The 72,089-nt window shown below is 36.3% G+C and overlaps 3 protein-coding genes and 1 pseudogene across 3 annotated transcripts; 3 read left to right on the top strand and 1 right to left on the bottom strand.

The window, feature by feature from the left end:
* Positions 1–12,905: 12,905 nt before the first annotated feature.
* On the top strand, positions 12,906–13,844 carry LOC100022735 (olfactory receptor 2T27-like). The gene has a single exon (XM_001374451.2). It carries the CDS (start codon positions 12,906–12,908, stop codon positions 13,842–13,844), a length of 939 nt encoding a protein of 312 aa, XP_001374488.2.
* A 21,676-nt stretch (positions 13,845–35,520) lies between these two features.
* Positions 35,521–36,459, top strand: LOC100022712 (olfactory receptor 2T27-like). Its single transcript, XM_001374435.2, has one exon. It carries the CDS (start codon positions 35,521–35,523, stop codon positions 36,457–36,459), a length of 939 nt encoding a protein of 312 aa, XP_001374472.2.
* Positions 36,460–47,510: 11,051 nt separating this feature from the next.
* On the top strand, positions 47,511–49,267 carry UTS2R (urotensin 2 receptor). Its single transcript, XM_016429588.1, is given in 7 exon segments — positions 47,511–47,652; positions 47,655–47,929; positions 48,561–48,717; positions 48,720–48,910; positions 48,912–49,052; positions 49,054–49,125; positions 49,127–49,267. Coding segments are annotated over 7 exon segments (1,119 nt in total).
* Positions 49,268–54,906: 5,639 nt separating this feature from the next.
* Positions 54,907–57,799, bottom strand: LOC130456926 (potassium channel subfamily K member 13-like; annotated as a pseudogene).
* Between the last annotated feature and the right edge of the window lie 14,290 nt (positions 57,800–72,089).

Raw genomic sequence — 72,089 nt, 5'->3', positions numbered from 1 at the left:
GCGGGGAGGAGGAAAAGAAAATGATCTTTGTTTCTAGTGAATAATGTTTGGAAATGACCAAATAAAATAATGTAAAAAAAAAACTAGCAGCCATAGAAGGGCCTGAATTAATTTTAACATTAACAACCACTAATGACTTAAATTGATCACTTTCCTATAATGAAAAGGAAGTGGAAAAATGGAAGCAAAAATTCAAAGCACAACAGATTAATGGAGTATGGGTGTCATCTGAAGGAAAACCCTTGCTTCCTAGAAGTTTCTAACACCAAATTTGCCATTCTATTCATAAAAATGGTCACTTTGGCACCCAGAGCATCGTGGATTCTGTTAAGAGAGTATGGATAACCACTGGAATAACTACTATAGCCTCTAAAGTGTGTACAGCCTTCTCTGCCTGCCAAGCATATCACCAACATGCCTTTCATGGCAAAGCCTTTGTTGGGCTTCCTCTGGCACACCTTTTGAGCACCTACAGATAGATTTCATAACAATGCCAAAGGCTGGACATTATAAATTTTGTCTAGTCATAGGAGATCAACTGACCAGATGGTCAGAAGCATTTCCTGTGACCCGAGCCACAGCAGCTTTTGTTGCTAAGGTGCTTTTAAAAGAAATTATTGCTCGCTTTGGCCTGCCAGCATATATTGATTCAGATAGAGGAAGTCATTTTACTGATTCTGTCCTAAATCAGACATATTCTTGCTTGGGGATGACTCCCAAATTTCATGTACCATATCATCCTCAGAGCTCAGACTGTAAAAAAAAATAGACTTGAATACAGGACTACAATCCCCACAAGCCTTTGCTCCACTTCCCCAAAATGCTTTGTAATCTCACGGGGATTCTAAGGTGGGCTGAGATCGAGGAAGGATTTAAGCTGGTGGCAAAGTGTTTTGGGCTTTTTTTGGACTTCCGTTTTGGAGCAGAGGCGTCTCTTCCATGATGTGAGGTTATTTTGTCTAGGCCTCTGGCCTAGGCACATGTTTCTTACTTGTATATTCTTTAATCCTTAATCCTTAATAAACCTCTAAAAAATATAATACTCCTTGCAGAGAGAAACTAATTTCTACCTGCCTCAGTCTCACCAATATTCCCTAATTTTAATCTTTACAAGACCAAGTTGAAAGAATGAACAAAGAACTTAAAACTATGACTGGAAAATTATGCACTGAGATGAGAGACACATTTAAAATGTCCTGAAATTCTCCCTCTGGCCCTATTTTATCTTAGAAGTAGGCCTAGAAGAGAACTACACATCTCAACATTTCAGATCCTTTTTCACTATTAGGGGGAGATACTACTATTGCTTCCCATATACAGGAATTACAGCACAGTAATGCTTGAACTCCATGAATCCGGAGCTGCAGTACAAGCTGGACCACTAGAATTTTCACTTCATGACCTGAACCCAGGAGACAAGGTGTATATTAAGAATTTTCCAGTGTACTGGAACAATTCAGCCTTCCTGGGAAGGACCATTCCAAATATTGTTAAATACTCCAACATCTATAAAGATTGGAGATAAGGACTCTTGGATTCATTGCTCACATGTAAAGAGAGCATCTTCTGTTAAGACTGATTGACTGTATCCTATCACATGCATTGGAGATAATAATCCATTGACAAATGGATGCTGTTTTTCGAGAACACATTGAATTCCTGATTTTCCCCTTATTTTTTTTATTATTGCTTTTCCTTTATTTTGATTAGAATATTTGATTTTTTCCTTTTTTATCATTTCTTGTACTAAAGGTAAATACAATTAATATTATTTTTTCTGCAGTAATATAAGTTTAATATGTATGCATGTATATAGATATAGATATACTTGTTATAATATCAATGCATACCCAAAAGCTTTAAACTGTGGGAATCTGCCACTTATTGACAAAATATTATGGGAGTGTGTTTAATGTTTGTGTCTGAATCTAGGAAATGGGATAAAATCAAGGAGCACAGCTTAACCTAAATAGTACCAAAAAGAGGACACAGGGGAAATTAGTGTGAGATGCGTAGGACTTCCTTGTATTTACACTCTTTGTGAAGAACTCAGACAAGCACCAAAGTTTGACTATCATCCTGGCTCCCCATATCCCTGACAATGACAAAAAAATCAGACCAGGGAATGGCATTTCCCAACAAAAACAAAATTCTAGTTCTTTTCTTCTTATAGTATGGGAACTTCCTGTAGTCTTGGCTGCAAATGGGTAAGAGAAATATTACTGCATTCTGTCCTACAGACTTGTGAGATAGAAATTACTTTTTAAATTGGACCTGTATAAGGTCCTGTTATAAATTTATTAAACCCAAATAAGGGCCTATTTTTAATTTTTTTTTCCTTTCTCCCAAAGGTTTCACTTTCTTTCATTTTTTTCTCTTTATGTTTTTTGTTTTTGTTTTGTTTTGTTTTACTCTTCTTTTTATAATTGGCTCATACACCCCCATAACTCAACCATGCATCCTGAGATGAACTGGATGTTTTTTAACACCCACTTCAGGGAGGGAATTGTATTTTAGTAAAATTCCAAGATTTTGAAATTTTGTTTGAGGCAGAAGCTTGCTAACTCCTAAATCCAGAGAATGAACTGTTGCAGAAAGATGCCAGAAAACCTGCACTACATCAGGAAGATAAAGAATGAACTTTAGGTGTGGTTGATTGAACTGAAGTTTGATTGAAAATTTATTGCACATGTACACTTTTATGTTAAAAGGGACTACCCCTAATTTGCCTTTTTGCCAATGTGCCTAGCAAAACATTGGTTTTGCTTTCCTCTCTTTTCTATTCCTCCCTAACTATTGTAATTTCCTCTTAGAGATTGAATATTGTATACATCTGTAGTTAGAAGTGTTTAGGACTACAAGATGATTATGTTAAATGATCAATGGGAAGACTAGTCTCCCAATGATCATCAGGGGGGGATTATGAAATTTAGATACTCCACCCTATTTAGATCTTACTTTATGGAGAAGATGAAATTGTAATCTCCTGATTGAACAATGAAGGTACTTAGTTATTACTTTATAGTGAAGCTAGAACTTGAAGCTAAGTCTATTTTAAGATCTTAATACAAAAAGATGTTAAGTAACTATAAAGGTTAAATTAATCACAAAAAGGTTAAGTAACTAACAAAAGGTGAACTTAATGAAGAACTTTTTTAAGTAACTCAAAAGATATAATCTAATCAAAGAAGATGAGAACTAAAGAATGGGCAGTCCTGGAGAAAAGCCTCTGATGTGATTGGTAGGCATGAAAATTTAGAGGAAGGGACACAAGAGTAAAAGGTCTATATATTTTGTGTCATTTCCTCTCTCTGGTACCTTGGGCAGCAAAGAGTTGGCTGGTGGCAGGGTGCTGGGCCTTTCAGCATCTTGGCATGGCTACAACTATTATCTGGTTCGGTGGTGAGTTTCTGGCTGAGTTTTTCCTCCTTTACTTTCCAAACATTATCCTAGAAACCTCTAATCTCCTTCAAAGACCTAGCAGAAAAGGTCTTTAACTCCCCTGGCACAGGTCAGGTGGGAGAAATCCTATACTTTCTTCCCTCTTTCTCCTTAAATCTTTCCCTCTATATTTATTAAAATTATCATAAATTTCCAGACAGACTTGGGTATTTTATTTGGGATTTTTTTTCCTCTGGCAACCAATTAATTTAGATTTCGAGTCACAACCCTAAAATTATCTTGACAGTCTCTTCTGTATCTTTTGCTGGTATGACAGCCACCTAACTCTAATATTCTCCTAACTATAATTCCATGTTACTTCTACCATATAATAGATGCTTCTTACTATGTCATTCTTACTATATAATTTTTCACTTTTAAAAACCACTTTTATTTTATTTTTTAAAAATATATTTTATTTGATCATTTCCAAGCATTATTCGTTAAAGACATAGATCATTTTCTTTTCCTCCCCCCCCCCCCATAGCCGACGCGTAAATCCACTGGGCATTACATGTTTTCTAGATTTGAACCCATTGCTTTGTTGATAATATTTGCAATAGAGTGTTCATTTAGAGTCTCTCCTCTGTCATGTCCCCTCAACCGCTATATTCTGGCAGTTGCTTTTCCTCGGTGTTTCCACTCCCATAGTTTATCCTTTGCTTATGAATAGTGTTTTTTTCTCCTGGATCCCTGCAAATTGTTCAGGGACATTACACCGCCATTAATGGAGACGTCCATTACGTTCGATTATGCCACAGTGTATTAGTCTCTGTGTACAATGTTCTCCTGGTTCTGCTCCTCTCGCTCTGCATCACTTCCTGGAGGTTGTTCCAGTCTCCATGGAACTCCTCCACTTTATTATTCCTTTTAGCACAATAGTATTCCATCACCAACATATACCACAATTTGCTCAGCCATTCCCCAATTGATGGGCATCCCCTCGTTTTCCAGTTTTTGGCCACCACAAAGAGCGCAGCTATGAATATTTTTGTACAAGTCTTTTTCTCCATTATCTCTTTGGGGTACAGACCCAGCAGTGCTATGGCTGGATCAAAGGGTAGATATTCTTTTGTCGCCCTTTGAGCATAGTTCCAAATTGCCCTCCAGAATGGTTGGATCAGTTCACAACTCCACCAGCAATGAATTAAGGTCCCTACTTTGCCATATCCCCTCCAGCATTCATTACTTTCCTTTGCTATCATGTTAGCCAATCTGCTAGGTGAGAGGTGATACCTCAGAGTTGTTTTGATTTGCATCTCTCTGATTATAAGAGATTTAGAACACCTTTTCATGTACTTATTAATAGTTTTGATTTCTTTATCTGAAAACTGCCTATCCATGTCCCTTGCCCATTTATCAATTGGAGAATGGCTTGATTTTTTGTACAACTGATTTAGCTCTTTATAAATATGAGTAATTAAACCTTTGTCAGAGGTTTCTATGAAGATTTTTTCCCAGTTTGTTGATTCCCTTCTGATTTTAGTTACATTGGTTTTGTTTGTACAAAAGCTTTTTAGTTTGATGTAGTCAAAATTATTTATTTTACATTTTGTGATCCTTTCTATGTCTTGCTTGGTTTTAAAGCCTTTCCCCTCCCAAAGGTCTGACATGTATACTATTCTGTGTTTACTCAATTTACTTATGGTTTCCTTCTTTATGTTTAAGTCACTCACCCATTTCGAATACTGGATTTTTGTCCCAAAAGCTGGGATCTTTGGGTTTATCGTATACTGTCTTGCTGAGGTCGCTTTCCCCAGTCTATTCCACTGATCTTCCTTTCTGTTTCTTAGCCAGTACCAAATTGTTTTGATGACTGCTGCTTTGTAATATAGTTTAAGGTCAGGGACTGCAAGGCCCCCATCATATGTGGTTTTTTTTTCATTATTTCCCTGGATATCCTTGATCTTGTGTTCTTCCAAATGAACTTTGTTATGGTTTTTTCTAAATTAGTGAAGAAGTATTTTGGGAGTTCAATGGGTATGGCACTAAATAGATAAATAAGTTTGGGTAGGATGGTCATTTTTATTATATTGGATCATCCTATCCATGAGCAGTTAATGTTTTTCCATTTGCTCAAGTCTAGTTTTAGTTGTGTGGTGAGTGTTTTGTAGTTGTGTTCATATAGTTCCTGTGTTTGTCTTGGGAGGTAGATTCCTAGGTATTTTATTTTGTCTAAGGTGATTTTGAATGGGATTTCTCTTTCTAGTTCTTCCTGCTGAGCTGTGTTGGAGATATATAGAAAAGCTGATGATTTATGTGGGTTTATTTTGTATCCTGCAACTTTGCTAAAGTTGTAGATTATTTCAATTAGCTTTTTGGTTGAATCTCTAGGATTCTTTAAGTAGACCATCATGTCATCCGCAAAGAGTAATAACTTGGTCTCCTCCTTGCCTATTTTGATGCCTTCAATTCCTTTATCTTCTCTAATTGCTACTGCTAGTGTTTCTAGAACAATGTCAAATAGTAGAGGTGATAATGGGCATCCTTGTTTCACTCCTGATCTTATTGGGAATGCATCTAGTTTATCCCCATTGCAGATGATATTAGCTGATGGTTTTAGATATATACTGTTTATTATTTTTAGGAACGACCCTTCTATTCCTATGCTTTCCAGTGTTTTTAATAGGAATGGGTGTTGTATTTTATCAAATGCTTTTTCTGCATCTATTGAGATAATCATGTGGTTCTTGCTAGTTTGCTTGTTGATGTGGTCAATTATGTGGATGGTTTTCCTAATGTTGAACCAGCCCTGCATCCCTGGTATGAATCCTACTTGATCATGGTGAATGATCCTTCTGATCACTTGCTGGAGTCTTTTTGCTAGTATCCTATTTAAGATTTTTGCATCTATATTCATTAGGGATATTGGCCTATAGTTTTCTTTCTCTGTTTTTGACCTGCCTGGTTTTTGAATCAGTACCATGTTTGTGTCATAAAAGGAGTTTGGTAGAACTCCCTCTTTGCTTATTATGTCAAATAGTTTGTATAGTATTGGGATTAACTGTTCTCTGAATGTTTGATAGAATTCACTGGTGAATCCATCAGGCCCTGGGGTTTTTTTCTTAGGAAGTTCTTTGATGGCTTGTTGGATTTCAATTTCTGATATGGGATTATTTAAGAATTCTATTTCCTCTTCTGTTAGTCTAGGCAGTTTGTATTTTTGTATATATTCATCCATTTCTCCTAAATTGGTGTATTTATTGCCATATAATTGGGCAAAGTAATTTCTAATGATTGCCTTAATTTCCTCTTCATCAGAGGTGCTGTCCCCCTTTTCATCTTTAATGCTGTTAATTTGCTTTTCTTCCTTCCTTTTTTTAGATTGACCAGTACTTTGTCTATTTTGTTTGTTTTTTCAAAGTACCAGCTTCTTGTCTTATTTATTAAATCAATAGTTCTATCACTTTCGATTTTATTAATTTCTCCCTTAATTTTTAGGATTTCTAGTTTGGTTTTCTGCTGGGGGTTTTTAATTTGATCGCTTTCAAGTTTTTTCATTTGCATTTCCAATTGATTGATCTCTGCTCTCCCTTGTTTGTTAATATAAGCATTCAGGCATATGAATTTACCTCTGATTACCGCTTTGGCTGCATCCCAAAAGGTTTGAAAGGATGTTTCGCCATTGTCATTTTCCTCGATGAAATTATTAATTGTTTCTATGATTTCTTCTCTAACTAAATGATTTTGGAGTATCATATTGTTTAATTTCCAATTGGTTTTAGATTTGGTTTTCCATATACCATTACTAAACATTATTTTTATTGCCTTGTGATCTGAGAAGGCTGCATTCATTATTTCTGCTTTTCTGCATTTGTGTGCCATGTTTCTGTGACCTAATGTATGGTCAATCTTTGTGAATGTGCCATGTGGTACTGAGAAGAAGGTGTATTCCTTTTTATCCCTATTTATTTTTCTCCATATGTCTATTAATTCTATTTTTTCTAAGATTTCATTCACTTCTTTTACCTCTTTCTTATTTATTTTTTGATTTGATTTATCTAAATTTGATAATGGTTGGTTTAAGTCTCCCACTAGTATTGTTTTATTGTCTATTTCTTCCTTCAATTCTCCTAGTTTCTCCATTAGAAATTTGGGTGCTATATTATTTGGTGCATACATGTTGATTAATGATATTTCCTCATTGTCTAAAGTCCCTTTTAACAAAATATAATTACCTTCCCTATCCCTTTTGATCAGGTCTATTTTTGCATTGGCTTTATCAGATATCATGATTACCACTCCTGCCTTCTTTCTATCAGTTGAGGCCCAGAAGGTCTTACTCCATCCTTTAATTCTGACCTTGTGGGTGTCAACCCGCCTCATGTGTGTTTCTTGAAGACAACATATGGTAGGGTTTTGGATTCTAATCCATTCTGCTATTAGTCTATGTTTTATGGGTGAGTTCATCCCATTCACGTTCAAAGTTATGATTGTCATTTGTGGACTCCCTGGCATTTTGATAGCCTTCCCTAATTCTAACCTTTTCTTCTTCAGCTCTACCTTTTAGTCCAGTGATTTACTTTGAATCAGTCCCCCTTGTCCCCTCCCTTGATGTTTCCCTTTTTAGTCCCTCCCTTTTTGTTCCCTCCCCTCCCCCTCTCTTTCCCTCCCTTTTTGTTTTCCCTCTCCCCCTCCCCCCCTTGGTTTTCCCTTCTCCCTACCCTTGTTGGGTAAGATAGAATTCAAGATCCCAATGGATCTGGATGTTTTTCCCTCTCAGAGTTGATTTCCCTGAGATTAAGGTTTAAGTAAAAAAAAAAAACCCTCTCTTCCTCTCCTTCTTATAGGAGTTTTCTTCCCCTCCCCTTCCCATGTGAATCTTTGTGTGAGAAAGATTATTCTATTTGGTCTTTCTTTACCCCCTATTTATACATTACATTTTCCCCACATATTAGTATACATAGATTGATATTAATGTGGTCCTTATAGAAGAGAGTTTGAATAAAAGAAGAAGATAACATTTTTCCCCTTTCCTTAATATTTACCTTTTCAGGTATTCCTTGCTCTTTGATTTTCGGTATCAAACTTTCCACAGAGCTCAGGTCTTTTCTTTGCAAAAAGTTGGAAATCTTCTATTTTGTTGAATGCCCATACTTTCCCTTGGAAGTATATAGTCAGTTTTGCTGGGTAGTTGATTCTTAGTTGGAGACCCAGCTCTCTTGCCTTTCTGAAGATCATGTTCCATGCCTTAAGATCATTCAGAGTAGAACTTGCAAGGTCTTGTGTGACCCTGATTGGCATTCCTTTATATCTTAATTGTCTTTTTCTGGCTTCCTATAGGATTTTTTCTTTTGTTTGATAGCTTTGGAATTTGGCAATTTCATTCCTGGGAGTTGTCTTTTGGGGGTTTAGTGTAGAAGGTGTTCTGTGAGCTCTGTCAGTGGCTGTATTGCCCCCTTGTTCTAGAATCTCTGGGCAGTTTTCTTTGATTATATCTTGTATCACCATGTCCAGTTTGGTGTTTATTTCTGGCTTTTCTGAGAGTCCAATTATTCTTAAATTATCTCTTCTCCCTCTATTTTCCAGATCTGTCACCTTGTCGGTGAGATATTTTATGTTCTCTTCTAATTTCTTGGTATTTTGGCTTTGCTTTATTAATTCTTGCTCTTTTACACGATCGTTGTCTTCCAGCTGCCTGATTCTGGCCTTTAAAGCCTGGTTTTCCTTTTCAGTTTCATCACACCGGTTTTGTAGATGCATGAATTTCTTTTGCATTATTTCCAACTTTTCCTCCCAGAAGGCTTCCATCTTTTTGGTCATTTCTGATTCAAATTCTTCATAGGTTTGTGGAGAGTTTCCATTTTCTTTGGAAGATTTTGGAGCATTTTCTTGTATATCTTCTTCTATCTCCTATGTATTTTGTATTTTGGCTCCATAGAATGTGTCCAAAGTCGCCTCTTTCTTCTTATTTTTCTTGGCATTTTGGGGCTTCTGTGGAGTTTGCTATCTCTGAATGTGGAGGATTAGCTTTTCTTATCTCTGTCTGGTGTTCAGAGGCTTTAGTCCTGGGCAGATTGTTGGTTCTATGAGGTTTCCCTGCGTTAAATTGAGTATACCTCACTGGAACTGGAGTGGAAGGGTCAGACCAGGAGGCCACACTGTCCCCCGGCTCTCTGGGTCAGGTTGCTTTCCAGAAGTTGCCTTCAGAATAGCTGGCCGTGAGGCTGTTTCGTCGGCCTGCGGGGGGATGGGCTGCAGCTTCCTGGAGCTCCGAGGGCAGTGACTTTCACTGAGACTTGGATAGCAGGATCCAGCCCATGAGGCTGTCTTGCCCGCCCTGAGGGTTGCTGTTGTTTCTACCCTGCTCTCTGCATGGGGAGCCCCGAGGGCAGTGACTTTCACTGGGACTCGGTTAGAAGGCCCTGAGGGTTGTTGTTGTTTCAGACAAGCCTGCTCTCTGCGGGGGGAGCTCCGAGGGCAGTGACATTCACTGGGACTCTGATAGAAGGCCCTGAGGGTTGGTGTTGTTTCAGAGACCCTGCTCTCTGAGCCGGGCGGGGCTGCGGCTTCCCAGAGCCTTGGACTCTGAGCTCCTACCCCTTAGGTCCGAGTGATCTCGGGTTCTGGCTTTTGAGGGGGGCCGTACCTTTTGATCCGGGTCCAGGTCCAGGAGGAGGATTCTCAGGGTCTATGCTGTTGATCGTTTTGAATTTCGGCGCCTTAGGAGCTTATAGTTTGAGATCGGTAGGGAAGGGTTTTCCGGAGATCTGAACTTTAGCTTTCTCTAAGCCACCATCTTGACTGGAAGTCTAAAAACCACTTTTAAATCCATTTTCAAGGCATGCAATAAATAACACTAACATTGATCCTCATATTGGCTAAATAACTTTCCCATCCTCACAAAACTACAAAATGTCTGTGCCTAGAGTTGAGCTAATCTCCTGATTATAAATCCATCTTTTTTTTTTCATTTTACCACAACATATATAAAACTCAGTTGTTCATTTTGTTTCCATTTGCATTGAAGAACCAAGCAATGATTAGAAATTAAAATGGAAATAAACCCACAGAGAAAGCTATTAAGAAGCATCTTGAAATGTCCTGAGAGAATAGATATTTTTAAGTTCCTTTGGGGAAAATACAAGACCAGTTTTAGGTGCTCAAATTAATTAAAGTCTAGGGACAAAGTTATTCCAGGATCCTACATGACAACTCCTGGGATTTGAGCTGTATAGTAGAATATCTCATTCAGTTATATTAGCCTCTATTTAAGTCTGATTTCCCTTTGAAATAACATGCACACCCACTGGCCTAAAGGCCAAGCTAGTTCTTTTGTTTAAGCAAAGATGGATAGCTCTTAGAATCATAGAACTGAAAAGGATCTAAATAATCACCTAGGATATTCTATTTTCTTTGACCAGTAAGGGAATTGGGCACCTAGAGATGGGGCGTTTTGCCTAAGATCACACAATAGTGGAAGTACATGTCCCAGTGCTCAATCTATTATCTTCATCAGCTTTCAACATTTGTTACAAAGGGGAAGAGGAAGATTATCTGCTAAAAAGCTGAAATGCATGGAGAGGAATTTAGAGGACTTCACCATTTCCTAGAGGCAAGAATGGGCACAACATCTTAAAATTTCAAGGTTATCGTCCTGCTAGGGAAATAGCCTAAGGTCTGTCTGTCTTTGGAGGATGATATAATTGTGATGTCATAATGATTTAGGATTTTTTTTTATGTTTGATTTTCATTTGCATAGGGTAGAATTAGGCAAAGGGTCTAAACCATAATTGATTTTTATGACTGTTTTCCTCCAAAAGAACAGTTACTTTTTTCCAATGTGTTTTGAGACCCCTTTTCATGCCTGTGAGAACTGGAGCAGAAACATGGCACAGTGGATGGAGTCAGGCCTGGAGAAAGAAGGTCCTGGGTTCAAATTTGGCCTCCAACACTTTCTAACTATATGTATTTGGGCAAGTCATTTAATCTCAATTGCCTAGCCCTTACCACTCTTCTGCCTAGGAACCAATACTAAAGGTCAAGATCACTTTGAAAAGGTTTTTCACTAGATATTGCTATCAGATAATATTCCCATGAAATATTACAACTAACTACATATCCCCTTAACAAGAGTCAATTATAGTTATCTCCAGTATTTAGAGAGTTAGAGATGAGATAAAGTGAAAGAAACAGAAAAAGATAAAAGTTGCAAAAGGATTAAATGTAGACCATTGGGGGAAGCTGGGTAGCTCAGTGGATTGAGAGCCTGGCCTAGAGTTGGGAGGTTCTATGCTCAAATCTGGCCTCAGACGATTCCGACCTGTGTGACCCTGGGCAAGTCACTTAGCCCCCATTGTCTAACCCTTACCACTCTTCTGCTTTATTCCAAGATAGAAGGTAAGGGTTTTTAATTTTAAAAAATGTAGACCGTTGTGAGGAGGCTAGATTGGCTATAGTATTGAGTATATTTAGGTAAGATAAAGGAAAACAGAGAGAAATTTGGAGTGGCAGTTAGGGTTGAATTCCCATAGATCCTTCCATGCCATACTAAGGTATTTATATTTTATTCCACAGGCAAAATGAGGTCATTGAAGATTCTTGAGTAGAAAATGACATAATAGCAGTAGGTATGTTGTCCTGAAGGAGAAGAAAAAATTAACTAGGGTGGTTGTGGTAGGAATGGAAATAGAGAGCAGAAAGGTATTGCAGTGGGATAGAGCCCTGAATGAGAAGTCATGAAGATGTGAGATTAAGTCTAGCCCCAGATACTTATTATGTGATCCTGGGCAAAACACTTAACCTCAGTTTCTTTGTAAAATGGGAATGATAATAACACCAATCTCCCAGGCTTATAGTGAGCAAATGAGATAATATTTATTTAGTACTTAGCACAATGCCTGACACATACTGAACACTTAATACATGTTAACTATTACTAAAAGATTAGGTAGACTAGATAAAAACAGATCATTCATTGAACATGGCATGATAAGGGTGATGGAAAGGTCAAAGATATTGAGGTTTGGGATTGGGACTGGGAGAATATTGGTAATGTGGGAGACAAGTGGAATATCTTCATTAAGAGTGGGAGAGAATATGAATTTGATTTTTTTATGTGTTGCTTTGGAAGTATCAGTAGGGGAGTAGGATGTAAATGTTTAGCAGGTACTTGGAGATGTGGGGCTGGAGTGCAGGAGAGGTCAAAACTCAAAAGCCTGCATAGACTTTCATTTTATGAAGAAAATTAAATTACTTAGAAATACATACTAGAGAAAGAAGACTAATTGAAAGCAGGTCTTGGGAAATCTCTATACTATTCAGAGTCTTCTTTGGGGCATTCAAAGCATTTTGAATGCTTTGTCAAGAGGTATAAAAGTTAGGGGAGGGACTGAAATAAATTTATACTAAAATAAAATATATTGTAATTATTAATAAAATCTCATAGTCTCTTTTGTTTCTCAATCTTTCTCTCTCCCTCCATCTGCCTCTGCTCTTTCATATTAAGCAGAAAAGAATAAAACATGGATAAAAGCAATGAAACATCAACAACAGATTTCATTCTCCTGGGACTCTTCCCTGAGTTCAAATATTCTGGCTTCCTTGTTTCCATTATCATTTCTTTCTACATCATCGCTTTCACTGGAAACTCTATCTTGATTCTCCTGATATGGGTAGATTCCCGGCTCCATACACCTATGTACTTCCTACTCAGCCAACTCTCCATCATTGATGTGGCCTACATATCCAGCTCTGTGCCCAAGATGGCTCTTAATTATTACTTAGGTAAAAGAAATATTTCTCGAGTTGGCTGTGGAACTCAGATGTTTTTTTGTTTGACTTTGGGGGGTTCTGAATGTCTTCTTCTGACCTTTATGTCCTATGATCGCTATGTGGCCATCTGTAAACCCCTCCATTACCCCATTATTATGTGTCCCAGGATTTGTTTGCATATGGCAGTAGTTTCCTGGGTTGGGGGTGCTTTAAATTCTCTAATTCAAACAATCTACACCATGCATTTCCCTGTTTGTGGCTCTAGGGAAATTCACCATTTTTTCTGTGAGATGCCTGCTATTTTAAAGCTCTCCTGTGAAGATACCACAGATTATGAGATGGGAATATTTGTGGTAAGCATTGTATTTATTCTCCTTCCTTTTAGTCTCATTGTGACTTCTTATACCCTCATCTTCCTCACTATTCTTCACATGAACTCTCCTGAAGGGAGGAACAAAGCCCTGGCCACCTGCTCCTCTCACTTGACTGTGGTGAGTCTCTACTTGGGACCAGGCATTGTAGTTTATATGACACCTGGTTCTTCCCATACCCCAGAGTTAACTCAAGGTCTCTCTGTATTTTATACCATACTCACACCTATGCTGAATCCACTCATCTACAGTCTGAGGAACAAGGATGTTTTAGCATCATTAAGAAAGACTATGACAAAGAATCTCATTTCCAAGTAAAACTAGAAGACTTTAAATTGTTTATGGCAATAATATCTGGGGCATCAGAAAATGTATAGATCACATTTCTAGTGACAATTGATTTCTGTATAAGCCTCAAATTATCATTTAGTCTATCTGCCCATCATTTTTTCCTCTGAAGAGAAATATTTAAATTTAATTAGACTCATTTTACATATGTCTTTGAAAGGTAAACTGATACATTTTTATCATCTTCCTACAAAAATAGAATGTATCTCAATTTTTAGATACCACTTCCTTTTTGCAAATGAAGAGCTCTTCTATTTCTGAATTTGCATGACCAATTATGAGTTATTTTGAGGAAATAAATTAATTTCCCTAGGCCTTAGTATCCTCACCTGTAAAAAAAATGGTATAATACCCACAATACTTAAAGAACAAAGACTCAAAGGAAATAATATATGTAAAATTTTATACCTCCAAATACTTTGAAAATGTAAATTCTTATGATAAAGATTCAATCAGCATCTTAATATTTCTTTCTAAACAGATTGTCTCCTGAATGTTGTACTATTGAAGTATTGATCCACAGAGAAGAGAATTCTCTCTCAATTCATACTATCATCATTCTAGCTCAGACTAGCCTTCATTACCGCTGGCCTAGATCATTTCAGTAGCTTGCCATTTGGTCTTCTTGCCTCAAGTCTCTCTCCATTTAATCCATCCTATGTATAGCTGTCAAAGTGCTTTTATTGAAGAAAGGATCTGATCATGTCATTCCCCTAGTCAAGAAACTCCAAAGATTCTCTGTTAAATAAAGAATTGTATATAAACTCATGTGTTTGGCCTTTGGGATCCATACATCCTGGTCTACTTGATATTTCTCACACAGGACACTGTATCTCTCATCTCCATCATTTGTACTGATTAACACTCTCTCATTAAACCTCTACCACTTAGAAGCCTGATTTCTCTCAAAATTGCTGAAATTCTGTCTTCTAAATGAAGCTTTTTTCTGGTTCTCAACATTGCTAAAGTCTTCCTCTTCAAGGTTATCTTGTTTTTTTTGTTCATTTGTCTTGCTCTATATATACCTGTCATATCCCAAACTGTAATGTAATCTTGAAGGCAATGACTTTACATTTTCTCTTTGCACTTCCAGGTCCCTTTGTGCTATAAGTTAAGCATATAATAAGCATATAAAAAGTGCTTTATAAATTCATATTAATTGATTAAATTTGAGGAAGAGACAAAATGAGTCAGAGTGCAAGAAAAGCTTGACTCTCTCACTTTCTCTAGGACGGAACCTGATCTTTTTGAATCCTTATGCTAGTCTTCTCGCATCCCTCTCTTTTTCCCCCTTTACCCACTCAAAGATCTTTGCCCTTTCTCCTTTTGCCTTTTTTTTCCTTTTGTCTACAGTTTGTATTATTGGAAGCAATCAAATTCCAAATGCTACCCTATACCTTCTTCCCTTGTCCCAGCCTAGTCCATTATTTACTTTAGTGTATTACTTCCTCTATGGTCACTTGTTTATTTCTCTGTGATAAACTTTCCTAAACCTAGTTAAAATTAAATTCCTTTCTACACCCATTATTCACACCTCCCGGTTTGATGCCTCTATTAGAAGAAATAGGAATTTCTGGGTCCTGCTCCTTTGCTTTCCTTCCTTAGGATATTTCCTTCCTTAGGATATTTTCTTCTTTTAATTTTTTTGTTTGTCTTTTGAATTCTTAACTTTGTTCCCTTACTGAATCTTAGAATTGCTGGGATCCCAAAGGGACTTCTCTCCTTCTAAGTATGTAAAATCTTCATGGGATACTTCTTAGTTCACCATGTATTGATTTAACCTCTGAATTATTCAGATTTGTTTATCTTGCTAAGTTTTTTCGTCCTATTCATTTCCTTTGAAAAGACTAACCAGCACTGGGTTTTTTTTTTGTTTGTTTTAAATTAAAATGTATGATGAAACATATAACTGCTACAAGGCAGAAGGAGACTATCAGTTTCTCCCTCTCTGTCTCCATTCAGGGGTAGGTTCTAATTTATACCAGTCATTCAAGTTTAGTCTTAATATCAAAACAGGAAGCCTTTTGCAGGATTTCTTGAATTAGCATTTCTCCTTTACCCTGCTTCTTCATTATCCAAAGAGTTCTTTGTAGGCCCATTTTATTTTATAGCACAGTTAGGTGGGTTCATATGCTTGCTGATGGTCATTTTCTCCAAGAAAAAGCCTTGTAAAATTTTCTAGGTGATACTTACAAAATTTAGCTAGTCCTGAATACTTAGGAGCCCCCAACATTCTTTAATTTACAAGTGTTTTCAAAGCCAGAAATAAATTCACTAACCTGCACTCAAACAGAAAAGGTAGATTGGCTCAATGAAGAATGAGCCAATTGGGTATAGAAATATACAATCAACTAGATATAGAAATCTATCTTACCCTACAAGAAAGTAGGAAGGGAAGGGGATAAGAGGAAAAATTAGGAGAGGGGGTGGTCAGAAACAAAAGAGGGGAAAATAGGATGGAAAGTAACACATATAATGATTTTTAAAATTTTACCATAAAGGCCTCATTTCTTAAATGCATAGAGAAATGAATTGAATGTATAAAGAATATAAGTCATTTCCCAAATGATAATGGTCAAAGAATATGAACAGGCAGTTCTCAGAAAAAAAAGTAATTAAAGCTCTTTATAGTCATACAAAAAGTGCTCTAAATCACTATTAATTAAGTAAATGCAAATTAAACCAACTCTGAGGCATCATCCATTCTAATCACATTGATTATTTAATTAATTATTAATTAAAAAAAGGAAAATGGCAAAACACGGAGAGGTTGTGAGAAAATTGGGACATTGATGCACTGTTGGGAGAGTTGTGAACTCACCCAATCATTCTAGAGAGCAATTTGAACCAATACCCAAAGGGCTATATAACAGTATATATTTGACCTAACCTTTGACCTAACATCTATTATAAAGTTTGTATCTAAAAGAGATAAAAAACAAAAAGGACAAGAACCTATATGTACAAAAATACTTAAGGTAGCTCTCTTTGTTTGGGGCAAAGAATTGGAAAGTGAGGGGATATTTATCAACTGAGTGAGTAAATTATAATATATGACTTTAATGGAATGCTAGTATGCTGAAAGAAATGATGAGCAGTAGGAGTTCAGAAAAAAACTGAGAAAGACTTACATAAACTGAAGCAGAGTGAAATAAGTAAAATCAGGAGAATGTTGTACATGATGACAGAAATATTTTGCAATGAACAGCTATGAATGACTAAGCCATTCTCACCAATATATTGATTGAAAACAATCCCAAAGTACTCATGGTAAAAAAAATGACATCTGCTTCTAGAAAAGGAACTGATGGAGTCTGGATTCAGACCAAAACAAACTTTTTCCACTTTCTTTCTTGATTTTTTGATTTGAGTTTCCTTCCACAAAGGAATTGATATGGGAAAAAATGTTTTACATGATTGCTCCTTTAAAATCGATGAGATTGCGTGCCATCTTGGGAGTGTAGGAATAGAGAAGGAAAGAAATTGAGATTCAAAATTCTTTTTTAAATGTTGGAAACAATTTTAAAATGTAATTGATGGGAAATTAAATTGAAAAAAGAAATAAAATTATTAGAATAGTAATTATAAAAATTAATTATTTCACTTTACATCAAGAAACAATAAAACAGAGGCAAAACTACTTAAAAATAGATAATGTGAAATATCTTATAGAAAAATACTGACATGAAAATAGATTGCAGAGAAACAAGTTAAGAATTATTGTACTACCTCAAAGTCAGAAACATAAAAGATACTAGACTATTTCAAGATATTATAAAGTCTAGATATCTTAGAATGCATGAGCAAAGTAGACAATGAAAGAATTCACCAATCACCTCCTGATTGAGACCTTAATATTAAAACTCCCAGGAATATTGTAGCTAAAATACAGAACTCTTAGATCAAAGAGAAAATACTAAACCATACAGAAAGAAAGAAGTTTAATACTATGCAACAAGAGTTGAGATCATGAAAGATTTTGAAGTTACCACTAAAAAAAGGGCTTTGAAGATGATATTCTGGAAAAGGAAGCTAAAACTACAACCAAGAATAATCTTCTCAGAAAAAGTATGTATAAGCACATAAGGGAAGAAAATTGATGTTTTTAAATTGAAGACTTTTGAGCATTTCTAAAGAAAAAGTTAGAGCTGAATAGAAAATATAACATTCAAACCCTAGAACAAAGAAGAATGAAAAGGTTAGTATGAATCAGAAATTTTAAAGAACTAAACAAGATTCCTATTCAGGAATACATGAAACATTTCAAAATTCTGTCATCACTAGAGAATCTACTTAGAGCGAGGGCATAGATATGAATCTATTATTTATGTATTATCTCAAAAGAAGAATGGAAAGGAGAAAAAGAAGAATTCACTAATAAAGACAGGAGGAAAATGGGAGAACGTATCTCATATAAATGAAGCATAGGAGGAAGAGTTTATCCCAGGGAGAAGAGGAGGAGAGAGTGGACCTCTTTCTTATCTCAACTCTTATTGAGGAAGGAAAAATATACATAACACACAACTGTGCAGATAAATTCATCTTATCCAACATGAAAGTAACAGAGAAAAAAATTATGAAAAAATGGTGAGGGGAGAGGAGAGGGAGAGCAGATTAAGGGAAGAAATTGGACTTTTGTCTGAAGTAAAAAGAATAAAATAAAAAGGAGTAAGTATAAAAGAGAAGGATAGAATGAAATAGACCATAAGTGATCTTAATTATGAATTTGAATTCTAGCAAACATTTATTAATTTTATTTGGGTGGAAAATAGGCAAAGAAGGGGTCTTACCAGATTCCTTTTATGCCACAAATATGGTTATTGTTCTCAAATCAGGTAGAGCAAAAAAAGGGTGGGAGGGGGAAGAAATCTATAGACATTTTGTTAATGAATGTCAAAGAAAAACATTTAAATAAAGTACTAGCAATAAGATTACAATATATCGCACAAATCAGATACATGACCAGGTGAGATTTACACCAGAAATGCAGGCTTGGTTCAATACTGGAGAAACTATAACCATAACTAACTTATATCAGTAGCAAAAAAAAAATCATATTATTATACCATAGATACAGAAAAAGCTTTTTAAAAACCTAACACTCATTCTTATTAAAAAATATCAGAAAACATAGAAATCAATGGAGCCACTCTTAAAATAAGTAGTATCTATCTAAAACTAAAAGCAAATATGTAATAGGTAAAAATCTTGAAGCTTTTCCAGTAAAATTAGGGGTGAAGCAAAGATGACCATTATCATCTGTTAGATTTTAAATAGTTTTGAGCGTTAAATAGTTGTAGATAGGAGAGTGGGAGCCATAAACTATGATAATTAAAATGTTTGGGAGCAAGGGAAATATATATATCAATTATGACCGCTGAAATATGTTTCTACTGTGTCTTGGGTTTATATAAATATAAGATGGTCGCCAGGGAATATATTCCCAATTTATGAATATGCCCAAGCCAACTGGGTTTTATAGAGAAATTTAATTTATAATACACTGATTAATCAATAGAAAAAGAGAGAAAGTGAGAAAGGAATAAGAATGAAGGGCCTCAAGCCAATAAGGCCTAGACCTCAGTCCTAAGAGATAAATCAGTCAGTTAGTTTTATCACTCACCCAAGATCTCTCTAGGTAAGGCTTCTCATGCCAACCTCAGGCTCCACCTTCAAGAGAGCCTCCTTTCAAGAAATGTTTCCAGAGAATTCTCCTCCTGACTCCTCCTGAGTTCACCTTCCACAGCCTCCTTCAAGACCTCTCCAGGAGCTCTCCCTCCAGCACCTCTCTCCTCTCAGACCTCCTCCAGAGAAAAAACTCTCCAGGCTCTCTCTCCAGGACCTCCTTCAGAGCAAAAACTCTCCTTCCAGAGCAAAAACCTTCCTCTGTCCTCAGACCCCGCTATCTTTAAGCCAACAATCTAAGTTCCCTCCCCTCAGTTCTCACATCTACCAATCACTGTCGATGTCTCCCCTGTGCCAATGGTGGCTCTAGCTTAACCCAGGACCGCCCAGAGGTCTGTTTCCTTTGCACATGTCTGTTGAAGGTCATATTCTCAAATAATTAAATCTTGATCTTTGCTGCAGCCCTTCCTAAATCCTGTTACTCTGAGTAGGGTGGAGATTGTAAGTTCCAAGACCTGGTTCTGTCGTTCCAAGTATCTCTATTGTATCAATTCTAAAATCAATCATGACTCAAAGAACTTCCTGTTCTATGCTTAAGCATAGGTCAAAGCCCTTTCCATTGTTTAGCAAAAGGTTTCTGTCCTAAAGTAGTCTTAAGTAGGGAAGAGAAGGATCCTCCCATGTCAAGGAGTTTCACGTTCCAATAGAGTTCTTACTATCAGTAGGAAATTTTTTAAAGTATGAAATTTCCCAATGGGGAAATTTCCAACATTCATAAGTCTAAGAAATTTTAAGGTTTACACATCACTATTATTCAATATTGTATTAGAAATACTTTTGTTATTGCTTAGTTTTTTTTTCAAATTTGTGTCTCTTTGTCACCCCATTTGGCTTTTTCTTGGCAAAGGTACTAGAGTAATTTCCCATTTTCTTCTCCAGCTCATTTTACAAGTGAGAAACAAGGTTAAGTGGTTTGTCCAAGGTCACATAGCAAGTAAATGTCTGAAGCCAGATTTTAATTTAGGAAGAGGAGTCGTCCTGACTCCAAGTCTAACACTTTATCCACTTAGCCCACTAAAAATGTAGGTATAGTAGTAAGACAAGAAAAAGAAATAAAAGGAAAAAATAGGCATTGAGACTATTCTTTGAAAATGATATGATGATATTCTTAGAGAACCCTAAAGAATCAATTTTAAAACTAGTTGAAACAGTTGCTAACTTTAGCAGAGTTGCAGCATTTTCCACACAAATAAAGATCTAAACAACTGGAAAAATATTAATTGCTCATGAGTAGGCTGAGACAACATAATGAAAATAACAATTCCACCTAAATTAATTTACTAATCTCTGTTGCCTATCTAGATTAATTCATGAAACAACCAACAAAGAAGTGTTTTAGAGAGCTAGGAAAAAAATAGCAAATAAACTTATTTATTTTGAATATCAAAAAGTCAAATCTATGGTGGAAAAAATTGTGAAGGAAGGTGACCCAGCAACGCCAGATTTCAAACTATACCACAAAGTGAAAATCATCAAAACAATTTGGTACTGGCTAACAAATAGAGTCGTTTATCAGTGGAAAAGATTGGGTACATAATAGAGAATAGTGTCTATAATAATGTAGTGTTTGATAAACTCCAAGATCCAAATTTTTGGTAAAAGAACTCACTATCTGACAAAAACTGCTGGGAAAATTGGAAAGCAGTTTGGAAGAACCTAGGTAAGAACCAAAACTTCACATCATATGCCAAGGTAAAGTCAAAATGGATGTTACTTAGATTTAAAGGGTGAAATATTAAGTAAATCATGGGAAATGTACCAGTGATATATGTAGACAAGATAAGAGTTTATGACAAAACAAGATATAAGTAAAATGGATAATTTTGATTAAATTTTAAAGTTTTTGCACAAACAAAACCATTGTATCTAAAATTGGAGAAGAAACAAGAAAGAAGGAAAAAATCTTTCTGACAATTTTTCTCATAAAGGATTCATTTTTCAAATATATGGAGAACTAAGTCAAATTTATGAGAATAAGAACATTTCCCATTTAATAACTGGCCCAAAGATATGATTAAGCAGCATTCAATAGAACAATATTAAATCAGTCATTTTCAGCAGAAGAAATCCAAACTATCATTTTATATATTTTAAAAAGTTCTAAATAATATTTAGAGTAAATCTAATTAAAACAACTTTGAGGTACCATGTCATGCCCATCAGATTGTCTAAGATGACAAAAAAGGAAAATTATAAATGCTGGGGAAATTTTGGAAAAATTAGAACAATATTGCACTGTTTGTGAATTGATCCCATAATTTTGTGGAGTAATTTGGAATTATGACCAAAATTCTATTAAACTGTTCATATCCTTTGAGGCAGAAATAGTTCTATGAGGTCTCTACCCCCAATGAGATGAAATAAAAAAGGAAAGGATCCATTTGTACTAATGATTCAATTTGTAGTGACAAGAATTAGAAACTGATGAATTTAGAAATGACAGTAAATTATGGTAAATGAATGTGATGAAATACTATTGTAGTATAAGAAATAATTTAGGAAATGTTTTCAGAAAGACCTAAGAAGACTCATACGAACAAATGGGAAGTGAAGTTGTTGCTCATCCTTCTTCTTTGAAGAGAAACAATGACATTCCCAGATGATGTCTTAACTTGCACAGAAATTGGATTTAAGTGAGACAGAGTTGCACAAAGTCATCAGCATCACTCTCTTTTCCAAGCATCGAAGTCCAGTGGTAAAACAAAATGTCATGACCTGGAATGCAATGGATGACTTTGGTATGTTTGACGAAGTTCTAAGTGCTCCTCATGATCCTGCTTCAGCCATGGAACAAATTGTTCTCATATGCCCATTCCACCCATGGAACTGCTTGGGTTAGACATCCCACTAACTTATCTGTTGGTTTGAGGCCTGTCTGTCCCTTTCAACCTGATTTGGCCCATCTGCTTGGATGGTTTTACTGGGATATGGCTACTGAGCATGCTAAGCTTTTTAGATGCATAGATAAGAGTTGGGTGAAAAATGAATACCAAAGATAGATGAGAAGTCATGAGAAGTAAACTTTCCCACCAGATGTACTCATCCTCCCTAAGAACCCCACACACCCTGGGGATTGAAATAAACAGAACAAGTTAATAACTCAGATTAGCACAAAAACCAACCATAATTCTAAATGACTCATGATCAAGCATGCTATCTACCTCAAGATAGAGCACCAAGCCTGGAATCAGGATTCAAATCTGGCCTCAGACTGTATGACCTTGGGTAAGTTACTTAACCCAGATTGCCAAGTCCTTGCCACTCTTCTGTCTTAGAATTGATACTGATAGAAGTTGAGTTTTAAAGAAAGGTAGTCAGTGATTAAAAGCATTTTTCTTTCTCTCTTTCTTTTTTTCTTTCAGAGCATGGATAATGGAAAATTTTATTCTTCACAAATTTATTTTTATATTGAGTATATATTTCTTATCTTCTCAATGGATGAAGGAGGGCATGTGGGAAGAAAGGAATCTGAAAGTGAAAATAAAATTAAATTTAAAAAGGATTCAGAGATATTCTGTTCCAGGAATAGAAGATAGCCAGCCAGCATCACACCTATGTGGAACCATCAGTTGCAGAAAATGGAGAAATTTTTAATGCTGTGTATACATTCACTTACCTTCACAGTATACTTTTCAGAGAAGTCCATATAGATGATGAAGTTGACGCATACATATATTGCCAGATCTAGGGCAATGTCTGGACTCTGAAGAAAAGTAGGAGACAAGAGATTTTAGACTGCCTTACAAACTGAAGGTTTATAGAGCCATTATTCTGGCATTATTGAGTATGAGTGCCTTGCCAAGAAACTGAATGGCTTCCATTTGAATTTTCTTAGGAAGATTCTGAAGATCATCTGGCATAATAAGTTACACAACACTGAGATCCTTTCTCAAGCTGAACTGCCAAGCATTCAAACTCTGCTGCAAAGAGTGCAACTCTGATGAGCTGGTCACCTTGTTTGAATGCCAAAAACATGTTTGTTTGCCTAAAAGAATATTTTACAGAGAACTCACATGAGGCAAACACCCACCTGGAGTTTCAGAAGTGATACAAAGACACTGTCAAGATTTCTCTGAAAAACTTTAATATTGGTTGTGAGACATGGGAAACACTGGCTCAGGACCATCCAGCAGGGTGTGCTGAATCAAAGAAGGCACTGTGCTCTGTGAGCAAATCAGAATTACAGTAGCTCAAAAGAAATTTGAAAGCCATGAATTTAGAAACATTTCCATCCCAAATGTCCAACAGGCTATTTGTGCCCCACCTATGGTAGAGTCTTCTAAGCTCATATTGTCTGATCAGTGGATTGGGCTGCCTCAAAAAAGTAAGTTCGACCTTCCAGTTTGGAGATCTTTGAACAAAGACTAATGACTGTGTTGGATATAATATACCCATGTTATAGTGAGAATTTCTTCACATATATTATATAGATCCTGGGTTGGATCATAAATCTAGACCTGAAAGGGACTTCAGAAACCATCTAGTCTAACTTTCAAAATCCAGAAGGTCCTTTGCCTAATCAAGTGTTGGACCATTTGTCTTTTTGTAATATTTACTTAGATGCCTGAACTCATTTAGTAAATCTGGAGGCCACATATCTTTTACTTTAAATATTTTCCCTTTTGTTTTATATGCCTATATTCAAGATATTTGAGTAATTGTTCATTTTCTGACTCACTCCCCACTGAGAGTTGTTTCCCTGGGTGCTGGATTTCAAAGTCTCTTAACCTCCTTCCAGGCTTTGCACTTTGTGTTTCACCAGCCTAGGTCTCTTCTTGAAGTGACTTTTGGGCGAACAAAACTGCACTCTGATGGACACTGGATACTGGGCTCTTTAGTGGTGTGGTACATAGGTACACACAATGTCCTTACCTATTCCTTCTGTTCCTCAGTTTTCTGAATCAATAGCATGGAGTGCTCCCACACTGATCCTATTGAAATCTGGGAAGATTTTGTCATTTGGAGTTTTGATTTGGGGGTAGATTGGGGTTTGGAGTTGAACATTTTTAAAAACCCAGACTTGTGTACTGCCCTATTTCCTCTGTTTCTCCCCTTCCCTCCCCAGATATATTGTAGAACAAAACTATTTGGCTATCATAGCTTCAACAAATTTCTGCAATTGAGAGTTTAGAAAGAGGGAGGTAGGGGTCAGGGTGTGAACTTGTGTTTTGAATGTTTAATATCCAAGAATGTGCCTCCTTTGGGGTTTGTTTTGGGGGTTGCTAAATGCTGCATTTGAGAGAAAAATGTTGTTCCATTCTGAGAAAAATTTTACTTTATCCTCATTCTTATTTCTTTTCTCTCTAGGGACATTGTGGACTCTCCTCACTCAATAATGGGCATTAATTTTTATTTAATTGTGATTTTATTGTAATATTTGTTCTTTGATATTTTGATCTAACACAATAAATTTTGGTAGCCTAGTGTCATGAGGGAAATTTAACAAAAAGGTGAAACAAGGGAAATTTCTCTGAGCCAGATAACATTTTATTAACAGAAAGCACTACCTACCAATAAGATGGATGTAATGACTTGAAGAATAGAAAGAGACCCTCAGTTAAAAGGATAGCTCCCCTTTTATGGGTTTTGGGGATCACAGAAAAAGACAGGTGAAATCATGATATTGAGGACAATATGATTTCTTACGCAGTTGAAAGATCAGGGAAAACATGTTAGGCTGGAAATTTTTAATGAGGGGCTAGCAACAATCCCTTCTTTTCCTTTTGAGATTAAGAAGTATTCATTGTTAGAGACCACTTGCAAGGCCAAAGATAATGGTCAGACTTCTTTGGGCAGCAAACCAGATATTCTTGAAGGACAGCTAAGTAATATATTAGAACTGATTTATGTCCACTTGCATCCACAAGATTAGCAGAATTCCTTGTGTCTACATTAGTACATAATTACCAAGAAAATAGAATTCTGAAGTTAATTCATTAGAGGTCAGCTGAATTTCTGATCTAAGTTATGATATAATACATCTGTATTTTTTATTTTGGCAGTTTTATACTTCCTCATTTAAAATATTTAGTTCTGAGGTCTGAGATTCAAGTTAATTAGTCTTGGGATAAGCCTTCCCTCAGGGCATTTACAATAAGGGCCTCCAAACCCTTGGTGAAAAATTGCATAAATGTTTTCAGGCATAGTCTAAACTTGATTCATTAATTTGTATTCACCTTCCAGAAATACTGACCTCAGAACCAAAATATACCTAGGCATATGACCTATAGTGGGATCACTGAGTCAAAGGATATAAATAGTATAGTTATTTTATTATATAATTTTAAATTAAAATTCAGAATAGTTAGACCACTTCATGTTATCATTACATATGCTACCTTCACCAAAGGTGAGTTATGGTGCCTATGTACCCATAGTCTCTCCAACACTATTACCATCTTTTTCCATTTTTGCCAATTTGCTAGTCTTTTGAATGGAAAAGTCTGATGTCTCAGAATGGACAACTACAATAAACTGAGGTAAATACAGAAGAGGTCAGAATTTCTAAAAGTGACTTTTACATATGAATGAGATTTTAGGTTTTATATTTGTAAAAAAATGCTTTATCCTTACTAAGTAATAGGAATTTTATAATTATTGCATAAATATTATTATTAATGACTAATGTTAATTACTTTGATAGGGTGGTTTAATTTACTACATGGGGCATAATCAAGGAAATGGATTTTAGAGCACTAAATAGTATAGTATCCGTCAATTATGATTATGACTGTGCTCACAAAATTTGGCATGATCATATCAATATAATGTGAATAGAAAATCAATCTGATTCAATGACATATTGGAATTTTTTGAATTTTAATTTTTTACTTTGTTTTACTACATTAATCTGATAAAGTAAAAGGTATTATGTCATTTTCCATTGCATTAAACAAATATTAAACATTCACTCTGTGTAGAGTACTAGCCTAGTGACTAAATGAGATACAAAGATACTCTTTATTCTCATTGTACTTAGAATGTGGTAAAGGAATAGATACAATATATAAACAAATAAGCAAAATAGACCATGAGAAATAAGAACATTCTATGGGAATTCCCAAGGAGGGAGATATCACTTCTTCCCTGGAAGATCAATTTCTGTCCATGATACAAAACTGTAGTTGGTTTATAGATTTCTTAAACAATTATCCTAAATTGTTTGTTATTTGTATATATGCCATAGGACTTTACTATCTTTATGAATTTGGAACAGTGTTTGGTCTCAGCCCTCTCTCCATTAGTCCCTCATATAGATTTCTGTGTTCATTTGTTTATTCTTTGATTCAGAAAACATTAAGTGCCTACTCTCTGCAAAAAATAGAGTGCCAGAAAATGGAGAAATTCCAAAATTAAATTCAACATAATCCTTGACCTCATGGAGTTCATACTCAATTAGAAAAAGACAGGAAAGTATCATTTGTTGAGGTCATTAGATTGTGAGCTCCTTGAAGAGAGACCCTGTCTTTTGTCTCTTTTTTTATCCCTAGTATTTACCACCATGCTCAGCACATGGTAAGTATTAAATAAAAGTTTACTGACTGTTATCATTCAACATAAGCAGGGAGGTTTTCCTGCTCTCCAAATAGTAAGATTATGCATATGTATGTGTGTGTGCAGACTCAGAAAAATCCTCAATCTATATTGTCAAAATTAGTATTAGACTACATGATGACTAATATCCCTAATCTTCACAATTCTCTATGAATAGATAACAGAAGATATTCCATTCACCATGAATTCCTCTCTTTGGCCTTTGACTGCAGAATTGAACTGATCTATAAAGCTGATACTGGCTCAGGAGTGATTCTAAAGATCACTCAATTTTTTGAAGGAAATTTAGAAATAAGTTGAAGGTGAATGATGTTCCTCAACATCAGAGAGGCAGGAAGAGGCTAAGTAGATTTGAATGCAGATTTTCTGACTTCAAAATCAGTGTTCTTTACCCTACTAGATCCATGACCATAGCTCTGGTTCAGAGGGAAGTGAAATCATAATCAAATATGAACAAATCTTTATTATCTGGTTGAATTATGGATTGTATACCAATTAGATGACACACTTTTAGTGCATCAACTGGAAAGTTCCACTAGCTCCTTTTCTAACTGTCCCTTGAGTTTGGTTCTACTATTAAGAAATCATTAATTTATTCTGATGAAAGACTGTTGTTTAAACTCATTTATCCATAGAAATAAGGGGAAATGATGAATGGTAAATATGTTATAGATAGAATTAAACATATCTATTTGAATTTATTAATATTCAGTTAACTGGCATGGATAGTTCAATTCAACTTAAAACAGATGAGTCAAGCAAGCAAAAAAGTAAAATAATTTAATTTCAGGTAAAATTTTTTTCAGTTTATGAGTAAGTATATATAGCTAAAACAGAAGAAAAGAAAATAGACAAAACATTATACTACCTGTATAAAAACAGTTGTTCTAAGAAAAACACAAGCAATTATTGTCTGTTTTTATTATTGTTGAAAGGCATCATGGTATAGCAAATGTTTTACTGGATTTAAAGTCAATAAGGGCTCCAGTTATGGCACCAACATTTACTAACTGGGTTACCTAATGTGTCTAATTATTGCTTAGCCTCTGTGAAATTATGTTTCTTCATCAGTAAAACTAGAGATAAATATGTCCATAGGATTTACCTCATGGGGTGATTGTAGGGACCAAAACATTTTCCAGTGTCTGGAGCACTATATAACTGTCCATTATTAATATATCTATTCTTTCATTTTTTCATTAGACAGTCTAGAGAATGATATATGGAGTAATGTAAGAAAAGGTGGAAAAGATAAGTTGGGGACTAAGTATTTCCAGACTTGAAAACCAACCTAAGGAGTTTGGATATCATTTTATTTACAATGGGGAGCTACTATTTTGATCAGGTGTGTGAATGTGTGTATATGTATATGTATACATACATATATGTATAGATATGTGTGTGCATGTATGTGTAGGCATTTTATCTCACTAAATAAAACATGGACTTCTTGAGGGTAGTGATCATGTTGTTTTTTTCCATTGTAACCCTAGTATTTAGCATGGGATTACATAGTAATCATTTTAATAAATATTTTTGAATGATGGACTGAAACTTGTGCATGAAGATGATTGGAAGGGGTGAGCAAGATTGAGAATAAAGTGTGGGGAATGGGGATTTGAAGACTATCTAGAAGATCAGTGTAATAGAGCAAGCAAGAAGTAATTATTACAAGTGTAGTAGGTGACTCAGTGAATAAATCCCAGTACTAGGAGTCATGAAGTCCTGAGTTCAAATCCTACCTCAGGAACTGATCAGCTATGTGGTATTGAGTGACTTAACCTTTCTATGCCTCAGTTTCCCCATTCATAAAAATAGAAATAATAATAACAACTTCTTCATGGGGTTGTTGTGAAGTTCAAATAAGTTAATGTGTATAAAGTGTCTTCCAAACCTTAGAGCACCATATAAATGCTATTATTATTATTACTTACAGAGGGTAAAATATAAAATCAAGCTGTCTACTTATGACTGTCAACTCAGAGTAATTTTTATTGATTAAACAATTTGACTTAATTTCATTAGTTTATATTTTTAAATCATTAATAAAATTAAACAGTTATATTAAGTAAATGTGACTTTGCTTCTAAATAAAACAAAATCTATAGGTTGTGTTGGTCAAGAAAATTTCCAGTTTGCATGCTTAAAGAAACAATATGGAATAATGGATAGAAAGTAGGTCTTGAAATCATGCTTCTGACTTATGTAAACTATGTGACCTAAAGCAATCCACTTAGCCTTAGTCACTTAGTAAATTCATCAGGCAACTCTCTAATACTCTAAGTGGAAGAACAAGTATTAATCTGCATTGATAGAAGGTTCCTTGCTGGGAATTCCACCTAGCAATGAAATCACAGGTCAATAAAATCAGAAAATTGTAAATTATCATATATTATTCATTTTTTCTTTCTAGCTTCATATTCAAATTCAGAGCTATGTGAATATTTCACATTCATTTCACATTCACATGTATAATTTGTATCATTTGTATAATTCTGGCATCTGGCAGTCTCACCCTACAGTAAAGATTCAAAATTATAGCATAGTATGCAGAAATAGAAATTGTCAGAGAATCAGATTTTATTTCTATATTGGCTCTCCTCTGAGGTGTTGTCATCTTAGATAAGTCACTAAATTCCTCTGGAACTTACTTTATTCATTTATGAGGTTTGACTTCAATTTCTATGATTCCCTTGGAATTTTAAAATTATATATACCTTGGAGAAGAGTATGTAAGGACATGCTTAAAGGAATTAGGTACTCAATCTTATTCTTTGCAGAATTTTTTATCAATGATTTGATAAATGGCATCCTTATCAAATTTGCAAATAACAAAGATTAGGAAGATTAGGAATGCAAAAAAAAAAGTTCTCAACAAGCAGCTTAGTTGATGTGCAGGTTAGTTTTTCTGAGTTATTTTAACCTGATTTAGAAAGAAATCAGAAAGGGCTTTATCTTTACGGAATGACTCTAGGTGGGTGAGAGATAGGGAACAAGAATAAGATAATGTAGAAAAATTGGTTAGGCTAGGATGATAAGTAAAATAATAATGAGATGAAACTGGATAATAAATATCAAATCTTCCTCTAAGGTTCAAAAAGCTAACTATAAAGACAAAAGGTGGGGAAAATGTAATTAGATAATAATTATTTTGAAAAACAAAACATATCCAGAATGATTAACTGACAAGACTGTGTAATATGAAAATCATTTCAAGCAAATAGACCTATGGAGTTTGGATAAGACATAAAACAATATTCATGTCATGTAGGATTGGAGCTTAGAAGAGATATAAGGGTTAAGTATGTAGATAGGGGAATCATCTACATAGAAATGACAACTGAAACCAAGAGAGTTTATAAGATCACCAATAGAAAGGATCAAGAGGAAAGAAGACAAGATCTTTGAAAGAGCATTAAGTTAGAACACATAGTTAAATGACAGGATCTGAAAAGTAATTCAATAAATTTAAATGAGAAGGAATAATCAGAGGAAAAAATCCAAGACATTGCATGAGACAGTAGTATCATGAAAAACTAGGGAAGAAAAAGTATCCAGACTGCAGGGTAACCATAAGAAAAGATGACAAAGAGAAAACATTCACTTGGTTAACAATTGCTTGCCAGTTATCTTCAGGAAAGCAACTTTTTGCCAAGTTATGGATTGAAAGATGAGTTATAAGTGCATGAAAATGAGCAAATGGTAAAGAATTGGAGTAACTTTTTTCTAGATAGCATTTTCTGGAAGTTTGATAGTGAAAGGGAAGAGAGACATAGGATGTATTGAAGAGAGACATAAGATCTTTGAAGGGATGAGGACCAAATGGTAGGTTTCTAAGGATGGGGCACATTTTAAGATCTAAGCATAATTGTAGGCATCAAGGAAGGAGCCAATAGATTAAGAGTAGATAATTGAAAACTAGATAGCTGAAAATTAAAGGAGAAAGTTCCTAGAGGAAACTGGACAGGGTAGAACAAAGGGCAGAAGCAATGGAGTTGGTCTTCACAAGGAGAAGAGCCTTGTCTTCCTCAGACACTGGAGGAGATATTGCAAAATAATGTTGGAAGATTTTAAGATAGAGAACTGGAGAGAAGAGAGAACTCATTAAAAAATGCCTTCATTTTTTCAGTAATATATGGGTAAATTCCCTCTATTTAGGGGAAATTAGAGATGGAGAAAGAGTCTTAAAAGAAGAAAGTTTGTGACAGATGCTTTATGGATAAAGAGATAAAGAGTAAGACAGGGAAGAGTAAATTGATGAGTGTATGGTATGAGATTAAATAAAATCAATGTATAATGGCCATAATAAATATATAATATAATGCTTTCCTCCAACTGTTAATACAAGTAGGTATAGGAACAGGACTAAAGGACTAAAATAATGTACATAAATAGGGGAATAATTAAGATAAATAGGGGGGGAAAGGACAAGGGAGTTAAAAGGAGATAAAATTGAACTGATTTAGTATAATGACAAGAATGAAAATAAAAGAAACTAAGACCAGAATATGGGACTGGAAAAAAAGCAGACGAGGTAGATTGACTGACTGCTTAGGAAGAATAAGTTTAAGAGAAGTGAAGGACACAAAGAAATAGAAGTATAAGAAGATGTGAAAAATTAGGGGAATTTCAGAATTCTAAGTAATAAATATCAAACATCTGTTTGTGATGAAGAGTTATCTGTGTAGCTTAAATAAGGTGAAGATGAAAGTCATGGGAGGTGAGGAGATTGACAAATTAGGAGAGCATCAACATGGACATTAAAATTCCCAAGATTAAAGCTTGTTGTTGGTGTGGAGAGAAAAACTATGATCCAATTATTGAATTTCTTCAGAAAGGAGGAAGATTTAGTTGGGCCTGAGGGAAGGATATATTGGTAGATATTTGTTACCAGAATCTAGTAGTGATTCTTTCAAGTTTCCAAGGTTTCAAGGGAGGTTTATCAGTGATGATGGCAGAGAGAAGGCCTAGAAGTGACCATGAAAAACAATAACAATGCCTATTCTCAGAGGCATGAAAGAAGGTACATCCAATACTGGAGAAAGTAGGCCAGGTTTCTATGATTTCAAGAGGTCAGAAGAAACATGAGAGGAAGAGATATAACGCAGAAAGCTTTTTTTTTATTATTAACAATAGAATGGGGTTTCAGAGAGCACAATGAAAGGGGAAGACAGAGAGGGACAGAAACATTGCAGGAGTAGAACTGAAATGAATGTGAGTAAGGAATTAGAGAGTGTTAATGGGAGAAAAGAATTTTCACCTTGACAGCTATTGACTTCAAATCACAGAAATTCATAGGGAGGAGAGCTTTTTAACCTATAATCTATTATCTCTCACACACTTCCCAGTCTGAAACTATACTCCAGGGTTTTAATTTCATTATGATCCATTTGTGGTAGAAAGTCAATCAATTATTCAGTCAATAAAGCATTTATTAAAATATTGCTATGTGCCAGGAACGATGACAAACACTGAAGATACAAAAAGAAGAAAAAAGTTTTTACCCTCAAGGATCTCACAACCTAAGGAGAGAGAAAACATACAAACAAATGTATACTAAGAAGACTAGAGAGAGAAAGATAAAAAGATAGGTAGATATAAATGATAAAGAGGAAATAATTAATAGAGAGAAGATACTAGAGTTATGAGGGTGTAGGAAAGACTTCCTGTAGAAGATGGGATTTTAGCTGAGATTTAAAGGAAGCCAAGAGGCAAAGATAAGGAGGAGAGAACATTCCAGGAATGGGAAATAGCCAGAGACAGTGCCTAAACACTATAGATAGAGTATTTTGTTTGTGGAACAGAAAGGAAGACCAATGTCACTGAATCAAAGAGTATGTGCCAGGGAGTAAAGTGTAAGAAGAATGGAAAGGTGGGTAGGTTATGAAGGACTTTGGATGCCACAAAGAGGATTTTCTCCTTTATATTTCTGTTTTGGTCCTGGAGGCAATAGGAAGCCAATAGAGTTCATTGAGTGACATGGTCACACCTCTGCTTTAGAAGAATTACTTTAGTAGTTAAATGGAATATGAATTAGAGTGATGAGAGACTTGAAATAGGTTATTGCAATAGTCTAGGTGTGAGGTGATAAATGCCTGCACCAGACTGGTGGTGATGTCAGAGGAGGGAAGGGAGACATATTCAAGAGATGTAGCAAAGATAAAATTGACAAGTTGAATATTGAAGTCAAATAATTCTGAGTGGAAGATGATGGTCAAGTTATGAGACTAGGGGACTGAGAGGATGGTGGTGTTCTCAATAGTATTAGGGAGGTAGAAGGAGAAGGATTTAGGAGGAAAGATAATGATTTCTGTTTTGAACATGTTGAGTTTAAGATGTCTACTGGAAATCCAGTTTGAGATGTCTAAAAGATAACTGGAGAAGGGAAACTGAAGATCTGCAGAAATTAGGATGGAATAGGTAGACCTGAGAATCATCAGCCTAGAGGTAATAATTGAATCATGGGAGCTAATGATATCACTAAGTGAAATAGTATAAAACAGTGATGAAATTCCATACCCACTCTTAACTAGAAGACATGGCACAGCATAAAGTGGACAATATGTGGTTAGCAGGGAAGAGAATAACCATTTACATAATGTCTACAAACTGTTTAAGCATTTTCTAAAAATACTGTTTCATTTGATACTCACAACAATCCTTTGAGATAGGTGTTATTACTATCCTCACTTTATAGCTGAGAAAACAGGCAAATAGAGGTTAAGTGACATGTCCCAGGTCACCCACAGTTAGCAAGTGTCTGGGGTCAGATTGGAAGTCGGTTTTTCCTAGCTTCAGACCTCAGCACTAAACTGGTCAGAAGAAAGTTGTTCTTTTTCCAGAGTGCTTTAGGAGATCAGATGGCCTGGTTATAAGGAACAGTTCTGTTTGTCAAGTCAACAAAGCTAATGTCTGAGTCCTTCCTCATTCTGAGATAGTCTACAGCAATTCTAGGCCCCTCTTAAGATGTTGATACAATTATTGATCTTTCTTGGGCAAGAAAAAGATGGAGGTTATTGAGTATTTGCCTCTGGGCAGGTAATGAGGGGTCAGTCCCAGGTGCAAGGGCTCCAGTTCCAGTTGAAGATGGCATAAACAAAGGCCCTAAGACAGGAAAATACAGGTAACGGGAACAGCAAACAACCTCATTTGGTTGAAGCATTTGTTTCCTGTAATAGAGATGTGAAGGATAAAGAGTAAGATATATTTATCTATATTATAGAAGGACTTTAAGTTTAAGAGAAAGGGTCTGAATTCAGTCAAAAGAGAATCATTGCATGTTTTATAGTAGAAGAAGAGAATTCTAAAATATGAAATCTGATACCTTGGGTTTGTGGATTTGCAACCTTGAGCCTAATCACTTCTCCTTTTCTGAGTTTCAATTTCTTTTTAAAAAATGAAGTAATATTAGTCATTTTTGTATGTAATACCTAGAGTGGATTTAGTTTGATAAACCTATGAGAAGACATAGAAAAGAGTAGCATAGCATGGGTAGGTATGCATGAGTTATAATCTGCATCCTTGAAAGAATCAATGAGACTACAAATCCATTTGAGTACTATTTACCTCGAAGGATATTATGACTTTCAAATGAGAGAACATATCTAAAACTTTTGAACAGATATATGGCACAATTGGTAGAGTTCTGTGCCAGGAGTCAGGAAGACTCATCTTCCAGAGTTCAATTATAATCTCAGACACTTACTAGTTGTGTGATCCTGGGCAAGTGACTTAACAATGTTTGCCTTGGTTTCCTGATCTGTAATATGAGTTGGAGAAAGAAATGACAAACCATTTCAATATTTTTCCCAAGAAAACCCTAAATGGGGTCATTACATGACTGAAATGACTGAATAACAACAAGAAATCTAAAGCTCTAAATGTAAATGTAAAAACTATACATTAATAAAGTCTTTATTATGACTATCTAATGCCCGAGTAAAATCCCTTGATAATTATAGATAATAAATATTTGTGGAATTGAGGTTTAATTATTTCTATGATACCTGACAAGTAAAATAAAATTCAGTTAATATGTCTAAAGGATACCAAACAATGTTATGATATTTATGATCTTTTTTCTTCCACTGAGTTGGCTAAGATGGCCATTGTATACAGTATGTAGTTTCTATAATATATACAAAAATATACATAAAATAATAATATGATATAATAAAATATATATAATATACAAAATGTTCTTATAAATGCTACAATTAATTACCATCAATAAACAAGTAGAAAAATATTTGTTATTAAATTATCTTAGTGTTATTCTGAGGCTAAGATATAAATAGAAAGATAGAAACAACCATAGGAAATAACACATTTTTAATCAATTGTCAGCAGATATAAGTGTCAGGCTATTTATTGCCTTATTATACTCAACTATTTTTCAGGTGGAATCATGAGGAGAAATAATGAGACATCAATGGAAGATTTCATTCTCCTGGGACTCTTCCCTGAGTTTAGACATTCTGGTATCCTCATTTATATCCTCCTCATGATCTATATAATTGCATTTCTAGGAAACTCACTCCTTATTCTCTTAATCTGGGGGGATTCTCGGCTCCACACCCCTATGTACATTTTACTCAGTCAGCTCTCCCTAATTGATTTGACCTTAACTTCCACAATAGTGCCTAAGATGGTAACTAACTTTTGTTCTGGAACAAAAACTATTTCTTGGATTGGCTGTGGTACCCAGAGCTTCTTCTTCCTTACATTAGGGATGTCTGAGTGCCTTCTCCTAACCCTCATGGCCTATGATCGCTATGTGGCTGTCTGCAATCCACTACATTATCCTGTAATCATGAATTTCACAGTTTGCCTTCAGATGGCAATCGGATGTTGGATTGGTGGTGCTTTAAGTTCCCTAGTCCATACAGTCTACCCTATGAATTTCCCCATTTGTGGTTCCCGAGAGATTCATCATTTCTTCTGTGAGGTACCAGTCATCCTGAAGCTCTCTTGTGAGGACACTTCAACCTATGAGTTAGTAGTGATGGTGACAAGTATAGTGTTGCTTGTAGTGCCTTTTAGTCTCATTACAGCTTCATACATTGCCATCTTTCTTACTGTCCTCCAGATGAATTCTGTCAAGGGGAGGAGAAAAGCCTTGGCCATCTGCTCCTCCCACCTAACTGTAGTGAGTCTCTTTTTTGGACCTAACATTTTCATTTATATGACTCTCAGTTCTTCTCATAGTCCAGAGCAGGACCAGGCTCTCTCTGTTTTTAGCAATATCCTCACTCCTATGTTGAATCCTGTTATCTACAGCTTGAGGAACAAGGAGGTGGTTGCAGCTTTGAAAAAAGTGCTGGGGAAGTGCACATTATCACTATAAAAATACACAAAACTGCCTATTAAAAATGGATTACTAATGTTGCTGCTTTGGGGATCAGAGTTGCCATTCTGACCACCACATGTTAGGAAGTTAATTGATAAGGTGGAAAGCACAAAGAAGACAAAGAGGGTCAAAAGAGTTTATTTTGAATAAGGATAAGTTGAATCAATTGATTTAGCCTGGAGAAGAATTAGGGAGAATATGTTAACTGTATTAAACTATCTTTCTTTTCATCTATCTGATGGGTATGAAGCAGTACCTCAGAGTAACTTTATGTAGAAAATGCCTTTTTCTAATTATTAGTAATTTAGATAATTTTTTCAAATTAATATGAATGACTAGTAATTCTTCCTCTAAAAATGCCAATTCATATCCTTTGACAATCTAGCAATTCAGAAATGACTCTTATTCTTATACATTTGAGTCAGTTTTCTATATATTTGAGAAATTAAATCTTTATCGGACAGATAAATTAAATCTTTATCAGACAGATTGATTTTATTAATGCAAAACCTTTTCAATTTTAAGTAAACTTTATTGCCCCTTTTAACTTCTGCAAACCTCTCTATCTCTTGTTTGGTCATGAATTCATTCATCTCCAATTGAGGTGGCAGGTAATTTCTTGCATGTGCCTTTAATTTGCTAATGATGTTACCCTTTCAGTCTAAATTAACTTGGAGTTTATCTTGGAATATGGTGTGAGATGTTGGTATATATCTGGTTTCTGCCAGACTGTTTTCCAGTTTTCTCATCAATTTTTGTTGATGAGAATAGTGAGTTGTTGCAACAATAGCTGGGATATTGAACATTACCAGGAACACAGTCTGATGTAAATATTGATTGATTGATATTAAAAACTTGTTACTAGGCTCAATTGGCTTCCATATATTGTGTGCCTAATATATTCCACTTGATGACTCTGTATTTCTTACATAGTAGCAAATTATTTTTACAATAATTACTTTATAGTATACTTTAGTATCTGGACTCTCTTCTTTCTCACTTTAAAAAAATAAATTCACTTGATATTCTTGAATGTTTTTCTCTAGATTAATTCTGTTATTATTTTTTCTAGTTTCATAAAAATTATTCTTTGATAGATTGATTGGTATGGTACTAAATAAGTTAATTACTTTAGATAGTGTTGTCATTTTTATTACATTGGTTCATACCCATGAGCAATTAATATTTCTCCAATTATTTATATTTATATTTGTGTTGGAGTGTTTTGTAATTGTGGTCATATAGATCATGTATGTGTCTTGGCAGTTAGACTCCTAAATATTTTATACTTTTTCCTAGTTATTTTACATGGAATTTCTTTCTAACTCCTCCGTCTTGTTTTTGTTTTCTTTTGTTTTGTTTTCTTTTGTTTTGGTTCTGTTAACTTGTTCCAGGTTGTAAGTTCAAGGAGGGTACTATTGGAATTGGACTCGGTCACTATTAACCTAGTGGGAAGCTTAGAAAATTCAGAGAAACCTCTGCCCTTTCCTTATAAGATTGAGCCTGTGCTGTAGGCTAGAACTGAATCTCTCCTGAGATCAGAGACAAATATGTATTCTTAGTTTCCAATTTTTTTTCTAACTTAGTAAACAGAAAATCCCACCATGTAGCCATATCCTAGGTATTTGCCACCTCAAGTTCCCCATATCCTGAATCTGTGAGGTCTCTTCCTATCCAGGTACATATCCTTGGTCAACAGACCTGATCCCTAGTGCCCCACAGAGACTGCCTGCTGACCCTGGCAGGAAAGATGATTGTGATTTTTTTTTTAATTTTGTAATCAGAATTTGGTCTGGTATCCTTTCTAGATCTGTGTCAGGAATGTGTAGTGGTGAACTAAGGTGCACTTCTTTCTGCTTTTCCTTCATTGTGACTGTACTACTTCTTGAACCCTCTTTTCTATAGTCCTAATTATAAGGAAATTGTTCCTTATTATCAAGTCTACATTTACCTTTTTGCAATTTCTCCTTACTACATCTCTGGGACCAAACAGAACAATTCAGATCTTCCTCCCACATGGCAGCAAGGAATTTTCAGAGCACACACAGATCAGAATGGCAATGAGCAGATTTTTATTACTTTATAATAAAACAATCAGCAGAAGGACCAATGAGGACAAAAACACAGCCCAGATTTCCTCCCAATGGTGAACAGAGCCCAGTCTTAATGTCAAGTAGACATTCAAGAAATAGCCTGAAAATTTTGTAAACAGAAAAATAATTCTGTCAAAACAATACATTATACTGACAGAGAAGTTCAAGACACAAAACCAGAGGAAGAGATTCTATAAGCGAAACCTCAAAGAAAAATGCAAAATGAATACAAATCCAAAACATATTCTTAGAAGTGTTGAAAAAGAGCAACATTCTTTTTGAAAAACAAACATTAACTGGAGAAAAATAAGAAAAGAAATAAGAGCCTTATATATGTTGTAAAAAGAGAAGTAACAGTTTTGTCAAAAGAGGTACAAAATGATACTGAAGAAAATGACTTCTTAAAAAGTATAACTGGCCAAATGAAACTAATGGGAATAAGTGAACAAAATCTAGTTTTTGCCTTGTCATACATTGATGAAGCGGCATATCTTCTGACTCCCATAACAACTCAAAGCCTTCTCAGGAGCTAGGAATATTTTTTCCTAAAAGGTGCCCCTCTACCTCCATTATCTACTCTTCACTCTTAACTTTCTCCTCACCTCTCCTATTCCTATCACTCCTCACCTCCACATCATAAAGTTCCTGGTTTCCTTAAAGACTCAACTCAGACACTACCTTTACAGGAAGACTTTCCTAGTTCTAACAGCTGTTAGTGCCCTCTCCACCAATCCCTAATTATCTTGTATCTATAGTATATGTACACGTGTCCTCTGTTTGGATGGTGGACTCCTTAAGGACAGAGACTATGTTGCTTTTATATCCCCATTGCCTAGCACAGGGCTTGCTGCAGAATATAATTTTTAATAAATGAATGTCGAGTGAATCCAAAAATAAGTCATACAAGAAAACAGCCCAGATGCCATAGAACCAGAAGGCAAAGTAGAAATCAAAAGAATTCACTTGCCTGGGGGCAGGGAAGTTGCCTCTGGGGTTATCACCCACTTTTAGTAAGGGACTTGGGAATTCCCTTACTTAGTGTCATGTAGGGGTGTTTAAACTTTTGATTGATTTGTTTTAGTTTTATTTTTTTTTTAAACCCTTACCTTCCATCTTGGAGTCAATATTGTGTATTGGCTCCAAGGCAGAAGAGTGGTAAGGGCTAGGCAATGGGGGTTAAGTGACTTGCCCAGGGTCACACAGCTGGGAAGTGTCTGAGGCCAGATTTGAACCCAGGACCTCCTGTCTCTAGGCCTGGCTCTCAATCCATTGAGCCACCCAGCTGGCTCCCTGATTGATTCGTTTTAAATTGCTGATTGATAGACAAAGAAAGTTTGATCCACTCTTCACACAACCGATAAACATTCATACAAAAATAGAAGAACTGCAGTGAATTCTAGGTCATTTATTTTACTACAAGTCAATTCTCAATTTCCCTTTTCATATCATGATCAATGATACTGCTGGCTTTTATTTACTGAACTTCATTTATCACCTTCTAGGCAAGTTTCTCAACAGAAGGCATTATTTCAAACAGTTAGATTGAGAGAGAAAATCTGCTTTATTAGCAGACTTAGACTTCAGTAACAGGAAGGGGGTGGGGGAGGGGAGGGAAAGAACATGAGTCTTACAACCATGGAAAAATATTCTAAATCACCTAATTAAATAAAATTTTAAAAAATAAATAAATAAAAAGAAGAACTTAAAAGGGAAAAGAAAGGACCAGTAACAACAAAAGTGGAGGAACTTGATTCCAGGTTTTTTATTTTGGGATCTCTTTCAAGAGGTTATTGGTATATTCTTTCCATTTCAAAGCATAGGACAAAGAACAAAATGGTAGGTAATATCATGAGGCTGAGAACAACATGATTGATTACATAGCTGAGGCAAGGGAAACAATGTGATTGGTTGGAAATTTTAAATGAGAGGCTGTCAAGAACCCCCTCCTCCCCTCTTGAGACAAAATTAAATAAATGTAAATAGGATCAATAAATAAATGATATAGGGTAAATTTTAATCATTTTGGTTAAATTTGAGCTTTCATTGTGTTGATGACCAGTGGGTTCACTTATCCTGTCTTTTCTCTTCTGTGTCCTTCTAGACAAATTTCTTATGTTAATTTTAAAAACATAGTATTTAACCTTTAATTAATTATGCTTTCATTAGAGATTTATGATCATTTAATCATTTTGTTTGTTCTATCATCAAATTCAGCTAATTTGGCTTGAATAGAACCAATGTGTTTTTCAAATGTTTTATTTCTGTTCTGTCAAATTTTCTTTAGTTTCTATACCTTGGATTCCAAATCTCCCATTTTTTCAGAGTCTCAAATATAGAAATTCTGAGAGATATGATAAATTGAATAGATTTTTTGTCTTATTGATTTCTACTTTGAGAACTCTTATTCATTTCTTTCTTTCTTAAGGTGATTTTATTTTTTTATCTGATCCATTTTGGAGTCTCTTGTTTTTCCATCATTTCTGGGATTCCCATTTAATTTATTGCCTTGTTTCTTTTGCCCTTGGTCTTTTTAAGTAACTAGCCTTCCCTGCACATTATTTATTCATTCTGTTGTTATTTTGGGCACTGTTTGGTTCTCATCCTTACTTTGCAGTGCTGATTTATTTGTGTAGGGGCAAGACGGAAACATTTTCTCATCCTTCTTCACATTCACTTCTTTTCCTTTGTTCCTAGACTGTAGTATTAACCTCCTGTACTTTAATCCCCTCTCTCACCCAATATCAGTTGTAGATTATCTGGATTAGATTATTTTAATGGCATCATCAAGATTAAAAGAGTTGGTAGCTATAGTATGAAAAATCCAAAAGGAAAAATCCACATATGAGTTTACATCTGTTTTCTTCAGTATAGAGGTCTTCCAACTCCCTCTCTCATTAGGAAGAAAAACTAACAAAAGTGCTGAAACAATGAAAATAGATACCATAGTACCTTTTGATCTCTAGTAGTCTCATATTTAGAAGAAAAATAAATTTCATTATCTGTTCCCCAAGACCTTCACCGACTTTTTCATTCCTCTGAATTAAACTTTCTTTTAATGATCTTTTATTTAAATGGCTGGAGTCATTATGTGTATCATTCTTTTGGCACTTGTTATTTTATTCTGCATAATTTCATAGAAACTTTTCTTTATATCTATGAATTCCTCAAATGTATTATTTCTTATGGCATAATATTCCACTGCATTCCTATATACAGTGGTATCCATTTTGTTTCAATTTTTTGAGGATCCCAAAGATGGTTGCTATTAATCTTTATGTAAATAATAAATTTTAATTTCTTTGTTTCTATCTCTGATTTGTTTTGAAGCACATGGGAAGTATGAAGTACTAAGTATATGAAGTACTAAGATCACTGGCTCCAAGGATATTGCAATATCTAGCAATAAAGTTCCTATAATTTTGTAATAACCAAATCCTACAAAAGTCCTTTGATCATGAAGGTTCTGGGGATATGGCCAAGTCAAGAGCACTTCTGGATTCTCTGCATTGGTGTTCACAGTTAAGATACTATGTTACTTGGCAGAGTTTCTAAAAAACTGACACATCAGTAGAAAGCTTCACACTATTTTCCTCTTGAAACACTTTCATCAGTCTTTCCTCATGCTTTTCCAGGGTCTTGAAAAAAAAATGATGCAATCAAAGTATACCAATGTTTTACTTTCTCTTTTAGTCTCTGGGAGGTAAAAGTGTCCCCAAGATAGCTTAAACAAGCAAAACAAACAAGCAAATGAAAGAAATCGTATATTCCTTTGCTATTTGAATATGAAAGTAATTTCTATCTAAAAGAACATGATCCATGCCATCTAAAATTCTAAGAACCACTTTGGTTTTCTTTTAATAGCCTAACAGCCTACATACAAGCATCTTATCATTCTTTTTATATTCCATCTCTATAAGCTATGTTTATTGGTTACTGAACTTTATGATAACTTTGACCAGTCCTGGAGATAATCACTGAAGTTTTACATTACACAAAGGAATTTTCCTACTTCATTCTCACAATTGTTGGGTGTTAATAAGTTGGACATTGTGGGTTGATTCTTGGGTATATCCTATATCCCACTAATTTAGTGACATTCCTACTCTCCTCAGGACTCAAAAATACAGTTTTAGACAGAGTCAGCATGGTACCGATAGGAGACTACTTTGTTAATCATAAAGGAAAATACTAGTATAGCCAAGATGGAAAGAAGATACAAACAAAGAAAAGCTGCAAAACCCATTAAACACCATTAACCTGCATTAGAACCACTTGAACTTCTGTAGATTTTTCTGATACATGAATCCAGGGCTTCTTTTTCTTATAGAAGTATTCAAACATAGGCCCTCTACTACTTTTGATCAACCAATTCATCTTTTTCCTGCTAGATGCCTTCATGATAGAGGACAAAGTTTCATTTCTAAGAAATGTAGTGATTGTTTAAGATACAGTAACTGACTCTTCTTTGGGGATGGTTTTTGACGGTCAGGTGGAAGTAGATGGAGCTACAATTAGTGAGCAAGGTGAGGTGATGAAGGGTAGAAGTCCAGGTGGATCGACTCCTACTGAGCTCACATACTCACTCTTTCTAGGCTGCGATATCAGGGGGAATATTCAGGAAAATGGGGTTCCCCCGTTGCAAGTAAGTGATGGGGAGTTGAAGGGAAGTCTCCCCTATAGAGTGATGGAGGGGGTACCCCAAAATTCCCTTGCACAAATTGGCCAGAAAGATAAGCTTCCCCCAAGTCTGATGACTCAGCAGGGGAGGGTTCTTGATCAACACAGGTAGTGGTTGTTCTCTGCTACAATGAGTAACTCCTTCAAAACTCCTTTGAATAACTCTAGAAAAATATGACTGCTATTTGAACATGTTTAATAGATAGATGTTAGATATAAGGTAGTGGGGAGTTGGAATGAGGGAATTGGGGTCCCTATTATATATGTCCCAAAAGGTCCTTCACTTTGTCAGCTTCGAAGCCGGGCAGAGTTTCACCTTCCCTTCCCACTATTTCTCACGCTAAGCTAATTATTAGAAGGGTAAAGGAATATCAGGGGAAATACAATAGGCAGGAGAGAGAGTCAGGCTCTCTGACGGAGAGGCCAAAACCCCACAGGTCCGGAGAGACTTGACAGTCTTGAAAGATGTTCTAAGAGGTATAATGATGTAAAAATATGCCTCAGGTGACAAAATCTGCAATAAGGAAAATTGCTTCCTGCCTCCTTAAGAACCCAGCTCAAAAGCCTTGAGTTCCTCTAAGAGCTCCCCCAGGTCAACTTTCTTCTCCCATCATCTGTTCCCAATGATCTCTGGTTGTCAATCATCTCTTCTTTCAATGTTCCATCTTTTCCTTTGCAACCTGCCCCTACAGAAATTTCCTGAAATTGTTACATGCAATGAAGCATCTAGGCTCAGACCAGTTGAAGTTTCTCTTTGAAACACAGAGGATCTAGAGATTTCCTGTCAGATAGGTGGCACTCATGTTTATGCTTCAAGGAAAATAGCCAAAGCTTTGCACACAGAAGAAAGTAAAGCTGACTCTTTGTGGCAGAGAATCTGGAATTAGCCTAACTCAAAGAAAAGGTGTCTAATTCCTGTGGCAATAATCATTCCTCACTTTTCTCTATCAATAAATTTACCAAAGTAGATTTAATTCTGCATCCCAATTACTATGCTATGTCTCACCTTTATTCATTATGTTGCAAACTTTTTATATAACTCCTCCAAATAAGATTGAAAACTACAAGCTATTTTTCAGGAACTTTCTCCTTCATGCATCCTAAGATTATAGATTTAGAGCAGGGAGGGATCTTGGATGTCTTCAAGTCCTACTCTCATTTTGCAGGTGAAGAAACTGAGTGAAAACTGCATGGCCCATTTTCCCAGGGCCACACAGTGTCTGGGGAAGGATTTGAACTCAAGTCTTCCTGATTCCTAGCTGACACCTACTTATATTACTACCTAGATTTTACCAGGAATTTTTAACTTGTCAAATGGATCTGTCAACTTATAAGATGTATCCTTAATGGCATCTTGTTATTTCACATGAAACTATTCTATAGCCCCTCAATTTTTACACAAAAGATTGGAATTATCTCAAGTGAGGAGCTAGAACACATGGTTTGCCAGAATCAAAAGGGCATTATGCTTTCCCAGTTCATTATCCTCATTTTACATATGATAATGCTACGGCTAACAAAGATTGCTCAGGGTCACAAAGCTAGTAGATGTCAAAGGATGGTTAGATCTCAGGTCTTTCTTATTCTAAGTCCAGTGCACTATTCACCACACTTCCTAGTTAACTGAAAGTAAACTTTGCCAAGAGAGGGAGGCATGGATCCCAGTAAAGCTACAGGACTTTGATTTGATTTACATGAATGTCATCACTTACTTTCTCAGTGGTATCTCCAGCTCCTTGCTTCTGCTATTTCAGGACATGTTTTTACTTACTAAGCTGTAAGAGAATAACCCTTTCCCCTTCCTTCAAGCTTACTCACCCACTCAGTGAAATCATTGACATATTTCTCAAACTCAAATTTTCCACTGTTTCTTAAAGTTGGAGAGAGTTTAAATCTTCAGACCTTTTAACCAGCTATTATCTGTTCTTAGGGTTTCTCTCCATAGCCAATGAGTGAAGGAGGGGCTCCAGGCTATTAATATCTCCAGCACTGTGAGGAAAATGGGGTTGCATTTCTGTGTTGCTACTGGATAGCCAGGTAGATCAAGAAAGTAGGCATCCTGGTGAGATTTCCCTTCTGGCTCTCATCACTGAACCGGCATGAGGAAACTAAGGGGAACCAAAATAAGGGAGCATGGATTTTAAGCCTACTTCACCAGATGGTTCCCATTCTCTGCCTTTTCAGCTACAGACAGCAAGAGCTCTTTTACTCTTAAAGGAAAGGGATAACTTCTGAAAAGTTCCCCATAAAAAAACCTCTAAAGCTGCCAGGCTGAATTTCCAAATAGAAGAAGGGGGGTTCTCATTCCCAATTCAATATCTCCACCCCTAACAAAATGAAAGGAAGATTGACATCCTGTTGAGCTGCAGAGCTGCTGTCTTTGGGGTTGACCAATGACTTCCTAGTTTTAAAGGTGATATAAAAAGAGAGGGGAGTAGTGTAGGATGGAGAAAGCCTAACAATGCTATGATCTGAATGGTGAGATGCTTTCAAATAATTTAGAAGTGTGCACTGTGTGGAGTCTCTGGTATTTGCTGTCAAGGTTCAGTTTTGCTATATAATAAGCATTAATTATATAATATATATCCAGCTAAGAGAACATGAGGAAATGTGTTTGTAATATTATTGAGTAAATGAGGAAAATGCTAAACTCAGGAGGAGCAGAAAACATTAGACATTACTACCTTTACCAGAGATTCATACCTTAGCTTCATGCCTTATTGGGACTGATATTCTTGCATTAATTTAAGCCATTCAACTGCTCCACAGTGCTGAGGAGGAGGTATTTGTCTGAATAAGAGAGGATAGGGTTATAGGTGGGGAGGAGTAGTTGGTCTAGTTTGGAATTAGCAGCACATCTTCTTGTGCTGATAAGGTAGCACCTCACACAGGCCAGTTAGTATTCACTTTCAGCCATTCTCACTTTAAAGACTAGAGAATTAAACCCAGAGGGTTAGATGCTATTAAAGCTAGAAAGATCATAGAACAACAAATTTTATTTCAAAGTAAAATTATGATATTTTCTTGAACTATTTGTATTTAAAGTACACTAGCATGAATAGGAGAAATTATAGTAAACTGTAGTAAAATTACTTTTCTTTAAAATTGCTTCAACTGACACTCCACATTTTGGGCTGATTGACAATATGTTCTCTGGACCCCAAGTATGACTGGAATAACCTTTAAAATCATGTGATAGTTTAAGGGGTGATTATTAACTCTTTACACCTCTAGGGATTTGATGGTGCCCTAGATGAAGTCAAGTAAACAAATCCCTCTGACCCTGACCCTGACCATTGTCAAAGTGACAGTAGAATAGGAAGGACAAACATCTTAGAAATCATTGAAGACATAATGAGTAATGTGCAAAAAAATAAAAAGTCCTGAAGGGAAAGTAGCCTTTGGGTGACCTAATATCACTTGCTATTTTTAGTCACTTATAGTAGGGAGAGCTCTATCCCAATTACTGCAGGACATAGAAACTTTGCTTCTTAGTCACTGACAATACTATGCTACTGTTGTTACTACCATTTGTTCCCTGAGATAGCACTGAGCTACAGAGACTTAGACTTGTGAAGGGAGGCAGAATTGAAAGCAGGATTGAATCTAGAGGCACTAGTGTTAACCTACCTCAATTTCAAGATAAAGACTTGGTTTGGTGCTTTTCAAAAGTTATTCCCATTTTGTAGATTATTTAATAGAAAAGAATTGAATGTTGGAAAAGGAGGGTGCCTTAGAGATGATTCTAGATCAACCACATCATTTTACAGGTTTTTACAAGAGAAAAACTCAGGCCAAGAAAAAGTAAGTGACTGGTTCAATATTACATACCCAAATATTAGCTGTGTCTTTTCACTCTTAATTAATGGTGAAATGTGCAATATTACTGGTTCATTAGAGGCTGCTAGAGTATGGAAATGGGAATAAAGGGAGGCAAAGGATGGCTTAGGGCAGCTAAATTCATGAACAGTTTACAGAGAAGCAAGCCCTAGTAAAGACCAAACAAAGCACCTGTAGTATACCTTGAGGCAAGTTAATTACATAGTAGTAATAATAACTATGGCAATGTCTAAAAATTCATCTTCATAAAATCATTTAATAAGGAGAAGTGACTCATGAGAAGCTAAGTGAGAATAGGGAGTTTTTGATCTCCTTATCCCTTTTACCCTTTGAATTCAGAATCTAAGTCTCATATATTTATTATCAAATATGTTTAACCAAAATCTTCTTCCCTTAGGACCATCTTCCAGGTGCTAGTACAGTTAAGGGCAAGAAAGAATGGTTATGAACCAGGAGTTTGGGGCAAAGTTTGCCACATTAACTCCAATGGCAGTGGCCAATCCTGAGTTCTACAATCATTCCAATAGTTCCCTTACCTGGGAGAGGCCTCTGGAGGCTGGATCAGTAGAAGACCTGGTTGCCATGCCTTTGGGACCCTGCTTTCTATCATGTGCTTGGTGGGGGTAATTGGCATCCTCCATACACTGGTGGTGATGTATCATTACCTGCACTCCTCAGCTTCCATGTATATTTACATAATCAATTTGGCCCTGGCTGATCTGCTTTGTCTCCTCACCATTCACTTCATTGTCAGCACTTACTTCATTCAGAAATGGCACTTTGGTGATATAGGTTGCCGAGTGCTCTTCAGTTTGGATTTCCTGACTGTGCATGCAAGCATCTTCACTCTGACTGTCATGAACAGTGTATGGGGTGTATGGGGTGTTCAGAAAGGGGTAGTAACTCTGGTATGGAGGGCCTGTCATGCCCTCCTAGGGCAGCTCTCTAGCCACTGACCCCCACCTGACACCCAGCTCTCACTTGTGGCTCCTAGTAGCTGCTAGCATGCGGCAGCGGCCACACCCCCGGGCAACGGCTTCCACAGGCCGGCCAAACCTTGTGAGGGTAGCCATCGGGTTGTTGTCGACTCCTGGTGAACCAGGGCTTTGCTCACCCAGCATGTGAAGACTGTTTTGGCAGAATAGGCGGAAGAAACCAATAAGAAGGTTCAACAGCTGCGATGGCGACGCAGCAAAGCCCTGTGGAGTGCTTAGGGCGTGTTGGAGCACAAAGGACAACACAGGCCATCCAATGCAGCTGAGGAAGTCTCCAGGTGTAACGACCTTTTGTGCCACTGGACCCAGGCTTCCAACGCCGAGAGAGTGGAACTGTCTCTGTGCATCGACTTTTCCACTTAAATCTCTTTCACGCACAAGTGTCTTTGTGCACACTCATCTATCTTGGACTTCAAAGTCACATGAGGGTACACCATAGATGAAAATGCACAAAGACAATCGTCATTCTCGGTTACTGAGAAACAACTACTACATGAGCAGTGAGCTATACTTTGCAATCCTCAAGCCCCTGGACATGATGAAATGTTCCAAGAACTACCAAAAGACTATTGCTGTGCGCATCTGGTTGATGTCTCTGCTGCTGACCCTCCCCATGTTGATAATGATCCAGTTGGTACAGAGAGACAAAAAAATTGCCTACCAACGTGGAGCAAGATGTCCTACCAGGTTTGCCTATCTATCCTCTTTGGGACCAGTACTGTGGGACCTGGGGTGATCATTGGTTTTCTGTATATCTGCCTGGCCAGAACTTACTGGTACTCTCAAGTAGTTTCCTTTAAGATGACTAAGTGGCTACCCAACCTGAAGGTCTTCTATCTCCTCTATCTTCACCATTGTGCTGGTATTCTGGGCTTGTTTCTTCCCCTGGCAGCTCTTCTCTCAATACTGTGAATTCTTGCATCTGTCTGCCAAAGTCATTCGAATCATAAACTACTTGACCACCTGCCTCACCTACAATAACAGCTTGCATCAATCCTTTCCTTTACACACTTCTGACCAAGAACTACAAAGAATACCTACACGGCTAGCAAAGTTTTCAGAAGCAATAATAGTGGTACTAGTCCTAGTAGCATCTTTCAGAGGGACAACCAGTTCAGGAGGATCTCTGGCAGGTAGTAGTCAGCCACCAGTAGTCAGCATTGTAGAGAAATTTTCATAGTTTCTAAGATCTCTGGTTAAGCTAGCAATATTTTAGCAGTCACATTTCTATCCAGCCCTGCCCCATCCCCTACTTGGGATGATCTCTAGGGCTAATGAAGTCCAAAGAGATTTGAAGTATTTATCTGGAATTGCATCATTGTAACCCAAAATCTGCTTAGAGTGGAAGTAATATCTCAGTCCCTGACTTGGAGTGACCTTCCCTTGACACCTACTCCAATAGCATCCCTGCTCCTCAGGAATGTACTCAGCACCTAGGAGCAAGTTTCCCACTTGCCTTCCTGATGGCCCCTTCCCCAGTTTTTCAGCCCTCCCTTCCAAACCCTCCCTCCTCATCCTTTCAAATAGGCATGCATGTTCACATTTCATTAGAATACTCTTAGGGAATTTTATTTTCTAAGGCAAGCATTAATTGAAATCACAGTCATAAGGGAAATGTTTTAATCCATCAAATTAAAGAGAATATAACAAAACATTTTAAAAATTAATTTTTAACTACCTTAATAAATCTTAAACAGGAGTTGCAAAATTTCAAAAAAAAATTGAGACATTTAAGTATGCCTCAGCATATCCTATGCCTCTATTCCCCATTCATGTCCCATAACACTACAATCACACTTTAGATTAGATTATGCATCTAATAGGACATTAAATTACATAACTTATGAAGTGCTTTCTGACTCTCAGATGCTATCATTCCTAAAAATGTACAGACTAGAAGGAAGCGCAAAAGATTTTTTAAAAGACAGCTTTAAAATTAATTTGCTTAATTTATTTCATATATATATATATTTAAAAATCAAGCTATGTATCCCAGAAATGCATGGTTTCATATACTCTTTTTCACATATTCTTTTTCAGTTCTATATGTAGCAAAAGCTTCAGTTTCTCTATTTGGTGGCAGAAACACCCAGGAAAACCCACTTAACACAATTATTCCATTTACCTTTTTGTCTTTGGCTTTTAGGCTCACTAAAAATGTGTGTGTGTGTGTGTGTGTGTGTGTGTGTGTACACATATAAATGTATACATATACTCACATAAAAAGCACTTAGTATACACATAGAAACATGTATGCTTGTACATATATGTGAATAGATATCTGTATGTCTATGTATAGTTCTATAAGTCCCTAGATATGTCAATTATAGGGAAATAGATATAGATGCAGATATAAATATAAATATACTAAAAATATAGATCTATAGCTGTAGTCTAGGGCAGTGATGGTGAACCTATGGCATGCATACCAAAGATGGCACATAGAGCACTCTCTGTGGGCACACAACACCCTCCCCACCCACCATCACCCACAGAATTTATTATTAGAAAGACAGAGGGTCTCAGCAGAGCTGCTCCCTTCCCCCTCTCCACTCTGCCTGATGATCTTTTTTCATATTACCAGCCCCACTTCTCAGCACCCCAAATGGGAGCACACAGGAACTAAGGTGGGCAGCTCACAGGTGGCAGGGCTGGATGGGAGCAGAGCACTCAGGCCTCCCCCCTCTTCACCTGCCCATAGAGCATTTTTTCTACCCCTCTGCCCAGTAGCCCAATGGAAGCACTTCCTCCCTACCCTCTGGAGAGGGTATGGGGAGGATAGAGGACACCTGTCACTTGTGGGGGAGATGGGGCACAGCACAAAGTCTCTAAAAGGTTTGCTCTCACTGGACTAGGGAATGAAAGTTCAAATTAAAATCTTTCTCTACTATTATTAATTCTTTGTTTTGCTTATTAAGTTGGCTAATTACCTTGGCTAAAAGTTCACAAATTCAGGAACATGAAGAGATGAGAACTCTTCCTGGCCAAACCTACTGTATCCTTTAACCTTTTCCTTCATTTTCTATTGTTCCCAAATAACATAGCATTGGCAAAACAAAAGCAAGGACTCTGTAAGGATAGAAAGATTTTTCACACACACATAGGAGACAGAGAAGTTAATGCAGTCTATTCCTCCCAGGTTGGACTTGGAATTGGGTGTTGAAGGTAGTAATTGGGGAGAAAGAGAAATTATTTTTATGGGCTAGTATCCCTGAACCAAGTCATTTATCAACTCAGCAACTGGTAGTTCTTGTGTACCTTACCCCAATCCCACACTGGCAATTGTCTAGTTGTAAGATTTTGACAGGTGGCTCAATGGAAAGAACACTGGGCCTGGAGTCAGGGAGACCTGAAGTCTAGCCTCAGACATGTGCAGACTATGTGATACTGGGCAAATCACAACTTCTGTTTCCCTTAATCTACTAGAGAAAGAAATGGTAAACCACTCCACTATCTTTGCCAAGAAAACCCCTCTGTGCTACCTAGTTGCCCCCGTGGGAGAGTTTCTTGCTGGCAGCTTCTAGGGGGGTCCTTTTCCCTACAAGCTAGAGATCTCAGAATTAATCAGGGTTAGGGCTATTACATTTATTTAACACTCCCATTTATGCCCTGAATCCCCAAGAATTTGGCTTAAGGGTTTTATTGATTTTGTTTTTCCTCTTCAGTTCCACCTAGAGATGGTGAAGATCCCAGACATAGAAGCTGGAGCCATAGTCAACAAAGAGGCATGATTCCATACTGGATATTGCTACCAACTCAGCAGAAACATCCTAAAGAAGCCAAGATACTAGGATGCATGTCCAGGAGGGTTTGGGGCTTGGAATGTGGCAGAACTGAATCAAGCTATGAACCTAATCCCCTTCCCCAACCCAGATAATGAGAGGAAAATATATCTTCCAGATGTTGGTGAGGAAAGTTTGTATGTTTGTCCATACCATACCTTTGAAGTAAATATTCATTTGTATAAAACTAATCTGTCTGTTAAATGAAATTTGGGTGCTCTGCAAAGAACCTCTAAAATTAGAGAACATAATTACTAGGAGTTTGAATCAATGACAAGGAATAAAGAGGACACAAAATAAAAACCACATGGCCATGGCTGGTTAGCCATTTCAGCCATCCCCACCTTACCACCATACTTGCTGATTCTACATCAGAGCAAAGGAGCCTCCAAAGCCCATGCCCTTTATCCTCTGTCTACATGAAATACATAATGACAGGAAGTCAGTGGGCTCTTGGGATATGTAATTCTTTTTTAGAGTAACAGATTTTCAATTATGCAAATAGGGACTAAGTTTTATATCCAAGGATTGACCCCTTTCTCACCAAATACCAATTCCATAATAACCACACATAGAAATACATATTTCCAACTTGAATTGCAAAAAAAAACAAATATCAGAGATAGTATACCTATAAGAATATGTGCCAGGCAATACAAAATGAAGGAGTTCTCCCATTGGGAGTGAGATAATTCAGTTCAATAAAGAAAGAATTTCTGTAATCAGTCCACATCCATACCTTTCCATTTTTCTTAGGCACCTCCACTATGAGTGTTACCTAAGAGATTCTGGATTCTATGATGATGCAATTAACCAACATATCTTTCAAACGGCTTCTGAAATCCACCCTAATTATTTCTCTGACTGATCAGGAATCAAGAGCTGGATCCTATGGGTTGCCCTTTGAGCATATCCCATATACCTGTTATGCAATGAGAATATACCTGTTCTTTTGCTGAGTTCCAGACTCAAATTATCTTTCCACTCTTATGGTACTGGGGAGTCCCCAAAATAAAATATTTCAGGATCCAGCTCAGATGGTGGATGGTTGGAGCTCCTTCAGTATTCACCAACATTTCTCATTTCTATCATCTTGTTAGCCTCTGCACAGTCTATATGGAGGGTCAAAGTGCAGGGATCAGGTCCCAGATTGTTGTTTGCAATATCCTGTTAGAATTTTGAAAGGATTAGTATTAGTTCCAATCAATGCTAAGACAAAAGTGAATTTTGGAGGGGAAAGTGCCCACTTTCATTGTTGACATTAACTTCTTTGAGAGATTTCAAGCTCATCTGGTTTTATCCCAGAAATGGATACTCTTTATAATGCAAACTAACAAGTCTTGTCAAAGTCTTAAACACATGTTGCACAAATACTTGCCATAAAAAGATTGGGAAATTATTGTAACTTGATATCCAGTGTCTGGGGCAACACTAACAATCCAGATTTTTCCATTTTTACCATCACCTCTAAACAAACATCTATGAGTCTAGGTGGAATAGACCCATAAGATCATGACTATCTTTGGGGCCCAGGGTGACCTCCTTCCCTGGTCCCACTCCAGTATCCCAAAGCTAGATCAGAAGTTTTTAACCTTTTAGAGACCATTGCTGTGTTCTTTGACAGTATAGCTGACATAAGTATAGCCTACAAAAAGTATATCTGATGATCATCTAATGGGGATATGATTATGTCAGGCCTTCATACCTTCCTTTCTCTTGGTCCTTTACCTCTTCAAGGAGAATGGAATTATGCACTATTTCATCTCTAACTTGATTGATCTTCATTTTCATAGTTGTAGCTCAGCACTGGTGGTGCTATTGTCCTGGTTTTGCCCATTTGGCTCCTATTTCAGAAGGCCTGGAATCTGAGACAGATTTTCTGATTAAATTGTTCATGTTTTCTTCTATTTTTTTTTCATTGCTTTTATTTTCTTTTCTTGTTTCTTGATGTCTCATAGAGTCATTAACTTCTACTTTTCCAATTCTAATTTTTTAGGTGTTCTTTTTAATTGAGCTTTTGTGCCTCCTTTTTCAATTTGGAAAATTCTATTTTTTAAGGATTTTTAATCTTTAGTGAATTTTTGTGAAATAAATGTTTGTTTGTTTTTTCTTCTGGACTTAAAAATATTGCTCTCTGGTCTCCTCTCTCTGAGCAGCAACAATTCCCTTTCAAAGCAGAGTGTGTGAAGCCTGGGGCAGAAGGTAAGGGGGACTAATAGATCAGCCTGCGAACTCATAGAAATGTTAGAGGGGATAATTTGGCATTTGCTAACAGGTCAGCAGCTCTTAAGCTGCAAAGCAAGAATCAAGGTCCTTCTTCCATTTGAAGAATAATCAATAGCAAGAAGTTAAGCCTTAAATCATACAACCTTCCTTTTCTTCCCTTGGTCACCAGTTGAACTGGGCCATTCTGTATGACATGTAAAACCATATAGAAGAGCTAACCTTGGGTCAGGACTGTAGGCCTACCTCTAATGCTTATAACTGCCACGTAAGCTTGGCCTCTGAGCTATGGTTTCCTCACCTGTTTTGTTTTTTTTAAGCAAGGACAATAATTCTTGCTGTGCATACCTCAGAGGACTACCCATTTATAAAGATCAACTGGGATACCATAAATGGAACACATTTTGTAAAATGTAAAGCAGTATAAAAATATAAGGCAATTTTAATGCATTAGCTGACACAGAAGAAGATAATTTAACCTTCTCTATGATGCTTCAGTGATTAGTTTTTAGAGCTGGTCTCAGTTTTAAGGAATATATATGGGGAAAAAAGACAACAGAAATAAATATAACAGTATTTCATTCAACATAGTTCCCTTGGAAGGCAGCTTTTAGGAGGAGCAAGGTTCTGCCAAAGATCAAGATCTTAGATGATGTCAAAGTGTAGCCAACGTTAAGGAGTTATTTCCAAAGGCCTCTAGGGGCAGACAGTCTTGCTGAGTTTCCTTGGCTTCTTTGATGACAACTTCTTCTGTTCTTTGCTCTCTGCTTAACTTTCAGTATCCAGTTTCTCCCTATCTGTTTTCATTTGTTTCTGTCAGCCTGTTGTTCATAATTACCAAGGCCCCCATCCAGGAGGGATTCTTAGGAGAAGAATCCTTTGTGTCAGGCAGAAAAGCTGGCCTTTCAAGCATGTCAATTGGCTTGACAGCTGCTTCTGTAGTATAGCTAGTGAGACCTTGTTGGAAGCTAAGAAGTCCTTAATGGAGATAATCTCTCCTGAGAAATTATGTGCATCTGTTTCACACACAGTTGTACCATACGTCTCAATGGAGATTTCTTGTTCACTCCTCACATTGCTGGGAGTGAACATATTCTTCCATAAGAGTAAGGCCTTTCTTTGGCACTGGTAACATTGCAATTCCATTTTAAGATCCAGTTGGCAAACTGCTTGAAGAGGATGGAGATCACAATGAACAAGAAATAAATGTAGCAGATGCCCATGAGGATGAAGATGAAGTTGCCAAAGCAATAGAACCTTTGACTCTTATACTGAGCATTCTGGCTACTGACAAGGTCACCAAAGCCAATGTTGCTAAAGGTCATAAAACAGAAATAAAGAGAATCAAAATAGCTCCAACCTTAAAATGAGTGTGTCAAAGGCAGAGGCACAATAGGAGATGATGAGGATGCCATGCATAGGATGAGCATCACTCAATTACACAGAGGGCTTCCATCCCATCATGCCTCTTTGGTTATCAGATTTCAGAGCAACTTCTCATGGCATGACTTCATGATGTAGGTAATGGCTATAATTAGATGTTCTAAGAAGTTGAAGAATAAGATGGTACCTGCACATCCAATGAGACCACAAAATATCATAAAAACTTTACCTCCAACAGTTGTAGGTGTTGTCATGCCAAAACCTTTTCATGCTTCTCTTAAATATATTTGGACATCAGATTTTCTGTTTAAGTCTCATATTTTCTTCAGGAATGCTTGGGAATCTATTTTATTAAATGACCATTCTTTCTCCTGAATAAAGTCAGTTCTGTGATTCTTAGTAAATTAGTAAAAAAAAAGTTATGGAAGTTGCCAGATCCTATGTAATCCATGATATTTGAATTTTCTTTCCAGCTGCATGTAGTATTTTTACCTTGAACTAGGAGCTCTTGAACTTGGCTATAACATTCCTGGGAATTGTCATTTGAGGATTTATTGCAAGAGATGATCTGTGGATTTTTTCTTCAATTTCTATTTTACCCTCTTGTTCAAGACTATCAGGGCATTTTCTTGGATGATTTCTTATAATATGATGTCTAGGCTTTTTAAAAATCATGACTTACAGGTAGTCCAATAATTCTTTTGAATTTTTTTATTTCAATTATTTCAATTTATTTTATTTCAATTTTTAATATTTTCCATGGTTACATGATTCATGTTTTCCCCCATCCTTCATCCCTCCTCTCTCCGAGAACTGACAAGCAATTCCATTGGGTTTCTACAATCAACATTAAAAGATGGTCTATTTAAAGAATTCTAGAGAATCAACTAAAAAACTAGTAGAAATAATCAACAACTTTAGCAATGTTGAGGGATACAAAATAAACCCATATAAGTCTTTAGCATTTCTATATATTTCCAACACATCTCAGCAGTAAGAATTGGAAAGAGAAATTCCATTTTAAATCACCCTAGACAATATAAAGTACTTAGGAATCTATCTGCCAAGACAAAAACAGGAACTATATGAACACAACTACAAAATACTCTCCACACAATTAAAATTAGATCTAAACAATTGGAAAAACATTGATTTCTCATGGTTAGGACAAGCTAACATAATAAAAATGGCAATCTACCCAAACTTATTTAGTGCCATACCCATTGAACTACCAAAAAACTTTTTTAATGAATTAGAAAAAAAAAATAACAAAGTTCATTTGGAAGAACAAAAGATCAAGGATATCCAGGGAAGTAATGAAAAAAAATGTGAAGGAAGGTGGCCTTGCAGTCCCAGATCTCAAACTATACTATCATGCAGTGGTCACCAAAACAATATGGTACTGGCTAAGAGACAGAAAGGAGGACCAGTGGAATAGATGTGGGATAAGTGACCTCAGCAAGACAGTCTATGATAAGCCCAAATATCCCAGCTTTTGGGACAAAAATCCACTATTTGATAAAAACTGCTGGAAAAATTGGAAGACAGTATGGGGAAGATTAGGTTCAGATCAATATCTCACACCTGTGGAAGAGAGAAATTGCATGCAAAAAGGCAGAAGCAGAGGCTGATGACCTGTCAGTCAAATGAAGGTTTTATTTGGAATGTTACTGGGAAGAGCAGTTGGAAGGAAAGAAACAGACAAACTGAAGGGTTTTGTTTTTTAACCTGAAAGACAGACAGGAGGTGGTCTGGTAGCTTTAAAGGCAAAAGCAAGAAGGACAATAATCCAGATATCTCTGTGACTTACTCTGTTGGTGATAGTGACTGAGCCTCCAGACCTATCAGACATTTCTCTCAATTTGAACCATATCCCAACATCCTCCAACCTAAGGCTTACTGTAGTGTTAGGGAACTCCCCAACCCTCTTACCTCCATCCTCTATCTTTTCTTGTCATCCCCAAATAAACCCCTTACTTAAGATAAAGAAAAATATTTTATTTGAAACATCATAAACTCACCCTGAGTGATTTAGGAAGAAGAAGGAGGAGGAGGAGGAGGAAGAGGAGGAGGGGGGGGAGGGAATGGGGAGGGGAGGAGGGGAAGAGGGAAAGGGGGAAGAAGCTGAAGAGGCTGAAGAGAGGGAGGAAATGGGAGGAAGGGAGAGTTGACAAAAGAAAGAAGAAAACTACCTGATCTTTAGTTATCAATTACCAGTCAAATATAGTCCATTATTATTATTTACTACAATTTGGCAACCAAACTGACTGAACTTCACAATCTCTAAAACAACAGAAAAAATGTTCAAACAAGTGATATGTGGGGTAGTTGTGCTGGCAGCCATTGCAGGCTATTGGACTTATAACATTTTATAGAGCAAAATGACTAACATGATAGTAGATTCGGTGAAATACATAAGCAATACAGACACTGACCTACCTTAAGAACATTTATAGATTTGTGATTCCCAAACATACAGCATAGATCATGGTAGTGGATACAAACTTAAAGACTCTTGTTAAGAATATGTTTGAAGAATTCATGAAGGCAAAAGAGTTAGATCAGATTAAGGACAAGGGAAATGGTCAGGCAGTGTAAAGATTAAAATTTAGGGGAGACTGAGGCAGGTAGAAATTAGTTTCTCTCTGCAAGGAGTATTATATTTTTATGAGGTTTATTAAAGATTAAGGATTAAAGAAAATACAGAATAAGAAACACGTGCCTAGGCCAGAGAGGCCTAGACAAGACCTCACCTACATTATGAAAAGAGCCACGTCTGCTCCAAAATGGAAGTCCAAAAGAGGACCACGAAAGCTTTTACAATCAGGTTAAATCCCTTCTCTATCTTGGCCCACCTGAGAATTCAGTGAGATTACAAAGCATTTTGGGGAAGTGGAGCAAGGCTTGTGGGGATTGAAGTCCAGAGTTCAAGTCCATTTTTTACATTTCTCCATGTGATCATTTTTGGAAAAATTAATTTTCCCCAAAAGCATCATAAAAACATAATCAACTTAAAAGATTACAATAATGTGAGGATAAGAGAAAAAAAAGAACAAAACCAATAATTGCTGGACGCATTGACAGAAAGCCAGTTAGGGGCAGTCCCTTTGGCATGAAAGTATACATACAAATAAATGTTCAATCAACTACACCCAAAGTTCATTTTTGTGCAGCTTGTGGTCTGGAGGCTTTTTCATGGTGGCTTCTCCAACAGTTCAGTTTCTGGATTCAGAGAGGTAGCATCTTCTTTACCTAAAATTCTTCTCAAAAGGAATTTAATCTTTGCAATTTAAAATAATAATATTTTTTACAATTCCCTGTGTTGTGGGTGATTGAAAAATACAGGATCACTTAGGGATGCATGGTTGAGGTATGAGGTATATGAATCAATTGGTAAGAGAAATGAAAAAGATATCAGAAAAATCCAAATAAAAAAAAAATTCTGGATGAAAATATAGACTATCAAAGTCTTATGTGTAAAAATTCTAAGTAAAGGAAAAATAAATCTATAGCAGGTCCTTGAATCAGGGCCCAATCAAAATGATCTAAGCAATGATGCATTTACCCAGTCAGTAGCCAGGACTACAGAAAGGTACCACACTATGAGAGGCAGAAAAGGAGACCAGATTATAGGAGCCAAGGTTTTTGGGATACTCGTCTGTGAGTATCTTCAGAGTGAGTGTGGACACAAGGAAGGCCTACATCTTAACACAAGTCAAGTGTCGCAACCCCAAGTCTCACACTAGGTTCAAAACCTTTGTATTGGCCTAGAAGTGCATCAATCCATCCTGGATTGGATTTTCTTTGGCTCTGTGAAATGGCTCTGTTGTGTATATCTTGTCCTGGAATCAGACAGAATCATTAAGCAAAGTCCCATAATTTATTTAAATAATTAGTGGCATCATTTTTATAGTCACAAGCTTTTAAGGGCATGCATTTGCAAATGTGTCTTAAACTTGTACTACTGAAAAATCAAAAGGTTAAAGAAAATCTTAATGCTGGTGACATGTGCTTCAAATATAAAAGGAGAGAAAAAAATTTTAAAAATAGTATATTGTACATGCAAGAAAAATATAATAAAAGTCTTTTAAAAATTCAAAAATGTAGTTTATAATCATTGACACACTGTGTCAGCTAAGAAAATATAGAATACAAGGCTTTCTCACCAAAAATGAGATCCATTTCCTCTTAATATCTGGCCATGATCCACTGTAGCAAATGAATTAAGCAAGGTAACAATTTTTAATTTTTAAAAATACAGTAGTATAAATATGTAGATATAAATATCCCCAAAATTCTCAATAGCCCAATTAATTACAATAGCAAACAAACACTATCATATTTCACATAAGTTGCTGTATGGCATTTTTAAAACCTATGAATTGATGGACACAAGATTTTACAGAAGGAGCAATCTTTCAACCTTGGTAATTAAACATATTTTTAAAACAAAGTAAAACTCATCTTGGGTTAAGAACATAATCAAGAAATCTATATATCATTCTGGTGGAAGTTAAGTAGTGAGCTGAAGAGTATAAATAAAGGGGTGCTTCTTTTTTGGAGGCTTTTTAGAGGTACAAATGCCCTGAGATTAACTGCCCCAAGTTCCATTCACATATTTAGAAATGCGGGAAGGTTGGGGGTTATAAAATGTATTTCACTTCAGCTAGAATTGGCCTTACACCTCGTGTTAGGGGCAGGCAAAAATAACCAGAGATTGTTAAAAAAAATTACAAAAATCATATTTTAAAAACTCTTAAAATCATTTGAGATATTTAGCACATTAAATTTTCCAAAGGTTGTTAATACAATTGTAACCAGTTCTGAAGCAGTCCATCTATCTCTATGTGATAATTTACAAAGGAAAAATAGAAAGGTTGCTTTTTTTTATATGGGCTTATTCAATAATATTTTTTCAATAGATGGCTATAGGGGAAAAGCAACAGAATTTTAAAACTCAGTACGTTAAATGAACAGTATAATAGAATAATATTGAATCCAGTAACATATGAACTTAAAATCGCAAAGTTATATCTTAAACAAAACAATTAGGAAATGCAATAGAAATACAGAGATTTTTTATAAACCATTGGAGTCTGAAATGTCTTAAAATATATAACCTCCAGTCTTTAAAGTTCCTTGTTTTTTTTTTTTAATTATCCATTTAAATGTCTATTGTCCGAAGGCAGAGTAGTAAGGGCTAGGCAATGGGGGTTAAGGGATCTGCTCAGGACCCCACAGCTGGGAAGTATCTGAGGCCAGATTTTAACCCAGGACCGCATTTCTTTAGGCCTGGCTCTCAGTTCGTTGAGCCACCCATTTTCCCCTTCAAAGTTAAAGTTGCACACAGGTGAAATCAATGCTATTACCAGAACAGTCAAAAGGTATCCTTTTAAATAGCCCATTGCTTTTTAAGTTCCTGTTTGAAAAGTCTGTTTCTTCTCCTCTTTCTCTCTCCCCTGCTACCATCCACCCATGTGGCCAGTAGTTACCAGCTGGTAGAAATGAGTCCTGAGCGATCTGCTCCAAGGATCTGGGTTGAACAAGGATAGGGTGCACCGGGGTAGGCCAGGAATGACAAGAACACAGGCAAGCAGGGCCGGGAGCCGCAGCGGGGGCTGTCCAAAGCAAATGGCAGCTGCAGGCAGGCAGGCAGGCAGGCTGAGCCGGGTGGGGTGGGCAGCAAGCACAACAGGTCCAAAGTGAGCCTGTGAGCTATCTAATGGCTGGAACAAGCAACAGCTTTGCAAGGGTAAAAAAAATAAAAAATAAAAAACCCTTGACCAGAGAAATGTGGCTCAAAAAAATATTTTTTCTAGGCACTAGGTATTAAAAGCTGAACTTAAGATCAGAAAAGAATCAGAAGATTGAGAGTTTTTTTTTTCTCCCATTAGGTTGCCAAATGTTAAGATTAAAATTTAGGGGAGACTGAGGCAGGTAGAAATTAGTTTCTCTCTGCAAGGAGTATTATATTTTTATGAGGTTTATTAAAGATTAAGGATTAAAGAAAATACAGAATAAGAAACACATGCCTAGGCCAGAGAGGCCTAGACAAGATCTCACCTACATTATGAAAAGAACCATGTCTGCTCCAAAAAGGAAGTCCAAAAGAGGACCACGAAAGCTTTTACAATCAGGTTAAATCCCTTCTCGATCTTGGCCCACCTGAGAATTCAGTGAGATTACAAAGCATTTTGGGGAAGTGGATCAAGGGCTTATGGGGATTGAAGTCCAGAGTTCAAGTCCATTTTTTACAGCAGATAGTGCACCCAAAGAGAAAGACATAAAGGCCAAGAAAGCAAGGCAATGACAATGACAAGGACACTAAGACAAACAGTGAACCTGAGAAAAAATTTTCCACTCAAAGACATTTCCAAGATTTCAAACACTGCTGGAGTGTTGCATTCAAAGGTTCATAGACAATTTACTACCTAGGAGTTAGATTCCCTGAAGAAACAGTTCCCAAGGTTAATCGATGAGCCTTATAAGACTCAAAAGGAGCTTAAATGTGCTTTCTGAATTTTGAACCCAATTTTCAGGATGTGGAATTTCTTTTGTCAGAATTTTTTAGCCCCCATGAGCATTGCCAATTCATTGAAAAGACTAGATCAGAAAACACCCTGACAAAATGGCCCACAGAGGAGCAAAAGGAAGACTTTGGTTTCTCTAATCCCATCAGCATGACCTACCTGAGGAAATGTAAGGAAGACTTGCTCCAAGCCATTAAGATGTGTTGTTCAAAACCTAGTGCTTGGAAAAGTTGACAAATTGGTGCAAAATAAAGGAGAACATCCAGCTTCCTTATTGATCGCCTTTCAGAGACAGCAGAAGCTATAATGGGTGTAGAAAGGGATACCAAGGAATATGTTTCCTATGTGAGGAGACAATTTTTGAAAGGATGCATGCCACACTTAAAAAACTTTTTCAAACACTATTTTCCAAAATATGACACAGTGAGTTTAATCATGGGATGTGGCAACTTATATTCATGACAATCACACAGAGCAAAGTAAACAGGTATAAGATTTAAAGGAAAAAGTAGAGGAATCACAGAAAATTTTAAGAGATAAGGAGATTGAAGAAATCAAAAAGTTGAATACTGTTAGGACATACACAAAACCTGCTTATAAGCCAAGAACAGTGCAGAGAGAGACTGGGCAATGTTTTTTCTGCCATAAGACAGGATACCTGATCAAAGACTGTTTTCTAAAAAAGAAATATGAAGTTAATAACAACAAAAGAACAAAAGAAAAACACAATAAGCAAAACCCTACATGCTGTGCTCATGGTAAACTGAAATCCACACAGCATGCAATTGACTTGCAAGGAATGAAAAATGCTATAAAATCAGGAGCTAAGCCCAAATATTCAGATATGGTTAGGAGATAATTATGAAGCCAGGATTATAATGTATGTAGTTTGGTAGATGGAGATAGATAAAATAGTGAAAGACTTAAACTTAGGAAAAAAAAAGATGAGAAACAGTTAAAAGTTAGTGCAAGAAATTGAATTTGTGAGTGATGGCAAATGCAAAAGATCACATGACAGGCAGAGACAAAGTAAAACACCTTGATGCAGAAGTTAAAAACATAATTTCTCAAATAACAACAGAGATGGGAGACTTAGAGAAAAACTGTATAGTAAACACACATGAAAAAAGTACAAATCCAGTCAAAAAATTCTTGGTGAAACTCTCCCTCCTGCAATGACTGATTTAGAAAATACAAAATTTAATGAAAACAAAGCTGACATTATGCTTTAAAATAATAATCATATTCAAAATAATGGAGGTGAAATGACGGTTAAATTTGAAAAGAGGAATGGAATGACAGACTTAATAACTGAAAGAACACCCAAGGATTCAAATGGCAGACTTGAAACCAACATTCTAAGTGACAGAGGGGGATCTGACCAAGTAACAGTATATGACTTCAATCATAGATTTTTGATTTGAATTCATTGTCCAGTGTAGTAGAGAATATAGTACAATCAATCTCAAATGAAGATTTCATAGGAAATAATTTAAATCAAGAAGATATAGCTGATTCAACCATACAGTTGGCAGAGGGTAGCAAAGAAATGAACAGTGACTCAGTAGTAATACACACCTTAGCTACACTGTCAGAAACATATGTATGGAGTAATGTGGGGAAAAAATGAAAGCACACATTCTAATGATGCAGGGGAAAATGTTGATGTACTAAACTCATTCCCAGAACAAAACCTCATAGAGGGAAAAATTTCTATCTCTACACAGTCAAAAGAGAGGGAAGATGAACAAAGCCTTCAGGCTGATGATAGCGTATAGAACCTGTGAATTTTAGCAACAGCATTGCATATCTGCAAGAAGAAACTAAACATCAAATTTACCACCTCAAAACAAGAATCTAAAGTTGAGCAATGAGAAACAACCAGAAACAGATTTTGGAAATACAAAAGCTGGTGACATAGGGTTAGATCAACACAGAAAGCCAGAGTTAAACAATATCTGATGAAAGTTTACATGGCACTGAACAAAATCCAATGAATAACATAAGGATTACAGAAACAGAGTCAGAAGGAATACCAGATGGTGTAATCATAACGGAGCAAGATAGTGATTTAAGAACAAATACTTTATCAATTTTATAAGCTTTATGAGGAGGAAGATGAAGAAGGGGATATGTGGGACACAAATGAGAAAACTGAATACCTGAAACCAAAACAATCAAAATCTTAACAATATGAAGATGATGAGATGATCTTTGGCCACAGGACAATTTGTATATCATTGGAGGAACTTTTTGCAAAAATGGGAGTTGATAATAAAGATGATCTTATAGAGAAATTGAATTACATGGCTTATACAGATGATGATTTCAAATGTGAAGGAGGATATCATGGAACATATTAAAGAACTGGAGGAGGAGAGATAGATATACAATTTCACATCTATTCTCTAACTTCAAAACAGGACAAATACCACTCATGCAGTAGGAGTGAAACCAAGATTAGTTGGAGTTCCATAGGGTAACATAAAACACAAAACCTTATGAGAATGAAGACTAGTCTTAGGTAGAAAAGAAATATATTCTGACAAAAGAACAACTAAGTAATTCAATAACAACAACAAAACTCCTAAGATTTTAGCAGAAAACTCCAACTTCATAACTATGACAGATACAAACACCTAGAATGCTATTGAAGCATCTATTCAAATTGGATGAATTTGTTATCAAAGACTTTAACATCAAGTTATAGATGAGGACTGAAACAGTTTATCCATATCTCTCAACTTTCATCCAAAAACAATCTCTACCAGGGGAAGGAAGAGAGGGAGGGTATACCATGAAGATATTACCTCATAGTTTCAGATATCTCACAAGAAACAACAATGTGATCATGACATCAATGAAGATACATGCAAATAACATCTGATAAAGAAAAAAAGGAAGCCCTGGTCATAAGCAACAGCACCAATAGCCCTAGGGAAAAAAATCAATAATAGTCCTTGTAAATTAAAGCCTATGAAAGGAAAGCACACATGAGAGTACATATCAACAGAAAGTACACACAAGAGAGCATTGAACATGTTAAAATGGTAGCCTATGAATGGAAACTATGAAAGGAAAGCATTGCTAATAAATAAAACTGTTCCAGAAAAAGAAATATAGCCAGTAAAACAGAGAAAAAGAAATATGCATTTAAAAGATTAGCTCCAAAGAAAAGTCTCTACATACTCTACAAAGTCTCTGCCAACCATAGTAACAGCAAAGAAAGTAACAAAGTTATTTCAAATGAAAACATAACTCCATGACCAAACAAACTACATTATATCCAAATAATATCTCCAAGACATAACTAAAGACACCATACAATAAGTTCCCATGTGAAAAATTCAAACATCAAAAAGATAAGAAAACTTCAAATTCATATTCTTAACAAAAAATTCTAAGAACTTATACATTATACATTATGCATACACCCACTCATGAAGATGATTATATATAATGCTTACTTTCACACATGAATAATAATAAATTCTTACAAGCACTCATAAAGAATTCATAGCTTACTTCCATGAACAATGAAAAATTTGAATCTTACATACATGCACATGTAAAAACCTTACACACAAGCATGTTCCTGATTGTTCTAGTATGTTCCTGAATTAAAGAACACAGTACTACAATCAAGAACAACATCAGACAAAAAGTGGCATGCTGACCAGACGAAGAGAGACCAAGACACACAGTTTTCTACAATCAATATTAAAAGAAAGAAGGATTTTGAAAGTTTGGACTTGTGATCATGAGGTTATGTAAGAATACAACATACATGTTAACATCACATATATACATACATATGCTACACAGAAATACAGTGTAGGAAGAAATCTCATGGAATGGGTAAGTATACAACACATATATAGTTGCAAAACACAAAATTCACACTGATATATAAATTTCTGTGGAAAATTCAAACAAAGAAATTTCTTCACTGCATGAGTTTGCACAGAAGTAAAGAACAATGTATTATATTTGTACATATGTAAATCTGTATAGATACAACCTATGTACATATGTGAAGACTAATGCACTAACAAACTAACTATATTAGAATAATTTATTAATGTTCTAATACTTATGGGGACAGTTTAGAAAAATTTGTTCAAAGTCTTAGGGATGTAGGGACAGACATAAAAACTACTTAAGTATAGAAGTTAGATTACATTATGATTTTAGGTTAGCAATTGTTAGTAATAGAAACTTTACTTAGTTGAATTTATAGACATTATGAGATAAGATAATTACATATTCAAAATGCTATTGAAATAGTTGAAATTGTTTAAAATTGATACATGATTTATTATGTTAAAAAAAACCATGTTCATGTAATATTCCTATTTTTCTATACCCAAACTTAGCATAGAATTAGATAGACAGAATAGCTAAAATAGATTAAGATTTGTTGTTTTGGGAGGGTAAAAGAAGATTTAATATAGTACAGGATTAAGAATTAGATAGTTAGAAATATAATAAAATATGTATCTAAAAGGTAAGTATCATTAAAAATGTAGGTTGTATTTTTTTCCAAGATGAAAAGGGAGGATTTGTTGAAGAGAGCAATTGGGAAGCATGCAAAAAGGCAGAAACAGAGGCAGATGACCTGTCAGTTGAATGAAGGTTCTATTTGGAATGTTACTGGGAAGAACAGTTGGAAGGAAAGGAACAGACAAACTGAAGTTTTTTAACCTGGAAGACAGACAGGAGGTGGTCTTGCAGCTTTGAAGGCAAAAAAAAAAAGAAGGACAATAGTCCAGATATCTCTCTGACTTTTTTACTCTCTTGGGGATAGTGACTGAACCTCTAGACCCATCAGACATTTCTCTCAATTTGAACCATATCCCAACACCCTCCAACCTAAGGTTCACTGTAGTGTTAGGGAAATCCCCAACCCTCTTAATTCCATTCTCTATCTTTTCCTGTCTTCCCCAAATAAACCCCTTACTTAAGATAAAGAAGAGAGAACTTCTGGTCAAGATGGGGGCTTAGAGAAAGCTAAAGTTCAGATCTCTGGAAACCCTTCCCTACCGAACTCAAACTATATGCTCCTAAGGCACTAAAATTCAAAATGAACAACAGCATAGACCCCGGGAATCCTCCTCCTGGACCTGGACCTGGATCAAAAGGTACCTACCCCCCAAAAGCCAGAACCAGAGATCACTTGGACCTAAGGGGTAGGCAAAAGGAAAGTTCCAGGACCCATCCCCCCAACCCAGAGTGCTGAGTCCAAGGCAGCAGAGGGAACCTCAGAGCCTCAGGGCCGGCTATCCTGAAGGCTGCTTCCTGAAAACAACCTGACCCAGTCGAGGGGGCACCCAGACAGCAGGGAAACAGAGAGAGACGGGGGAGCCTTTAACCCCCTGACCAGATCCTTCCATCTGAGTCTCACTGAAGGTCCCTGCCTCAGGGCATACTCAGTCCGAGGTTAATCCTATCAGGATCCCTCACAGCTCCAGAAAGCCATGGCCCCTCCCCCCTCAGAGAGCAGGGTCATCTGAAACAACAGTAACCCTCAGGGCTGGCAAAAGGGCCTCGGGAGATGGCTATTCTGAAGGCCGCTTCCTGAAAACAACCTGACCCAGTCGTGGGGGCACCCAGACAGCAGGGAAACAAAGAGAGACAGGGGGAGCCTGTAGCCCCCTGGCTGGATCCTTCCATCTGAATCTCAGGGAAGGTCCCTGCCTCAAAGCATACTCAGTTCAACTCAGAGAAAGTTAATCTTATCAGGAGCCCTCAGAGCTCTGGGAAGCCACTGCCCCTTTCCCCTCAGAGTGCTGGCTCTCCTGGCCGGCTAAGGCACAGAAACAAACACCCCGAGGAAAGGGCCAAGCCAGGCTCAGAGGGTAGAAGTAAGGCAATGGAGAAGCATCGAGAGGGAACTGAGGAGGGCAGTAACATGGAAACACCAGCAATTCCTGGCTTCCCAGGGAAGACAGAACAACAACTGCATAGAATGGACAATCTGCCTTGGGCTAAAACCTCTGAACACCAGACAGAGATAAGAAAAGCTAGTCCTCCCCACTCAGATAGAGATGGCAAACTCCACAGAAGCACAAAAGCCCCAAAATTCCAAGAAAAACAAGAAGAATGGGGCGACTTTGGACACATTTTATGGAGCAAAAATACAAAATACAGAGGAGATAGAAGAGGAAACACAAGCAAATGCCCCGAAACCTTTCAAAGGAAATGGAAACTCTCCACAAACCCATGAAGAATTTGAATTGGAAAGGATCAAAAAGATGGAAGCCTTCAGGGAGGAAAAGTGGGAAATAATGCAAAAGAAATTCACGCATCTACAAAACCAGTTTGACCAAAGTGAAAAGGAAAACCAGGCTTTAAAACTCAGAATTGGGCAACTAGAAGACAATGAGCAAGAATTAATAAAGCAAAGCCAAAAGACCAAGAAATTAGAAGAGAACATGAAATATCTCACTGACAAGGTGACAGACTTGGAAAATAGAAGAAGAAGAGATAATTTAAGAATAATTGGACTTCTAGAAAAGCCAGAAATAAACAGCAAACTCGAAATCGTAATACAAGATATAATCAAAGAAAATTTCCCAGAGATTCTAGAATAAGGGGGCAAAACAACCACTGACAGAGCTCACAGAACACCCTCTACACTAAATCCCCAAAAGACAACTCCCAGGAATGTAATTGCCAAATTCCAAAGCTTTCAAACAAAAGAAAAAATCCTACAAGAAGCCAGAAAAAGACAATTTAGATATAAAGGAATGCCAATCAGGGTCACACAAGATCTTGCAAGTTCTACTCTGAATGATCGTAAGGCATGGAACATGATCTTCAGAAAGGCAAGAGAGCTGGGTCTCCAACCAAGAATCAGCTACCCAGCAAAACTGACTATATACTTCCAAGGGAAAGTATGGGAATTCAACAAAATAGAAGATTTCCAACTTTTTGCAAAGAAAAGACCAGAGCTCTGTGGAAAATTTGATACCAAAAATCAAAGAGCAAGGAATACCTGAAAAGGTAAATATTAAGGAAAGGGGGAAAATGTTATCTTCTTCTTTTACTCAAACTCTCTTCTATAAGGACTACATTTATATCAATCTATGTATACTAACATGTGGGGAAAATGTAATGTATAAATAGGGGGTAAAGAAAGACCAAATAGAATAATCTTTCTCACACTAAGATTCACATGGGAAGGGGAGGGGAAGAAAACTCCTATAAGAAGGAGAGGAAGGGGGGGGGGGAGTTACTTAAACCTCAATCTCAGGGAAATCAACTCTGAGAGGGAAAAACATCCAGATCCATTGGGATCTTGAATTCTATCTTACCCAACAAGGGTAGGGAGAAGGGAAAACCAAGGGGGGTGAGGGGGAGAGGGAGAACAAAAAGGGAGGGAAGGAGAGGGGGGAGGGGGAGGGAACAAAAAGGGAGGGGCTAAAAAAGGAAACATCAAGGGAGGGGACAAGGGGGACTGATTCAAAGTGAATCACTGGACTAAAAGGTAGAGCTGAAGAAGAAAAGGTTAGAATTAGGGAAGGCTATCAAAATGCCAGGGAGTCCACAAATGACAATCATAACTTTGAACGTGAATGGAATGAACTCACCCATAAAACGTAGACGAATAACAGAATGGATTAGAATCCAAAACCCTACCATATGTTGTCTTCAAGAAACACACATGAGGCGGGTTGACACCCACAAGGTCAGAATTAAAGGATGGAGTAAGACCTTCTGGACCTCAACTGATAGAAAGAAGGCAGGAGTGGTAATCATGATATCTGATAAAGCCAACGCAAAAATAGACCTGATCAAAAGGGATAGGGAAGGTAATTATATTTTGTTAAAAGGGACTCTAGACAATGAGGAAATATCATTAATCAACATGTATGCACCAAATAATATAGCACCCAAATTTCTAATGGAGAAACTAGGAGAATTGAAGGAAGAAATAGACAGTAAAACCATACTAGTGGGAGACGTAAACCAACCATTATCAAATTTAGATAAATCAAATCAAAAAATAAATAAGAAAGAGGTAAAAGAAGTGAATGAAATCTTAGAAAAATTAGAATTAATAGACATATGGAGAAAAATAAATAGGGATAAAAAGGAATACACCTTCTTCTCAGCACCACATGGCACATTCACAAAAATTGACCATACATTAGGTCACAGAAACATAGCATACAAATGCAGAAAAGCAGAAATAATGAATGCAGCCTTCTCAGATCACAAGGCAATAAAAATAATGATTAGTAATGGTACATGGAAAGCCAAATCTAAAACCACTTGGAAATTAAACAATATGATACTCCAAAACCGTTTAGTTAAAGAAGAAATCATAGAAACAATTAATAATTTCATCAAGGAAAATTACAATGGCGAAACATCCTTTCAAACCTTTTGGGATGCAGCCAAAGCAGTAATCAGAGGTCAATTCATATCCCTGAATGCTTATATTAACAAACAAGGGAGAGCAGAGATCAATCAATTGGAAATGCAAATGAAAAAACTCGAAAGCGATCAAATTAAAACCCCCCAGTAGAAAACCAAACTAGAAATCCTAAAAATTAAGGGAGAAATTAATAAAATCGAAAGTGATAGAACTATTGATTTAATAACATTAAATCAATAAAAACATTAACTGCTCATGGATAGGACGAGCCAATATAATAAAAATGACCATCCAACCCAAACTTATTTATCTATTTAGTGCCATACCCATTGAACTACCAAAATACTTCTTCACTGATTTAGAAAAAAAGATTGACCATACATTAGGTCACAGAAACATGGCACACAAATGCAGAAAAGCAGAAATAATAAATGCAGCCTTTTCAGATCACAAGGCAATAAAAATAATGATTAGTAATGGTACATGGAAAACCAAATCAAAAACTAATTAGAAATCAAACAATATGATACTCCAAAATGGTTTAATTAGAGAAGAAATCGTAGAAACAATTAATAATTTTATCGAGGAAAATGACAATGGTGAGACATCCTTTCAAACCTTTTGGGATGCAGCCAAAGTGGTACTCAGAGGTAAATTTAGAGTGCATATATTAACAAACTAGGGAGAGCAGAGATCAATCAATTGGAAATGCAAATAAAAAAACTCGAAAACGATCAAATTAAAAACCCCCAGCAGAAAACCAAACTAGAAATCCTAAAAATTAAGGGAGAAATTAATAAAGTCGAAAGTGATAGAACTATTGATTTAATAAATAAGACAAGAAGCTGGTACTTTGAAAAAACAAACAAAATAGACAAAGTACTGGTCAATCTAATTAAAAAAAAGGAAAAAAGAAAAGCAAATTAACAGCATCAAAGACAAAAAGGGGGACATCACCTCCAATGAAGAGGAAATAAAGGCAATCATTAAAAATTACTTTGCCCAATTATATGGCAATAAATACACCAATTTAGGTGATATGGATGAACATATGCAAAAATACAAACTGCCTAGACTAACAGAAGAAGAAATAGAATTCTTAAATAATCCCATATCAGAAAATGAAATCCAACAAGCCATCAAAAAACTTCCTAAGAAAAAATCCTTAGGGCTTGATGGATTCACCAGTGAATTCTATCAAACATTCAGAAAACAGTTAACCCCAATACTATACAAACTATTTGACATAATAAGCAAAGAGGGAGTTCTAAGAAACTCCTTTTATGACACAAACATGGTACTGATTCCAAAACCAGGCAGGTCAAAAACAGAGAAAGAAAACTATAGACCAATATCCCTAATGAATATAGATGCAAAAAATCTTAAATAGGATACTAGCAAAAAGACTCCAGCAAGTGATCAGAAGAGTCATTCACCATGATCAAGTAGGATTTATACCAGGGATGCAGGGCTGGTTCAATATTAGGAAAACCATCCACATAATTGACCACATCAACAAGCAAACCAACAAGAACCACATGATTATCTCAATAGACACAGAAAAAGCCCTTGATAAAATACAACACCCATTCCTATTAAAAACACTAGAAAGCATAGGAATAGAAGTGTCATTATTAAAAATAATAAACAGTTTATATCTAAAACCATCAGTTAATATCATCTGCAATGGGGATAAACTAGATGCATTCCCAATAAGATCT

The sequence above is a fragment of the Monodelphis domestica genome, chromosome 2 (assembly GCF_027887165.1).
Source record: "Monodelphis domestica isolate mMonDom1 chromosome 2, mMonDom1.pri, whole genome shotgun sequence".
Lineage (NCBI taxonomy): Eukaryota > Metazoa > Chordata > Mammalia > Didelphimorphia > Didelphidae > Monodelphis > Monodelphis domestica.
This window is presented reverse-complemented; position numbering and strand designations above follow the sequence as displayed.

What these genes read in the sequence shown, in the direction of transcription:
- LOC100022735 (XM_001374451.2), top strand. Translation starts at nt 12,906, where the DNA reads ATGGATAAAAGCAATGAAACATCAACAACAGATTTCATTCTCCTGGGA.
- LOC100022712 (XM_001374435.2), top strand. Translation starts at nt 35,521, where the DNA reads ATGAGGAGAAATAATGAGACATCAATGGAAGATTTCATTCTCCTGGGA.